General features: G+C 44.7%; 1 pseudogene; it reads right to left on the bottom strand.

Annotated features, from left to right (window-relative positions):
- Window positions 1-17,360: 17,360 nt before the first annotated feature.
- LOC146186075 (uncharacterized) lies at window positions 17,361-46,169 on the bottom strand (annotated as a pseudogene).
- Between the last annotated feature and the right edge of the window lie 25,920 nt (window positions 46,170-72,089).

Raw genomic sequence — 72,089 nt, 5'->3', positions numbered from 1 at the left:
TACATAACTCACGGATGTGCATTCAATATGTCAATTCTGTTGTATACGATGCTCAGCGTGCATTTGGTTTTCTTCTGATGGCATCAGCTACCTTTCTCCGTCTTGTTTACGAAGGGTAAAACTTCAGGCACGTAGCTAGTGCTGCGGACTTCGCAACGTCGATCAACTAACTTCTCAGCACTAACGCGTTCTCAAGGCTGCTTATTAAGGCTATCGTTATAGCCTATGCCGTTGCTTATTTGATTTAACATTAGACGGTAGCTATAGCGCGTAATCTAGCTTTTTATTAGGCGCGACGTACGCTTCATGCTATCATCTCGACAATGTGTAAACCCTGATTACGTACCTCCGTGTCCCCCAGACTACTCGTGAGCAGCGGCCAAGCCCTGCATCAAAGGCAATTACCGTGATGCCCTCGCCCTACGCGGTGCGCTCAGACTGCGGGTACTTTGCCCAAGGCATTCCTTATAGCGAACCAACAAAATTAAGTTAGCCTCCCAATATCTTTCCTTCTTCTTGTCGCCGCTCTAGTTCCGTTGCTAGGGGAACATAGAACGCGCGTTGCCAACACACAGCATGCACCACATATCTTCCCGTCGTCTTCTCCACCAAGCTAATAACGACTCTCCGCACTAGGCATAATATGTACAGGGTGATATGCGGGTCTTCTTCCTACTACATATCAGGGGCTGCCCTTGATATATGCGCTCATAACGTCGGACAGTCTATGCAAAAAACCACTTGTTATACTTTAGATAATCTTACGTAAGGACACCCTGCATAACCTTCCTCGATACTTGTACGCTGTACCCTTTGGAAGAGCTGGCTCGCCCCCTTAGTGAAATGACACATTTTAGCACCGCTCCACCAGGATCTTCAAGTGCTAGACGAGGAGTGCTAGAAAGATGTTTTAGAGAGTCGCACTGGGCAAGAGAAATGACTTTTTTTTTTGTCTTCCTGCTAACGGAACCAACAGAGATATTAGCGTTTTGTTGTTGACAACTGAGAGAAATGATTGTGGTGTATATGATCAGCTCTTAACTAGAAACGCTTTAACGCAGTGATTCTGAAATAAGCAGGACAAACTAACATAAGATCATGCATCATTATATGTTGTTTGTTGTGGCTTTATCGTGACCGCCTTGTTGGTAAACCAGCAGCACCGTAGAAATAAGCGTTTTTGGACAATGCGCTTGTATAGCCTCGTGCTTTAACCATTACAGACGTGATTGCAGAAAACCTTTAAACATCATTAACGATTGCGTCTACTTCCGGGTCTCCAATGGCACTTGTGACCTTAACGGCCCTGTCTGATAGTCATTGTTGATGCGTGTGGTGTCCGTCTTGGTTAGAGCAGCCTCCCATTGTGTTGATCGGGGGTTGAGCATTGAAAGTAAGTTTTTGTTGTCTTGGTACTTCCATATCAGATATGATATTATTTTGTTGTTGCAATGCTGGCAATTAGGTTTGTGTATTGTAGGGTACCAGGTGTGAAGGCAAACATGACATGGTAAAGTTGGCTTGTATTCCACAACAAATGTGGAATACAAACCACAAAGATGCTTAGGTATATGTGTAAAAATTACTGCGTCATGTGTAATGAGTAGTATCATTGCACTGATTCCATTGCACAAGGGGGGCTAGGACTAGTTCTCCTGCATGGCTAATCATGGGTCGATGTCTCGAGATCCAAAGTATATTCACCGTGTTGGGTATTTTCACCCGAGAAGCTTAATGAGAGTATTGCCATCCATCCATTTCCGTTGCGAGCCCAATGATATTACATGTCACGTACTGATGACAAGGCCGAAGTTCGGTCAATGAATGGAGACAGTGGTACTACACTGATATAAACCTTTGATGGCAAGGGTTACAGTGGTGCTGGGAAAGAGAAGAGAGATATCAATGGCGGAGCGGGAGAGTTCCACCGCAGGAACGAATTGTCAACGAGCACAATCGCTGTACACTAGCCCGTTTTGTACACGTCGTCGCGTGCTCTCAGAGTTATTCCACATTGCTATGGCTGACAATGCACTATAGCCCCTAGCCGGACGCGAGGAACTCCGCTCGTCGTCAACACCATTGGAAAATAGATGTGTGGAACATATGCGCTGCGGTAGTTATAGTGTGTACCGGTAGGGTTGGATATTATGAAGTCTGAATAAAAGATGCAAAAAGATTGAGAAAAAATTTAACTAGGATTTTGCCGTCACAGTCTTAGCGATTTCTAAGCACCCGTCATAATTTTTTCGGAAACGGCTTAAACGAATCCAACCGCACAAATTTAATGAGCCTCTGCTGTCTGCGCAGCTGGCATTCTAAGAACTTTAGACAGAAGCCATGAGTACGTTGAAGCGATCGCCTTCGTAAGCAGCATAGAAAAAATAATATTTAAACTAATATTGTCAATTAAAAGCGATCTGTGAGCACTCAGACACATAGGAATAAACTTTTTCTGTAGCTTTTTGTTTCGTACATGACTTACCGGTGATGTCATTGCCTTTGCTCTGTGCTAAACGGCGTAATCTAAGCGTGCTTGGTGAACCAAACCGTTATTTTGCCACTACTGCGATAACAGAGGTTTTAAGCTGAACATTAAGCTAGGTGAAAAACAACAAATACTGAGATAGCTGTACGTTTTCATGAGGGAAAACATATCTGTTACCGTTACTTGAAGGTGTTAAAACATCTCTTGCGCAAACCACTGGTCCGAAAGAGCCCCGCAATGGGGGGCGGGCCATAAGCGAGGCAAATGAGAAAAGCCTCTCTACAGGAGCAGATGAGCACGTTGCAATGTTTTATTTGATGAAGGCGCCGTTTATCAAGCATAGCCGCGTCGACGCGAGAGTCCTGAAGGTAGTTATGAAGCTGTCGGTGCTGATTATCACCCTAATCCTCATGTAGAAGAATGCGTGGCCTTTGACGTTATGACAGGCAATAACGTTTACAAACTTTCGAGTATGACGGTAGTACAAGTCTAGCTGCTGCCCCACTTTTGCTACCGCGTGAGCTAGTGCCAATCGACTCAAAGTCAGAGTCAAAGCGGCCTCATAATTTGCTGCTTCTTTGTAGTATCGAGTATCGTTAAAATACACGATACACTAAAAATGTATTTTCGGTGCCGATTCTTGAGATACTCTTATTTTCATCACACGATACCTAATACCGACTCACAAAATGTATCGAAAGACAATATTGAAGATACATGTATCTTCGATACTGTCGTGACTGCTGGTCACAGTCACACAAAGTATTGACCAAGAGATTAATCGACAGTATTTAAATCTAATGCGAACCTCATAGAAACTGTGCTGAATATATGCAAATCATAATTAATCGTAATAATCATAAGATGAGCAGTTTTTTGAGGTTATGAGGTGTAAACCTTATTTTGTTTTCGACTATATAACATGGTGATAGTATGTTATAAATAACACTGACGAGGCGACCACAGGCCCCGATTTAGGGAGACAACTATTAAGTGCCCATAACCTCGATCGTTGTGGTAATATTAGTAGCATTAGTAGAATTCCTAGCAGCGGTAGTTGTGGAAAGGTAGAAAACGTGCTCTATAACTTTATGCGTAGATATACATCATATGCATGTCCATCTCAAGCTCTTTAGCTCAGTATCCCGGGAAATGAAAATACCTCCACACCATGCTCTGAATTTGAATGGGTTGCGATTCTCTGCCAAATCCAACAAACCATCAGCTGTGCAAATTTTCATTCGTCCTAAACCTGGACAGGGGTCCGTTGAGTGGAACATTTACAACTCTGTCATAGAGACAAAAACCTTAAATAGCGCTGTATGTTTCACGCATTCTGATTATCCATATTACACTCGTGTGCATACCACCGAAACTCGGCTGCGGCGGCCGCTTTTTGATGTAGGCAAAAAGCAAGCCGCCCGTGTGCTGTGCGATGTTAGTGCACGTTAAAGAACCTCGGGTGGTAGAAATTTTCAGAGCTCTCCACTACAGTGCCTCTCACAGCCTGAGTCGCTTTGGAAAGTTAAACACCATAAACTAAACCAACCAAGTGTTTGCCTTAAAATTTAAAGCCAACCTAACTATATCAGAAGCTCGACGTAAAATTTCACTTTAGTCCAGTTTTATTGTTCGCCATTTCATAACGTAAGTCATATCACCAACTCATCCTCTCTCCACGCCTCCGCAGCAAATACCCCCTTTTCCCTTCCTACCGTTCTTTTGTCAAGGCATTTCAGGATAGGAATGATCAGCCACTGGACGCAGTATAACTCATCAACCTCACTGATTCCTAGAACACCGCCGAGGCCGTTATTACATATCTGTGACGCCTATTCCTCAACTCATGCTCTGGCCTTCACTCATTTCTCATTTTCTGGCCTTCGAAGATATAAAATTAAATGTCTCGTGTACATTTCTCCATAAAGAAAATTAAGGAATGTTCATTCCCTCAATGTTAAGCAATAGCCAATAGGCGCAAAAAGGAATTTTCTTCAAAAGTAATCAATTCGTACTTTATTATCATAGAAAGTAGACACTTATATACTTCCTTTTGGCTTTCTTCTCATCCTTTGCCACCGCCGTGACGGTTCAGTGGTTAAGGAATTTGGCTACTGAGATACGGGACCAGAGTTAGATGGAGGCAGAACGCAAGGAGACCGTGTACACTGGCACGTCAGTGCAAGTTAAAATGTAGCAAGTATTGAAGTTAGTCTGGAGTTCTTCCCTACATCGTCCCTCATAACCTGAATCGCTTTGCGACGTTAAGCCATATAAACAAAACCAAACGCCGCCATCTTTCCATCCCGTCTGGTTGGCCCCCATCGACATTAATATCGCGGTGCACGTCAATATTACTGCCTATCGAAGCGTCGACGACTGAAAATTCTGGAGGCAGGACAACTTACCGCTTGGTTCCCAGACCGTAACTTCCTGAAAAGAACCCCATATACGACTCGACACACTGGCCAGGAAAGACTCGCTTTCTGCTGAGGGCTAATAACTCAGTGTCAAAACTGTCACGAAGACACAAAAGCTGTGCAAAACGTGCGCCTGCTTGTCGAGCAGAGTGGAGGGTTACATCGCGCTCACGTATAACAGATGTTGATGCGCTAACAGTACAGATGTGTGCATCATTGAAAAAACAAAACAAAGCAAAAAAAAAAAAAAGAAACACACACAGCAAGAAAATAAAGCAAAGAAGGACTTGTGACAGAGGGAAACGATCTGCGAACGGCTCGAATGGTTGTGCAAATAAAGTGCGAGCTTTGCACGCCAACCTTCCATCTTCTAGAAAATAAAAAGAAAGTATAGCTCTCAGAATTTTGCTCTGTCGAATAACGCTAGGCAGACGACTCAGAGAATATAAGAAGAAACGCGCAGCAGCGCCACTAGGAAATAAACAAAGGTACACACAAGTCCTCGTGTGTTGTGTGCTTGAAAAAAAAAAGAAAGAAGGAGAGGAAAGCTTGAAAAGTAAGGGAAAAAGAAGACATGTGCCCAGCGCACACAAGATGAATTCGTCTCGGGAGCAGCCAAAGGTGCAACGGGGTCGACAGCGAAGCAGCCTACCGAAAGTGAGACATCACTTTTTCTCCGCGCCCGAGTAAAACGCTGCCAAGGCCCTGGAAAGCACATATGTCTCTTTTCTTTATTTCCTTCCTCATTCTTTCTTTCCTTCCCTACTTTTTTTTCTCCCTCCCGCAGTCTCCATGGCGACGGGATTATTCTCCAGGAAAGCAGGAGCGGTCCCTACGCGCACTGCCTTCCGGGGGCAAGACCAAGAGTGCGAGTGGGCGGCATCCCGAACACGCGTTTCGCCTTGGACCTCACGCCTGCGGCTTAGAGGCCTGCGGCTTTGCCGCTGTCCCAGCAGACTAGGGCTGCATGTGTGGTAGCTGGCCAGGTCCGGGTTTCTGGACACGTTCTTGTCAGCCAAGCGGGCTTAACACTGTTCGCTCTCTTGTTCTTCTTCACCTCCTACCTGTCACAAGTACTAATTTTACTTTTTTTTTTCATGGCCTCTTGAGAAGAGAACGGTGCTCCACGTGCCGATTACTCAGAGTTCACGCTTGGTAATGCCATGGATACCTGTCATCCGATTCCACCTGGGAATATCATTTCAAGACAGGAATGTGCGAAATAAGAAATGAGAATGAGCAATACAGTGCGCGTGAACCGGAAGTTTCATATGCCACTGTATCGTGCAGGATATGGAAAGGACAGGGCTAGCAGGTAATAAGGTGAAGAGATGAAGTACTTTTTCATCGTTTTTTTGGTGTTTTGGCAGATGTCGTCGCCTACAGAAGACACCTTCCTTAACTTTTGCCTTCCATACTCGGTTAGACTTTCTTAACACGTGTATACTTTTTTTTTCATTTGTCCGTTCGTATGTGTACCACTCCTTTTCCTTTTTTCGAGCTAACCTCATTTTTACCCCATATTCACAACTTTCTTGCGCTGCATTTATTTGGGATGTTGGACGTGCGACAAAGTTTTCTTTTCTATACAGATTTACCTCCAGTAGCGACTACTCAAAATGTAACCTATATTAACGAACTGTTTCCAATCTATTCTCAGTGCTGCAGCTCTAGAGTCGGCATCATTGAGTACTTAATTATAAGTTATAATAGAAAACCACTGCATTCGCCCGCTCCTCAAAGACAGTGTTGTCCAAAATGGACGCGAGGGTCAACAGTAATCAGGAGAATGAACGGTCTGGCTGGAGACGGCACCACACGTGGTCACGTGGTTCAAAGGGGGCTGGCAATGATACTCGTGGGTGAGTTACAGCAGTGGCTGTCACTTCGCTAATGGGGACAGGCAAAAGCTTTAATGTCTGTTTTAAACTTAGCATTAAGCTTAAATAATTCTCATTCAGTTCGTTGAGCAGGGAGTCTACTAACTTTGAGTGTTGTATTAACATGTATATCGAAACTATTTTACCATTCAACTGTGTTCTTAAGTACAAGTAAATGAGACAAACGGAGCAAGCAAAATGTCTTCTTTATTGCTACAATTAGTACAAAGCTGCGATTGGCAGATTTTTAATACGATTTTGTATTAAAATCTGCCAATCGCAACTTTGTACTAATTGTAGCGATAAAGAAGACATTTTGCTTGCTCCGTTTGTCTCATTTACTTGTACTTAAGAACACAGTCAACGTACAGTAGATTTGATGTAAATAAACTTTATTGGGTGGCTAATGAAAACACAACACTATCTCTATATTTGCGGCTGCTTGAGGAGCCTCGATAATTGGAATGTACTTTTAAATAACAAGAAATCACAATCAAATGCTTTAGCTAATTCCTATTTTCCTCGGCCTCTTGCCTGTTAGAGTAACTGTTTCGTTGCACAGAGGGAAATTGGCTGTTACAGCATGGGACCTGAAAACATGAGCGGAGGAGAAAACAGAAGAGGACAACCAACAACGACTGTCAGCGTAGGCGCCTGAGCATGTGGACAGTTATTGCTGCTGGAAGCTTGCGTTGCCGATATAGTGCGTGTGTTCAGTGAGGCGACACTAAACTTGGCAAAACTTCTGCAGTTGCGCGTCGCACTAGCACAGCAAGGGATGAAAGCATTCAGTTAGAAGACCAACTTAGCAAAATACACCGTACTAGCTGGCTTGTTAAACGAAATGTAATACGGGTATAACACACATACAAGTAGGAAAAAAGACAGCAGCGTCCGGGTTCCTTGTGCGTAGGCCGCTTTTCTGATAGCCTGATTCATTAACTGGGCCGCCTCTCAGCACAGGGAGCTGAAGGAGGAATTCTAAGCCGCCTAGATAAGTGGATGGTGATTAGAAGAGCGCAAGATCCGACGGCAAAAATCCCGGGGGAAATCTAACCGCTTACGCCGGGTATATCGGCACGCTGGCAGTGAGAGAAGTGGTTAGATAACAGAGGCCCACTATACGGTCGGTGAGAGCATTCCGTGGACGGTCCCGCTCAAGGAGCTCCTCGAGCTTGCGCAATGCGCGTAGCGAAGCAAGAAGCGGCTGATGCTACTGGTCACGATGCAATAAAGAGCACTAAACGAATCTCATTAGGCTTTTATTTTTTTTTTTATAGAGCAAAGATGGGGGGGGGGGGGGGGGGGGCACTCTGCCTCCATTGATGCTCAGCTTAGATTTTCGGCGCGCACAGTGAGTGTTGATTGCATGTGCATGGACAGGCAAGCAAAATTATATTAATCGATTTGTTTTGCGTTTTTGGCGTCAATTTCACTTCTTGCCTCACTGGCTTATGCAAAATGATACTAAGTAATTCCGAATGATTGCTGAACTTTCTAGAATCAGGTACGCGCAGAATCAGCAATGTGAACCAATGAACTTGCAAAAAATGTCGTTCATCTTCGTAGCATAAGCAGAAATAGCAAAATCCACACACAACGTCGTCATCGCTTGTGTTAGCTACCCGACGTATAGGAAACGATGGGTTGCGTGTCATGTCCCCTACTCTTTCCCCAACCTTGCGGTTTACGCACACATTATTCCCGACAGCATAAGGCCATCCTGCGCTGGGTGCGGGGTAAAAGCCGACCTTAATAATATCCTGCGGGATTGCTCAGGGGCCCAACTCCCAGGGCTCTTATATAGACGCTCCCTCACTTGAATCCTGGGAGGAAGCGCTGCTCAACGCGAACAGCGATAGACAATTGGGTGCCGTAAACCGCGCTGAAGAAGTCGTCATAAGCCACCTGCTAACTGCTACTTGGCTCTTCCACTAAGAAGACCCAGTAACTCTACTTCCGAAAATAAAGTTTTCTCTCTCTCTCTCTCTCTGATGCTCCGATTTAGTGAATTGGGGGGCTGTTTCGACCGTGCCCAGTGCGCACGACCCGAAATGCAGCCATTTCAGGAAAACTTCGTTAGTTTTTCGAACAGTTTGTAGTATAATTTTCAGGATTTCCTCTCTCCGAGAAAACAAAGTATGTTTCAGAGTATCGAGCAGGAGCATTTTAATACTTTTTTTTTTGTCACAAGGAGACTCTAAACGTGACTGAGCAAGAAAGGAGTTGTGTTCATAGAAACACGATAAATAATAATTGCTTTTCAAGAAACAATCTCATCTGGCCGTTGAGATAGCCAATCTCTTTCACGATCAGGAAAGTAAAGTCTGGTAAGCTGTTGGCGCCAGTAAACATCACCTAATAAAAAGATGAATCAAATGTGTATGTTTTCACATTCAGGCATCATAAAAAATATTTTTTTTTTTGTCTCGCAGAATTATTTCGGGGCGATAATGCACGTTTTCATCAACACTTTCGCAAGCAGTGATCTAAAGTTGCAAGACAAACTTCTAAACTTCGCTAATTATGCAAACGCGCTTAAATTTATTGCAGTGCATCCTTAGTTTTACATTTTGCAGTAAAAACTAAAAAAAATCTAGCTGCGTTTTTTTATACATATTATTACTTTAAATATTGAGATGCGTCGGTTTACTTTGACTTATTCTATTCCGGGAACTAGCGCCACCATTACAGCTGTTTTCTTTGCCGCATTTCGAAGGAGGCAGTAAAGATACATCATTTGTACCATGTTGTGCTGCACAGGTCCTCGTCATTATAAGTTTGTTTGTTTGTTTGTAGGGTTCCGAAGCGCCTCAGGCTATGAGAGACGCCGCAGTGATGGAGGGCTCCAAAATATTGACTCCGTGGGGTTCTTTAACGTGCGCTTATATCGCACATTACGATTTATGTATAAGAGAGTTTTTACATGCTTGTGTACCAGAGGTATGAGGCAGCGAAAACCAGACAACCGAAACTCAGTCAGGGGCCAGAGCCACTTTTCCGCGTAACGCAGCGAAAAAAAGTCACACACGCTCTGCAAGAAAAACACTTGTGCGCGCCGTTGAATAGCTAACCCTGTGACTAAAAATGATGACTCCTTTTAGAAAACTCTCACTGAGGTGACCCAATACAAGCACGGAAAATCTGTTTCTGACGAAGAACGCGTATTAAACCGTGCGGGAATGTTTGCGATTTGCAAAGTGCAGTGTTGCCACAGAAATACTCTGAATTTAGGTCACGGAGATGGCGAACTTTAAAATCTTTTTGAACTGCAAGGAAATTTGCACGGCTGTTGGTGAATGTATCTTGGTAGTGGTAATCAGGAGCGAGAGACGAAGCCGAAGTATAAGATTAGTTTGCAGTTTGTAACTTTTGAAAAACATCACGGAGCCACCCTTCACGCTACTGAAGTCATCCAAGCGGGAGTTGCCGCCGGAGCCACGCACTCGAACGGCTTCGCATCATTCAGCCGAAAAAATATATATCTTTCGTCAGGCCTTAAAGACGGCAATAAAACTATTGCCATACGGCACGTTCCCGTTAAGACTGCCCAGTGTTAAGGTTACCAAGTACTGCTTAACCTGTCATCAGAGGCGTAAAACATTTTTAAAAAGGAGAGCTTGCTGCTTCCGACTCCAGCGACCACTCTTGCTTGTTAAATTAAATATAGAGTAATCGAGAAAGTTGCGGGCAACATGTATGCACTGCTACGCATGCTTCATGTATATGGCGGGCCTGCTAAGCTATCTTTAGTTGCCCTCAGTGCGAGATGTTTTCAGAGGGGAGTGGCTACGAAGTAAAACAAAGTGCATATAAATGTAGCAGAGTATTGCTAGAACAAGGTACTTCTAAAAATGCAATGATAGCGGGAGAAGTCGGGTGGTGATGCAGATGACAAAGGCCGGACTACAGGCAAGGGTAGAGAACGAGGGCGTTATATATGAAGCTGCAAAATGTGTTCCGGAAACAAAGGAGGTCAAAGGATGATCTGTTTTCATTGTCACAGTGTATTGAAATAGCAGAAAAGGAGCACGGACCACTGTGGCTAGTTTTTCTGGATATCAAAAGAGCCTTTGACAGTGTACTTCAAGAAGATCTGTGGGGCATTCTGTATGCATTAGATATTGAAGGTGAAGTAACGAATATATAAGAGATATTTATGAAGGTAGTAAGGCGCTTATACAACGGGAAGAAAGGTACTAGTTCCCGTAGAGGTAAAGAGGGGTCCTGGCCTTCGTCATTTATGCTGTATTTGCGAGGATTAGAGGCTAAACTAGAGATGAGTGGATTAGGTTTCAACTTTTGTTCAAGCAAGGGGAATGGGCTTAACAGTCATTACCAGGGCTAACGTATGTGGACGACATAGAACTAATGTCTGAGTGAGTGAGTAATAACTTTATTTAGTGTCCAGTAGGGTATAAAGAGACCGGGCCTAGGTCTCCCACGTGGGAACGGCGAAATTTTCTCTTCACTACCTCGAGGGCCTGCTAGGCGGCCTATAGTTGGTCATTGGGGCTGGAGTTGCAAAAGGCACCGGACCACCTTTACGTAAGGGTTCCGGGACTAAAATCAATCAGTTGTGTCTTACATTCCCAGAGTACACGTATAAGTGTGGCTATGTTGTCATGTAGACCATGCACGCGTTGGTGTTATATATCTTGGTGTAAATCCTGTCATAATTCAGCGGATTTCGTTATGTGTTTCTAATTGCTGCCAGGAGATGACCTGAGCTCTGTATAGTTTGCTGCAAGGTGGAGGAAAGGTCCGCTGGCCAAGCTTTGTTTCAGTTATTGAAGCTCTTCAGCCTGTCTCTCCCCAATTCTTCACCATGGTGCTCTCCGGCACGGTTTGCGAGGCCTCGTGCATTGAAGTGAGCGACCTCATTGAGGTTGGTGAGATGCGTAGAGGCGTCCCCATGTTTGCGGGGAGCCGAACTAGCTCGACATTGTTGTCCAGTGAACGTCTCAGATTCTTGATTATTTGGTAGGCTTCCACGGATATTCTCTCTTCGGAGCAATTCTTTATGACCGTGCGCAAGTCGCTGATCGTGATCAGATATAGAAAGTGTGATGACCACTTCTGCAGCGACTTCGACGTCTCGGGACTTTACGCTGGCGGAGTGGACAAGCCTTCCGGCAGTGTCAATGACTGCAACGGCGTATCGTCGATCGTATTTAAACTCGACAGTCTCCACGAAGCGCACTTGCCTCGCTTTCCCGTAGTCCCGCAGCAGGGCCGCGGCTCTGGCCTGTTTTTCGAGCGCAGCTCTTTGGCGTCCGTTCCTGGGTTTCGCGTCGGCATCGGCGTCGGCCTCGTAACCAGCTCCGCCCCCCTTTCATCCCCCCAGCGCTAGCAGCGACCGACTGATACCGCTGGATGCCGCTGACGCCGCTAGAGAGTCAAGATAACGTGACTGCATAGAACACCGTCGCCGCCATGCAGAAAGAGGAGGGGAGAGTCCCCCCCCCCCCCCCCCCCTTTGTTCCTGTGTGGTGGATAGGGTGCTCTTCAGTTGCCGACGCGCCGGTTATTTCACGTAGGCCCCGGCACGTCGACGAATACGTGACCATCTTCCCACGGCTAGACCTGGTTCTTGGCGCTGCGGAAGCGAGGGTATCATATTGTTTGCGTCGGCATCGGCGGCGTTGTCCCTGAAACCAACTCTGCAGCTGGGGTTGACTCACTATCGGCGTCAGCAGTATCAGTCAGTCGCTGCTATCTCTTCCCTCCTCCCTTCATCGCGTTGTCCGCTTGCTGCGCGCGCTTCTGCCCCCATCGTTTGCCGCTGGGTGTACACGCCGCCCCCCTCCCCCCTCTTCCTGCGAGTCTCCGGTTGTCAAAGCGCCGGCTCGAACTTAATTCCTTTCTTCGCTCCTCCTCCAATGCAACCCCTGTGCGGTGGCAATCAGAGAGCCAGATCGGTGGCGGCGGATCTGTATATGTGCACCTCCCGAGCCGAAATTGCCGCTGCCGTTCGCCACTGCGAAATTATCTGCCAGTTCTTTCTGAGCCATGAGCGAGACGACCGGTGGAAGTCCTCCGTCTGCTGCTGCTGCTGCTGCCGCTGCTAAACGAGCTGCCAGAGCAGAGGCCCAGCGCCGTCGCCGCCAGAATCCAGAGCAGTAAGCGAGGCTGAAGCAGAAGCTCATCGCCGCCGTCGAGAAGACCCTGCCGTTCGCACCGCCGAAGCGGAGGCTCATCGCCACCGTCGAGAGCAACCAGGTGTAAGCGAGGCTGAAGCAGAAGCTCATCGCCGCCGCCGAGAAGGGAGTCTTTGTTAAAGGAATAAGTGTGAAAAATAAAAAAAAATTCTGTGATAGCGCATACATGTGTTGCTCGATTTCTTTGCCTCAATCTATCGAAAAGGTGAAACAGCTTATTTGCTGCGCTCAAATTTCGCATTAGGAAGTAACGTAATCGTCGGTAATTTTTTTGTCATGGTTATACATCAGGTGTTCGTTTCTCGGGACTTGTACGACTCGGAGGCTGTCCATGAGGTTCTTAGGGATTATTTCTTTTGCGCCTCGTTGACGGTGGTAGCCGATGCCAAGTCATATGTCAGCTACGGTGGTCGTCAGTCTTTCTAGCTGGCGCTTCTGCAAGTTCTAATGCCTGACAGCAGAGAAGATTTTCAGTGGTTGATGAATATCAGCTGTACAGAGGTAGACAGATTAGGTGTGAAGTTTAGCAAAGAGATATCAAAAGTCATACTATTTAATGATAATGAGGGCGGCAAGCATAGGATAGAGGAGGTGACGCTTGTGGTAGTGGGTATGACAAGTAACTTAGAGTGTGGATAAATAACGGCGCTGAATATCTAATAAAGAATGAAAAATTTGTAACGGCAAAAGGCAGCAGGAACGTAGCGGAAATAACAAATAGTGCACTATGGAATTACAATAGATAAGAGATGGTACGAGGGATTGGGAAAGGAGTGATGGTTCATTGTCTAACGCCAATGCAATCCCGTGTATGAAGTCAAAGGTCTAAGCACGGTTGGAGATTCGGCAGCGTGGGGTAGGTAGACTTGCTTTGGGAGCTCATGGAAAGACACCAAACTAGGGGGCACAAGGGGACCTGGGATAGTCTTCATTTGAGGACAAGGAAGCTAGCAGCAAGGCAGAATTGGACCAGCGATTGAGAGAAATAAGGGAAATGGTCTAGGAAAGTCTTCAGTAACTTTTACATGAGAATGCTGATCCAAAATGGATGAAGAGGACATAAAAAATTGGTAGGCAGATATTTGGATAGTAGTAGGGAGACCATTCAGGAATTATTGGCAATAAAAAAAGGGTAAATAAACACAAAGGGCCGTAAGAAAGGCAGGGATGCAGACTAAATCAGCACTGAAAATGTACAGAGAATTCAAGCAGGAAATAGGTAAAGAAAACATCTTCAATAATTCTAGGGAAAGTTCATTGTTGTTAGAGGCTAGGACTAAAACATAACATAAAACATACTTCGGACTAAAACATACCGAGTCAAGAACTAAAAGATGGACACGCTTTGCGGTGTGCGTGGAGAGGAGGAGGAAATGGCTGAGTACTTGATAGTTTCCTGTAAAGGGCTCCGCCCTATATTTCAAGGTAATGGGGCACATTTAGTTAAAGCATTGGAGTTTAAGAATTTTGGAGGAATTGGCTTTGAATGGGTAGAAATAACCACGGAGGTTAACCGAATGGTGAATAAAATCAAGGCAAGAGTGAGAGTGAGTTCGTCCGTCTATTTACTCCGGACTGTGCGTACTGTTGACGGAACGGATGCAAGCTTCTCGATCACGCCGATGACGACGATGACGCCAAGTTATCTGCGACGTAAAGAGCTGCACAAACATTTCTCATTAGCGAGTATTGTAGTTGTCGGCACATTTTACGTGATTAACATCGAACGGAAGGCTGAAAAACTCTAGCTTTAGCATGCCTGATAAGGAGACTATGATGACTGTTTACAGCAAGTGTGACAACGTCTGAGGTAAAGCGCTTGTAGCTAGTCTGCGCACAGAATTTAAGCTTGCAGGCAGATAAAGTTGAGCAAATGTCATGGCGAATATAAAAGTGGGGTAGAAGAGCTTAGATAAATCTAAATCAGAGAGGTCTGCTATTTCACGCGCAAAACTTGATTTTTTGTAGGAAAAAAGGTAAAGAAAGAAAAAGTCAGTATTGTGGTTAGATCGATAACCCAGGCCAAAGCACGGTCCACTCAGTGCATTTATGTTGGTAAATTTTTGAATGACCTGGACCAAGTTTTGGAGGTGGCCGTGACCAAGTATGGTTGAGACCGTTGAACTGAGAGAGAGAGAGAGAGAGAGAGAGAGAGAGAGAGAGAGAGAAAGAGAGAGAAGGCAGAGAGGTTAACCAGGAAAGCTTTCGGTTTGCTACCCTGCACTGGGGAAGGGGAATGAGGAGTTTAAAGGAGAAAGATAGAAGAGAATGATAGGAAAGGTAAGGCGGCGAGGAGCACAGTCACAGTTTCTCAATCAAGTTTGTGCCTCTCATAAAAAACCTAAGTGCTTTGAAGGCTTTGCCGTTAGACGCCGTCTGTGGCCATGGGCCGAGGATTTTCTCCTCTGTGACAGGACGGCTGTCAAGATGGTCCAGAGCCGAACGCAGCGCATATCTTTCGCTTGAAAAAGCAGGGCACTCGCAAAGGAGATGCTGTGTGGTCTCTTCGCAGCCGCATCTTTCACAGTTGGGGCTATCCGCCATTCTCATCACATAAGCGTTGAACTGAGAGTGCTCCGTTATACTTGCACATCAGTTTTGGTTAATTGGTTATATGAAATTTTTTTGGCTCATAAGCAGTTGCGGCTATCATGCGCCAAACACAAGGTTAGATGGCCCTATGATATACTTTTCACATAAAATCAGGCTTTAACTGCACATCTTCAAACGTTATCTACCTTCTAGAATGCTTCATCTGTCATAAACAGTACATCAGAGAGACAGGACAACCAATGAACATATGGCTTAATGGACATCGGGCAGACGTAGGCAAAAACCTCCCGAAAGCAGTTTCCCAGCATTTCAATAAGAAAGACCATAAGTTCGAAGAAATTAAATTATATATTCTCCAGTCAGGTTTTAAATCTGCAAGGGACATGAAATATAGAGAGGCATATCTAATTCATAAATTTCGAACATTAGAACCAGCAGGAATAAATACATCTAAGGGAACGTTAGGATCCTTTAGGTATATTCCCTTTCCATTATAACTATTCGGGAAAACAATCTCACAGCGTTAATTGCACAGTTTATTCACAACGCATGTACACTCTATTCCCTTCCGCAATAGCATAACCTTGCACCTTCCTCTAAACACATTTCCTCCTTATCGCTTGTTGCTTGAATTTGTCCTCAAAATTTTTTTATTATTTTTTTTCCTGTTAGTTGCGGTTCCCTGTGCGGTTATTATCCTGTGACTGAGGCGTACCCCATTTACCCTTGTTGCTTGAATTTGTCCTCAAAATTTTTTATTATTTTTTTTCCTGTTAGTTGCGGTTCCCTGTGCGGTTATTATCCTGTGACTGAGGCGTACCCCATTTACCCTTGTTCAGTTTTTTCATTCCGTGCAAACCATCTTCTTCCTTTCGTTCTACCACGATATCTATAATTGATTTAAAACATTCGCTTTCTTGAGAAACGTGAAAACAAGAGAAAGATCGACGACTGCTTCCTCGCCTAAAAATTATAATGCAGAATGAAATGGGATGCGTTTATTATAAAATACAGTAAACATTTTTTTCATGAGTTCCTCGAGTTGTGAGCATGACGTTAAAATGCGATTAACTATGAGCTCATCACCACACATTTCACATACATGTTTGTCTTTTTTGTTAGTAGAAAATTACGGGTTATGTGCGTTCACATGTGTTATTCACAAGGATTACCTGTGGTCTAAAAGGGAAATGGATAGGTTAGGTGAAGTGGGAGGGCGCCATGAGGAGGAGGAAGATGAGGAGGAAAGGAAGGGAGGTTAATGGTAAAAGAAACCGGTTTGCTACCCTGCACTGGGGGAAAGGGGTGAGTGGATATAAAAGTTGTGGGTAAAAGTGGGATGGGTGAAGTCAGTACAGTAACATCACAGACATGTCGCATCACATCACGTAACATAACCGCAAAATCATAACCTTTCGATCAGTCTTGTGCTTTTCATAAAGCGGAGCAGTGCCTGGGAGGCCTCCACTGCAGACGATCGCCGTGACCAGGGACCTAGGATTTTAATTTCAGTCAGTGGGCGTCCATCTGGACGCTCCAGCGCACGGCATAGACAGTGTCTTTCGTCAGTGTATATGGGGTACTGATTATATATATATATATATATATATATATATATATATATATATATATATATATATATATATATATATATATATATATATATATATATCGGCCACTCACAAAGAAAGTGGCCTTCGAAATGAAGTCTAGCAGGACACTACACTTGCGCTTGGCGTCGGTACTGGGGGCTGTCCAGTCTTCGTATGTCTGAATGTGGCGAGCAGGTGTGTAGTGGGCGCGGAGGCTCACCCTCCCAGGACAAGTCCAGATCAAGTGCTGTAGGTCAGCGGAGTCATCAGGGCAGTTGGGGACAGTCGATCCTTGTTCGGAGCCATCGACTCAGGATGCCTGGCGTGTACCACGAGTATTCCTGGACATAGTGCCTCATGCGTTCTGCAAATGATGCCACAAACTCGTATGCCACATGCTCTTTTATCTCGAGCTGTGCAGTAAACATCGTTGCCTTCATAAGAGGCTACCGAGACCGCCAAACAACGAGGAGCCAGGCTATCCCGTTGCCGAGAAGCTCACCAAGCGGGGAAGTGAGCCAAGATCGAAGCGCAGAAGCGATTGCGGCTGTACCTGATAGCTAACGCTCGTGAATCACGCTTTAAGGATAGTTGAACCTCTACAATCTTTTCCATGCGCTGAATGCGACAATTTTTATTTAACGTCTCTGGACTAACTTATAAGCTTTCGGTCTTGGTAGTCCTCTTAACGCCTAAGAATTTAATTTTCTAAGATCAGTTTCCTAAATTAAGACCAAGCTGGCGATCCCACACTTTTTCTTGTGCATGACTATATTAGATACTGGGACAAGCTTGTTACTTCGCAAATGAGCCTGGCTCAGTTTTAGGTATTCACATCCTTGGCCAGATTATAGTAATTTTATCTGTTTAGTTAATATACTCTAGCGAACATCGGCGTCGTACTATTACTGGAACAGGAGCACTGGAACGTTCTCTTCGGACCTGTAATGCCTTCTCCTATCTCATCCATTATGTAATAAGCTTCTTCTTGCATTATATAATACGGAACGTCTCTGGCTAGAATTTGTATTTTAACGCACGCATGACCCCGGAAGAGGCCCTAATCCGATTAGTGCAAAAAATTAGGTATCGATTTCTTGGTCATCTATCTAAAAAAAAAAGGAGAGGAATGCGGGAAATCATGAAGCAAGAGAGCTTTTGGATTACTAGCGAACTCTCGGATCTGCCGCCACTAAAAAAAAAAAAAAAAAAAAAAAAAAAAATCTAACTTGCATAGGAGTCGACTTACTCAGAATTCCTAGAGGAGATGAGCGGATCAATCTTTTTGGTACGTGATCCGAGACGCGAAAAAAAGAAAACAAAAACACAATCACGAGTACTTGGTTTTGGCTTGCGCCTCGGAGAGTGCATGCGGTATCTTTACTGAGTGCACGTTCTTATAAAAGCGCAGCATCGAAATACTCAACCCTGATGACAACGTCTGGTAAGCCACGCTGGCTGCAGCGCGTGATTTAATCATAGAGCCGCTGTCTGCTTGCTCTGTTCATGCTTCGGTAAACAAAACTTGGGCTGTAGGGGCAGTTACATTTCTTTTTTTTTTTCGCAGCTTTTTTTTTTTTGTGATATTAAACGGGCATGCTTTATGGTACAGCGTTGACACATCGCACTTTACACTTTTCAAGCGTCAAGCTAGGCATGTCTTTCTTTGTTGTTGCTGCCCTTGCGCATGTCAAGAAGTCACTCGTTTGAACTGCTTCAAACGGTGACGTTTTAGTTGCAGACGTTTACCATATAATCTGCAAGAGACACCTAAAGTAGCCTGTGGCGCGTGGGGATCTGGAGTTTTATTCTCTTACGGACATGGTTTGGTTTATAATTTTTAACGTTTAAAAAAGCGGCTGTGAGTATTATTATTATGAGAGACGCCGTAGTGGAGGGCTCCGAAAATTTTGACCACCTAGGGTCTTTAACGTGCAGTGACATCTCACAGCACATGGACGCCTTGCTTTTCGCCCGCACTGAAAAGCGGCCGCCGAGGCCAGAATGCGATCTTGCAACCTTGGGCACTGTAGCCGAGCGCCCTAACCCCTGCTCCATACCCGGCGGGGCTTCTCTTGTTGATCTATAGCCAGCATTTGCGCGAGGAAGAAAAGTTTGCGAAGGAATGAAAGGTGCCGCAGCGGTTTCCCTTTGGCTGCACACGTGAACCCGGTCATGCAATAAGGAATGAAGGATGTGGAAATGTAGGGAGAGGATAGACAAAAAATTACGAGGGACTTTAGCGACTAAAGCAGTGAAAGGCGAAATCCTGAGTGCCGCATTCTGCTACGCAACTGACACTAATAAGTAGTCAGTAAATACTTAATTAGTCATTATTAAGTTAATAAGCAGGCAAGTGAGTAATTAGTTGCTAATTAGTCAAATATTGAATTGCTTATTTGACATCAATTGGTAATAATTATTTAATTAGTCATTAATTAATAATTGATCACTTATTGCCATATAGCCATATAAGGCACGCATTCGCGCATGCTGTGGGTGTGCTCTGTGATTGGTCGATACCTCTATGACGTCCTTCCGCCTCGGCCAATCAGAGACGCCGCAAAAGCGGGACACATTTTTTCCACGACAGCCATTAAAGGCTTTCGCCTTAAAAATGTACTCTACATAATATGCCCCCTAGAACGCGGGTCATTTTATAAACACGCGTGGATGAAAGGTGTATCGAGGGTATGACATAAGCCGCGCGTGTCCAATGCGGAATGCTGCAGTCCAGGGAACATCGCAGGCTATGAAATGCACGCTCAAGTTTCTTTGGCAATCTAGGGTATCCAGGAATCTAAAGCGTCTTTAGGGCGCGGTACCCGTGGTGCGTTTTGTAGGGCGACTGTATAGCGTGCGGCGCTGCAGTATGAAGAATGCTTGCCCTATATGGTTGCACTGTGTAATGCAAGCTTTGTACCTGGTTCCGACCGATATGTCCGGCCGGCATATTTTCTGTTCTCTATTACAGAGTTGTTCGGTTTGTCCATAATAAGCGGTGTCTTGTCAGCTGTTTGTTATACGTTTCTCGTTGGCCGCAACCAGGGCTGACGAGCGAACCTACTAAGCAGGGAGGTTTCCTAAGCAGAAACCTAAAATCCGGACAAGTAAAAAAAAAAAAAAATCAAGACAAATTCAGATCCGCGTTTTGTCTATCAATGAATAGCGCTGCAAATCGATGCCCATGACAGTTGTTGGAGCCATATATTTTTCTCTGCTCCCTAACCTTCTCGCCATTGCGGCGTTATATTTTGTTTTTCGTGGGCACATTCTCGACATTATCGTTTCTACCGTTCAGCTAGCTTCAGTTGCATTCCGGGACCGTTTTTCACATTCCTGTGCAAGCCGACGGAATTCTCCTTTCCACTCCAAGCGTACAGTCGACTCGCCACACGTAAGTGAGGCCGGAATTCTTAATCTCCCACGCCGTGCAGGACAGAGCAAGATCCGACCGGCATCGCTAAAATTGTGGATGCCGATCTGAAATTGAGAAATTCTGTTGGAAGTTTTAAAACGAATGTCCTTGCTCCAGTTGCGGACTACGTTCTTCATTGCTATTGATGTGAAAATCGTCTGAACGACAGCTAAGAATGTTGTGATTATACAGAAGGGACCAACGTTACTAGACGAGGGACAGTATAATGACGGTAACTGTAGTGGTAGTGATAATGATGGATGAGAGAAGTGTAAACTATAAGACAGGGGCATGCATAACAGATTTCAGTTCAGTTCAGGCGTTCAGTCGTGTCCGACTCTTCGTGACCCTATAACAGATTTAGGGGCATGCAAAACAGATTTGAATTATTTAAAGCTTAACTAGTTAGTTTGAACATGTATGCGCTGCCGCTATTTGGTGTAATTAGAGTTGCGCCTTTTACGCTACTGTATGGAATGTTGTCTTGAACCGACACGCCCGCTAGTTGCGCTGAAACGGTACTGAAGTTCTACAGAAGAGGCAGTCGTCCGATGTAAGAAATATCTACTCGACCCGCATGTGCTTTCATCTAACGTATACCAGGGGCCTGTATGATTGCGATGACGTCGCCTGCTGGTAATTCATGTTACTGCTGCTGCCGGGGCATCATGGATATCCAGATTGTGATCCCTAAAGTTGATATGTCTCTTCTTCTATGGTTGTCCACTGAGTGGTGGCTGAAATGCATTTTCGGAGCTCCTGTACAAGATTTCCTGCACTGATTGTGAGTATGTCTACACTGATGAAAAGGGAAAATTGAGGAATAGGTTGCTGCAGCACTAGAACGATGTCAACAATCAGCGCACGGCAACCAATGCGCTGGTTGAACATGCTGTCTCCAAGGATCGTGACCTCAACTGGTGCGGCGCGAAGATAACCAGAAACGAAAATAACTAGACAGAGCTTCACCTGGAACCTCTGAATATTCAGGCGACCGCACACGTACTTAATTGCAACGAAGACAGTCTGCCCCCGTATATAACCACGCATATAACCAGCCTAACGTATATATCTGAACGCATACAATCAACTTTCACTCCTTTGCTTTTATTGTGAACAAGGCCCCGCAGCGTGGCTGAAACGTGTTTTAAACGATTGTTCGACGCTCGAAGATTTTCAGCAAGGGCGAACATCCAATCGTCTGCAGGACCTTATCTCTCGTACGCCTCGATATGGAGCACCGCTATGCATCAGTAAGTTAAGTCTGCAGATTTTTCTTTTGATGCTGTGGCTTAATAATGCACGATAAGAAAAAAAAAACCACGACCACTCGAGTTTCTTATTTTTTTTCTGAATATTGTTACGAAGCGGCAAGCCGATGAAGACAGGAGACAGAACATGATCGATGACGATGGTAGATGACGTTTAATGAATGTTCGCGGGCCTAGCGCGAGCGCTCCTTCCCGCGCCACTGCCTGCTTCTTCTTCCTTGTCGTCCGTAACATGACCCGTGGCCACCGAGCGATCGTCCCGATCGTGGACGAGGAAGTTTAGCGATGTTAATGATTTGATGGCATGATGATGGGCGTGTCTGGATGCTTGAAGAAGAAGAGGAAGTAGGAAGAATAGAATGGCTTGCCGGTACGATGTCTGATGCGTGGGTGATCCGCCTCCCTTGGAGCTGTCAACCATCCGTCACCAGAGTCCATGGGACCGATGGCTCGAGGTCACGTCGGGCAGCTTGGGCGGGGGTTGCGTGTTCGTGTCCATCGGTTCCTTCGGGTCATTCGGGTCTTTCGGGTCCTTCATCATGGTTCTGATCGGTATGTCGGTTCTCCTTGTCTTCAGGTCCGGGCTGGGGGCTGGGCGGTGGTAGTTGTTCAGGTCTAGGCTTGAAGGGCTGGGGCGAAGCTGCTCGGCGATGTCCCTGAGCCCTCGGTGATGGTCCCGGCTTGAAGATGGCGTCGATGCTCCAAGGCGAGGATGGGGATGCCGTACGCCGCACCTCCAACCAAATGTTACGAAGCGGCAAGCCGATGAGGACAGGAGACATGTTGTTGTTGTTGTTGTTGTCCAAATAACTTATGGCACACACCCACACAGGGGGATCGGCCAAGAATTGGGTTAGCAAAGAATTTCCTGCACTGATTGTGAGTATGTCTACACTGATGAAAAGGGAAAATTGAGGAATAGGTTGCTGCAGCACTAGAACGATGTCAACAATCCTCAGATCTTAAAAGATGTCCGTTTTTCATATTTAATAGAACGTTTCTTCGAAACCTCGCTGCGGTGATGTACGCGGTCGCCGGAAGGATAGATAATACGGGGCCATTAAGGGACTCTTTTGCTAAATTGTCAGCATATTCATTTAAATCCACATTGCTGTGGCCTGGTACCCATACCATATGTACAATTTTCAAATGTTTTGGGATCAGGGAGACAAAGGTTTTTACTATTGCAGAATCCACCGACGAAGAGAGAGATGAACACAATATACTTGCATAAAAAGAAATATATATATATATATATATATATATATATATATATATATATATATATATATATATATATATATATATATTAATAATAATTTGAGGGGTAGAGGAAACGAAACAAAATGGGAAATAAGTGAAATATAATATGAAAAGTGGTAACACTCACGGGAGATTGACACTATATTTGTAGGACAAATGATGTTTTAATATTTAGCAAGGAAAACGATTTGAGTGCAGTAAAAAATTTTGCATGGCGGTAAAAATAGACCTGTGACTGTGCCCAAGGATGGTGGCGCCAAATGATAACAATGTCGGGCTGCTTAAACTAAGGCCAAGCTGTTGCAATGGCCTTTCCATCAACTGTTTTCTCAGCGTAGTAAAGCGGCGGCAAAACAATAAAAAGTGATCTAATGTTTCTTGTTCACCGCAAAATGCGCAGACGGGAGACATTGCCAAACCAGACCTGTGAAGATAGAAATTTAAAGGTGGGATGCGGCATCGCAGCCTTGTTAGTGAAATCTCAAGTTGCCGTGAATGACATAATTTTCTATTCCAAGAATAATTTAGATGCAGGTAGTCCTCAGATCTTAAAAGATGTCCGTTTTTCATATTTAATAGAACGTTTCTTCGAAACCTCGCTGCGGTGATGTACGCGGTCGCCGGAAGGATAGATAATACGGGGCCATTAAGGGACTCTTTTGCTAAATTGTCAGCATATTCATTTAAATCCACATTGCTGTGGCCTGGTACCCATACCATATGTACAATTTTCAAATGTTTTGGGATCAGGGAGACAGAATCCACCGACGAAGAGAGAGATGAACACAATGATACAGAGTCGGAAATTACTGCCACTTTAGAAAAAGAGGAGTCTAATTTACGTAGAGCGAGTACCACCGCCAGAAACTCCGCCTAAAAAATTGGGGTGAAGTCCAGAAGCCGGACAGAAAAAGACCAGTCTAAATGTGGACAATATATACCCACTCCCGCCTTTTCATTACTTTGAGATGCGTCAGTAGCTACAACTAAACTAGCAGAAAGACTTCTTAAATGATCTTCTAATAATCCGTTTAGAATAACGGATGATAAGTTTTTAGCATTATTCGGGAATATGTCGTCAAAGACAATTTTAATAGATGAACCGATGGTTTGTATGGGTAGAATACTAGGAAGGGAAACATTTAAGGGGTCCAGCAAATTTTTGACCATAACAACCTGCGGGGTGTGAAATTTAGACCAATGGACACCGAAAAAGGAGGTCGGTTGACAGCAAAAAATAGACATAGATCGGTGAAACTCTGATTCATATATCCTTAAGTACGTCTGAACGGTTAGAATTTGTAATCTATATATCAAGGGTGGAATCCGGGCTTCAAGGTAGAGCACATTGTTGGCAACAAATTTTGGAAGTCCCATACACAAACGAAGCGCTTCTCGCTCCAAAAGAACAAGCGGTCGAATTTTATAAGCTGCTGATCCAGAAAACAAGACTGAACCGAACTCTAAAATTGGACGCACATACATAACATAAATCATTAAAAGGACATCTCTCCGCATTCCAGACCTGGGACGACTAATTCGGCGCAACATGCCCACGGCCCGAGCCCCTTTCGTAGCAATATGGTTAATGTGGGGCTGCCATGAAAGATTATCGTCATAAGTGACCCCTAAATACTTTAATGATTTAACCTGTGGTATTATTTGTTGCTGATACATTACAGACAGACTTACAGAATCTTTTATATTAAATACGAGGACTGCGCTTTTGTTGACATTTAATGTGAGATGCAAGCCACACAACCAATTCTCAATAGAGTTTAGGTACGTTTGCAAGTGGAGATAAAGGGATTGAATATCCGATGCAGTTGCAAAAAACGCAATATCATCAGCATATACGTAAGTGCGAACGTCATGATTAACAGGTATTGAGCTGAGTAGTATATTGAAAAGGACTGGTGAAAGGACTGCTCCTTGCGGCACTCCCCTGGCTTGCTTATATCTGCCAGAATGGACGCCATTTAATGCACAGTAAAACTCTCGGTTTTGTAGGAATTCGGATATCCAGGCTACTAAATAATGTGGAAACTGAAGAGATTTTAATTTTTGCAATAGAATGCTATGCTCAACGCTATCATAGGCCTTGGCTCTATCTAGCGTTATCAAGGCAGCGTGCATTTTTTGGCGCCGCGCTAGAAGAACTCGACTCTCGAGATCAGCATGCGCATTCCAGATGGAACACTTTTGACGGAAACCAATTTGGCAAGGACTGATGATATTTTCTTTATTCATGAATTCCGAAACACGTATAAGTATGACTCTTTCAATTAATTTTACAATGTTTGATGTTAATGCAATTGGTCTTATATTATCAATAGACAAGGCACCGCCTTTATTCTTAAGTAAAGGAATTATTTTGGCAAGTTTCCATTCTGGGTGTATCCAAGCATGTTTAATGGAATAATTTACTAGCTCTAATAACGTCTGAGGTGACTCGTCAAAAAGAATTTTTAACATTTTTGAAGTTACTTTATCAGGACCGGGAGCAGCGGCTGGTAATCTCATAACTATTGGAGTAAGCTCAGAAACGGAAATTTGAGGATCATAATTAACAGGTTCCATTGGCATTACAGATATCGAGCCCGAAGGTAGTGCAGAGGAGAAACGTTTCTCCAGTCCTTTGGCAATTTTTTCAATTGTGTCTATTGCTTCATGGGGAGTCAAAATAAAGGAATGTAGATTTTGTGCTTGCGGAATCTTTTTCCGCGAGCGTAAAAAACCAAAAAGTGCAGTTCGATTGCCTGATTTAGAGAGGAAATCAAAATGCTTTGCATCGTACTCGTCCTTCGCTTTTGCAACTGTACGTTTAAATGTAGCTGCAATGAACTTGTAATCCTGCCAGTTTTTCGGGCACTGGTTGTGGAGAAGCTTTTTCCATGCCGCCTTTCTACGTCTGTAATCTCGGGAACAATCAGCATTCCACCAAACAGCTGAAGTATTCACCTTTGAGCTCCGTACCAAGATCTCAGACTTCTTACGGCAATCCTCAATCACCGAGCATAAGCGTTTTGATTTTTGTTCTTTATCCGTGTTAGTCAATGATTCAAGATTAGAGCGTAACGTTGACTGAAAGTTATTATAGTTGATAAATGACCTCAACTGAGAAGTCGCTGGAGTTACAGGGTGATTAACCTCAAACGCAATCGGTATGTGGTCACTAGAGGTGCCACAATCAAGTGTTGACCAATTATTAACGAAGAGACTGGGAGAGGTAAAAGTTAAATCTAACACAGATTGACTGTGTTTTCTTATAAAAGTGGCCGAACCCGAATTTCTACAGGAAAAGTTATTATTTGTTACCCAATCCCAAAGACGCTTGCCATAACTATCTGTCTTGTAGCCCCATGACACATGATGCGAATTAAAATCACCAGCCAGAAGAACTGAGTTTCGACAATTAACTAATAGCAGATCTAGAGGTTTTGTATCTTGTACACCGCTAGGGAAATAAGCATTCACTAATGAAAACGGACAGTGCCCTGGAATTTCAAAGTCTAGGGCCAATAACTCACAATCTATAGAAGATAACTGGAAAGAAATCCTAGCCCTGTGACAGAATTTTGTACAGACAAATATAATTAAACCTCCTCCTTTTGATTGGCGATCTTGTCTGAATGAATTATAATTTTGTAAATAGAAATGCTTTTCAGCTGTTAGCCAAGTTTCTTGCAAAATAATTATATGTGGATTATATTGAGAAGAAATGTAAACTAAATCTGTTGAAGCTGTTAGAATTGAACGACAGTTCCACTGGATAACTCTTAGTGCCCCTATGATTGTGGAATATTGGCAGCCGCAACTGCCTGCCCCAAAATATTATCCTTTGGCTTTAATGTATGCTGATGTTTCTTTGATTTTGGTTGGGACCGCGGAGAAGAATGATTGGACATGGGAGACCCACACCGTTTTAAAATTCTTACATCTGATTCTACCATCTCTGCGTCATTAATGTTTTCATCGTCATCTGGAGGAGCAGCCCTGTTAGGCGAAGCAACAGCAGTGCTTTCAAGCGGTTGAGAGCTTTCAGAGGGCATATTTGCTATGAAAGGGGCTGTTCCTGATTGCAGGGCTTGCGTTAGCTGAACTGCCAGAACGTTAGAAAAACACTCTGTGACAGTAGAAACTATTCGGTCGACCATTTTAGTCATTGATGATTCCACTGCAGTCATTATCGCCTTTGAGATTGATGCATCCAGAGGCACACCTGATCGGGCTGATACACCTGCATAACCGTGTAATCGTTCCTTAACCTCTGTTAAAGCGTCACGACGCGAACAGCGTTTTCTATCTATTACCTCTAGAATTTGCAGCTCCTGTTTTCGAGATGGACACTCCAAGGAGTTTGCAGCGTGGGCTCCACCGCAAAGGCAGCATTTATCGTTTTGTTGTGAACAAGATGACGAATGATGACCATCGCCACATTTGGAACACCGCACGGAGGACTTACAACCACGAGCACTGTGACCATATCGCCAGCAATTAGTGCACTGCAGTGGCTTAGATTTAAGAGGATCCACACGGAAGATCAATGGCCATGCTTTTATCTCTGACGGGCATGAAGTTCCCGCAAATGTGGCAATCACCGACTCTGTTGGTACCCGCGTATTATTAACCTCCCGGCTGCAACGATACACCGCTACCACACCAGCCGCCGAAAGAAGGTCGAGGGTCTCAGCTGGAGTTAAAGAAGAGTCTACTCCTCGGACTAATCCCTTTGTGCATGCAAGATGAGTAGGGATAAAGCTGCTCACCTGAAGCGATCCAAATGAATTGCATTTAAGCAGATCCTTCACGCAATTGAGATCTGGAGATCGGCACAGTATCCCGCCGCGCCCAAACTGCCTCACTTCTGTGATTGAGTCATACAGGGTACAGGCTGCCTGGAGAGCAGCTCGAACAGTCCCAGGGTTATTCATTTTAATAAATCCGCCATCCTTGGGCACTAGCGCCACAGGAATGTTTGGAACGCCAGATCGTTGGAACGCTTCCAGAGGTAGATCTTGAGGAGTAATGAAAGCCGACCAGGGGGAGCGCCCCTGGCCGGGAGACTGCGTAGACATCACTTTACAGTTACAATCTCTCTGCGAGCGTTATCAACACGGTGAAAAGCGCAAATGCGCAGGGGAAAACAGAAAAAGAGGACTAGCCGCCCAATACTTAGCCGAATCACGCCTTCTGCTCGTAGCGGTGCCCTAACGTGCTAACATAGGTCCGCCTCTATGAAGCAGAAGAATGGGGGAAGAGCGGTCGTGGGCGGCAGACATGACCGATGACGATGGTAGATAACGTTTAATGAATGTTCGCGGGCCTAGCGCGAGCGATCCTGCCCGCGCCACTGCCCGCTTCTTCTTTCTTGTCGTCCGTAACAATATCCTCCCCTATCGTGGCGGTTTCAATTGAAACCGATTAATCATATATAGACATTCATTGATTCATGCAAATGCGAGAACCATTAAAAAATATTCGAGTTGTCGATTTCTCTAGAAACCCGAATCCTCAATATTACTTTCAGTAACAAAGGAGGAAAAAGAAGTGTGTGTATAGGTATAGTGTTCTAGAATTGAGAAGTGTGCCGTCTGCCGCCGGCGAGGTGGTCGTTTCAGCGATGACAGGAGAGAGGGCGCTGTGTGCAGGAGGAGCGCAGTGAGCGCGGAGCAGACAGCTGGGTGAACCGCCTTCGTCACCGCTAGTTCAATCGGACTCCGAAGGCGCGTAGCAATAAATTGTGTCGCTTTAGCTACCACACGCTTGTCTAAATGTGACAAAAAAACTAGTTCCCTATAAAATAAGCGGTCGTCGTCAGGGAACGGCAATACAAATACAGGTAATGCAAGATACAGATTGCCGACGAACTGACAAGCAACGGCAAGATATATTTCCTGAACGTATTGGGTGCTTTATTTCTCGAACACTAGCGGGAGATTCAATGACGAATGTCTAACATATTTCTATGATCATGTAAATTTTTAATATTGGATGCACCGGTTTATGCGGGCTAGACTGAAGTCTTCCATCAACGCTCGCACGTACTGAAAACGCAGTGAATGGTGTTTTCGGCTAGGCTAGCGTACTTTTTGCGCCACATGTAAATAGAGGTATGCGAAGATTGCTTGAAGACAAATTATGCCAGCGCTTACTGATGACTTTATTTAAATGTGGGCGAATACATATGAAAGAAAGAAGAAGACGTGTCGCTGAGCACCGTGGCTACATCGTGTCCAGTAAGATTTCGAACTACGTCTGCAGTCCGCGCCCACACAGCGGCAATCAAACTCTTGAAGAAGAGCATAAAGGCCAAACAACCGGTGCGTGGCAAGAAGAGCATCAAGGACACAGCCCTCCGGGTAGACGCTGCAGAATGCCGACGCGGCCATGCTGCTAGGCCTACTGGGACTCGGCGGAGCCGCAGCTCTGATAATATGGCAAGAATGGGGACGCCAATGGACCCTCCGGTAGTCGCTGTGACTTCTGCAAGCACAACGGCAGGCTGCGGTAACGAGCCTTTACCTGGAGCTAGCACTTGGCCACAGAGCAACGTAGACATTACTTCGAATACGAGGACAACGCTCGGGCCGCTACCCGAGCTAAACGATACACATCAGGCTATGGATGTGCAACAGGAAGTCGTCACTAACGCTTCTCAACGGACACCCCGGCTGGTCAAACTACCTGGGCCACCAGTCAACACACCACCGGCGAAGAAGGTAAGGGCCGCCCCTGATAAGCTAGCATCCGCTTATCCAACACCAGCCTTGCAGACATCCTTCAGAGTGCATATCAGACCTACAGTGCAGTTTGATATCACTAAGATACCCACCAGAACAATGCAGAGAGTAATAGACGCAGCGCTTGGTACCACAGGTTACCAGGGGTTTGTAAGCCACAGGGCATCTAATACTGTCACAGTACATTTAGCCACCATTGAGGATGCACGCAAAATGACCACAGTAACACAGATTCCAATCACGACAGAGGAGTATCTTCCTGTCCAGACGTATTTTGCGTCAGGTCCAAATACTCAGCGATGTGTCCTCTATGACCTAGACCTACAAGATTCCCCGGAGACGGTGGCCAGAGACCTAATATCAGGAACACATACTGTGTTAGCCGCACGTCGTATGGGGAACAGAGGCACTTTTCTCATCACATTACAGGGACCAGATACTCTTCCGGACAGATTCTACTACAATGGCCGCATAATGCGACCCAAAACGTACAAACCTAGACCGGTTCACTGTTACAGGTGCTACAGAGAAGGTCATATGCAGAAATTTTGTCCATATGGAGTTAACCCCGAATACATAACTGAATCTGGAGAAGCGAAATTCAAATGCGGCCTATGCAAATCTGATGATCACGATATCACTTCATCTCAGTGTCCGACAAAAAAGCGAAAGCTCGAGTTAGCAAGGGCTGGACGACATAAACAATATGCACCGTTAATGGTTAAAAACAGATTTGCAACTCTGGCCGAAGAGCTGTTTGATGACCCGCTAGAAGAAGAAGAGCCTGTTGAGGTGGTTGCACAGAACAGTGCATCTTTTGCTTCTACGCTAAAACATGGACGACGCACAAAACGGAGCACAGTGGCATTCACTACTGATGATTTTCCGGACCTTAAAGACTGCACAAGCCAGCAGGATGCAATAGAAAAAGAAATTGCGATGCTTTCAGCACAAATTGCACAGCTGCGACAGAAGAAAGCACATATAGCGCAACGACGAAAGGAGAGCTCAGAAAAACAGAAAGAAACGCTTGCAGGCAGTACGACAGCAAGGTTAGTGGATGCTCCGAATTGTAAACCTGCCGATAACATACCTATTTGGAAGGCGGTACTGGACACGCTTACGCAACTGACACACCTCATTCAGAGCAGCTTACATCATGGATAGAAGTAGCCGAAACAAGTGGCAACAGATTACACAATGGAACTGCAGAGGGCTCTGTAATAAAGTTGGGGAAATAAATACAAAATTATTGTACGGTAAGCTACAATCATGGGCGTTCTTGATACAGGAGCACAATAGGTTATATTCAATAACAGGATATATAGGGTACCATTGTCCTTCTATCCCTGATAAACGAGCAAGAGCAGAGGCCGAAACACCAGGAAAAGCTGCCGTTTACATTAGGGCCAACATTCCCCAAACGCCACTTGACTTGAGCAAGTGGTGCAACACTCAGCAGGAAGTAGTTGCTGTACTCACGCGTCCGAACAAAACGCCCCTTATATTAGTGTCCATGTACGCTAGGCCAAGAAACACAGTGCTTAATCTTGGATGGGTTAAGCATATTCGCCATTCATACCCTGGAATTGCGATACTAATCGGTGGAGATTTTAACGCTCCGCACACCGTATGGGGATATGATTATGATTCTAAAAGGGGTGATCAAGTTCATACTGCCTTCACAGAAATGGAGTTTACACTGCTAAATCATCCAGGAGTCGCAACACTACCTGCAACACAAACACACTCACCAGACTTGACGTGGTGGAAGGGCCCTGGTGCACCACTATGGCAGGCGGAATTAGATGCGTGGGGTAGTGATCATGTCCCCATTGGTATTGGTCTTAATTTGGGACATATGAAGAAAATTCGAAAGAAAGCGTCTGTTACACATTGGGATGGTGTACGGCAGGATACTCGAACGCATTCAGTTAGCCCGAATACTCTCGTTACTACCCTTCAAAAGGTACTCAAGGATCACACCATTACAACTACAGTGAACGAAGATCAGCCAACTCCCGACCTGCACCTACTAAAACTTTGGGCACGCCGAAAGCGGGCCGAGATACAGGCTGGTCGCCATCCTGAAGACGTGCAAAGAAGAATTGAGGTAAACAGAGTGACGGCACAGGCACGCCGATATGAAAAACAGCTGGCTCATAGGAGATGGGATGAGTGGTGCAGTCGTTTGGGCTCAGGAACGAATAACAAGGCCCTCTGGAGGACTTTCCATGGCATGGAAAAGAGGCGGCAGGTTAAAGATCATGCAGAAAGTATTAGACTCGCATTACAGCTTACACCAGAAGAGTTTGCAGATCAGGCTGCTGCCCTTTTCTTCCCGAACCACGCACATTATCCGGTGCCTTCACCGACAGTGGATGCGGTTGATAAAACAGGAATAACATTACCATTTACAAAATTGGAGTTATTGGCTGCTATAGAAGAAGCGAATGGTAAAACTGCGCCTGGACATGACGATATTCCTTATGAAGTATTCAAGAATTTAGAAGGAGCCGCAGTTGACGGCTTGTTGGATGTGGTAAATGAGGTATGGCAAGGAGGAGACATTCCACTCGGCTGGAAACACTCGGTGGTGGTAACAATACCAAAGGCTGGGAAACCTCCCACAAGTCTAGAATCTTTGCGGCCTATCTCGCTAACACCCACAATTTGCAAAATCTATGAAAAGATGATAGCCACCCGCCTGTCATGGTGGTTGGAAAGTAATAAAAAATACCATGCTCGACAAATTGGGTTCCGAACAAACCTTGGGACAGAAAATGGACTGGCTGTGCTCGATGAAGAGGTCATACACGTGTCGCCTTATAGCCACCTAGTGCGCACTGTAGTGGCTACCGACATGGCGAAGGCATACGACAACGTGTTACATGCAAAGATTCTTAGCAACATGGAATGTATGGGCATTCCCTTGCAGGTCATAAAAGCAGTACATAATCTGCTTAAGGACAGGACGTTTTCTATCCGGATAAACGGAAAACAAATTGGCAATTACACCTCGAACAGAGGCGTGCCACAAGGGTCAGTGTTAGCACCTTTATTATTTAATATCGCACTGATCCCATTGGCGTGGAAATTAGCTAAAATACCAGAAGTGGGGTTCATGATATACGCAGATGATGTCACGATTTGGTCTGTTCATAAACAAATTGACAGACAGATTCGGCATCTGCAAGAGGCTTTAAATACCATAGATGAGTACGTGCAAAGTGCAGGCCTGGAATTATCACCTCAAAAGTCCAGTTACATTCATGTTGCCAACAAGAATGGAAGAAAACAATTGGCAACGCAAAGAGTATCCCTAAAGATTGGAAATCAGGCACTGGAAGAGGTGGACGAGTTGAGAGTTCTTGGCCTAGAAATTCACAAATCCGGCAAAGGAACACAATGGCTTCATAAAGTGAAAAAAGTAGCTGCGACTTCCTTAAACTTGATAAAACGCATTTCGTCTAGGGGAGGAGGAGCTCGAGCGGACATGGCAAGACGTCTTGTACAATCAGTGTTACAGCCGAGGATACTATACCAGGCCCAATTCCAAAGACTCACGAGGCGGCAATGGGCAAAATTGGAAACAATAAATAGAAACGCAATGCGCACTATCACGGCCTTACCAAAACTTACCCCTATCCCTATTCTCCAAGAGTTTGCACAGATAAATACGTTGACAGAATTAATTGAGCAACGAGAGGCAACAAGGGATATGAAGCGAAAGTACGTTACGCCCATAGCATCCTTGTACAACGAAGTGGCAGTTCGAACACCACCAATGGCTGACCCCCCTCCTTGGGAATTCACTACTATCACGACAAACAAGACCACTCGGCTTCGTCGCAAAGAAAAGCTGGCATCTCGACCTCTGGTTGATGCACTTCCAGGTACCTTAATTGCATATACGGACGCATCAATTATAGAAAATGGCGGTAGAACAGCAGCTACTAGTCCAACACACAGCGAACTAAAGGTACATAAAGAATATCTTTTAGAATACCCGGACCCGCTTGGGATGGAACTCTATGCAATCCGCGATGCTATGGAGGCCATAAATAAAATAGATTCGATAACAGAAGCCCACATCTATACAGACTCCTTAGCCGCCATAAAACAACTAAAGAAAGTGACGAAGACGCTATTTGTTACCCAGGAAATCCACGCACTCAATAAAAAAACAAAGATAAGCATCCAGATACATTGGACACAAGACAATGCTGAGAACGCTGAGCAGAGAAAAGTTGACCACCTCACACACGAAGTTCCACACACTAATGCGCCCCCCACCAGGCTCCCTTTCGATGCCCGCTCCGCTGTTTCCATTTTAGCATCCTCTTTAAGGAAAAGTACACGTGCCCTCATTCCCCCGTGTACATTCCCACTCCCTCGTAACTTAACGAGATTGGAGGAGGTTTCCCTTAGAAGGATAAGAGCTGGGGCGGCCCTTACCCCGTCGGTAAAATGCCGATGGGAATCGCAAGCTGAAATCGGACCAACAACATGCCCAAAGTGTTCCACACCAGCTGCAGAAGTGGATGTTCGTCACCTGCTATGGACTTGTGCAGGGACAAGGGAATCAAGGACAAAGATTCTGCGCGAAGTGGGTCTAACCACAACAAGGGAAGATGACTTTTCTAAATGGCTCACCGACAACGCTAAGAGCGGGAGCCTGCTCCGGTTCCTCACGGAAAACCATTTACATGAGTTTATATAATATGTCTTATGGCAAGTTTGCGTACAAAAAAAAAAAACAAAAACAAAAAAAAAAAAAAACATATGAACTGGCAGTCCTACTCAAAACGAAATGAATGAATGAGAGCACATAGCAATGAACGAAACCACATAATGGACGACGTGAAAAACAAAAATCGCGACTTAGTGCAAGAATATTGTAAAACGTATAAAACTGTATAGATCGAACTATATGAGAATATTAATGAACTGTACTAGGCCATGAATAAATTAAGCTGCTAAATTTGAAAACACATAAGAGAAAGGCAGAATGATTAAAGTCCTCAAACACGATTACTTGCACCTCCTCAGCTTTAGGTGCTTTACCTGCTCTGCTTTAGAGGTCTGCTCTTGGTTTAGCAACTTGGCATAAAAACGCAATCGCATGAGGACGTAGAACTTCGCTATGTTAAGTGTCATTTCTTTGTCATATGAGTAGGGCAACCAAACTTGGAAACCTCTGCGCTTTGCAAAAACAAAGCAAATTCACGCATGCTATTTGCGTTAATCATTCTTGAACTAAAAAAAAACCGTGAAAGACTCTTCCAGCGTGTGCACGAGCTTTGCAAGCTCCGAGGACGGATAAAGAAGACCTCCGTGGTCGAAGTTTGAGATAATTTGATTTTCTTCTTTTTGTGCCGCGCACTATTTGCTTGAAATGAGATAAGCGGAGCAATTGGTACTGCATTTTGACTTCTTCATGAACTTTCTAGCGACATATCCTGCAATTTAAGCTATGAGACGGCTAGAACTGTGCCTAGTGACGTATCTGTGGTCATCTGAAGGAAGGGAATTCAAAGTAGCTTCGACGTCCTCGAGCCTTCCCTCGTCAACCAAACGGTCAAGCTCATCAATAGGATTTGAAAGAAGCCTTGTACGGCTAATTCCAAGTAAGGCATTTACAATTTCAGCATTGCAACTTCCGGTTGGGGGCTTCGCTAAGTTGTAAAATGCCAGGGCATTAACTGTCACTAAAAATTGAGCTGGCGTGGGATGATCGTTGCAGCCATTAAATTGCCTCACGATGCCGAAGAGGTTTTCTAGTTTGTCTTGGCTTATTCTCGATGTGATAATGTATGTAAAACCGCGTTTTGTAGATAAGTAGTCAACGAGGTCGACTGTGGACTGCAAAGTTACCCGAAGGCCTTCCGCGGTGCTGTTGCTTAGGAAACCATGCTTTGAGTCAACCATGCTTTGAGTGTATTTCGAGAAGGGAAGGATTCGAATAGGAAAGGCAGCAGAAAGAGCGCGCAATGAGCAAGAAGAAAGAACGAAAGGAAGTAAAAGAGCATTCAGTAAAAGAAGGGAGATGGACGGAACTGTTACTGTGCTCTCTGCAAACATGCGTTTTCCTGCTTGACCGATCATCGCTCTTTGCCCAACAACGCGGCATAGTACAACAGCCAGAAAAGCAACGCGATGCAACAAAATTCACACAGGAAACGAGCCGCAGAAGCAGACGCCCCAAGCGTTTCCTCTGCGGCGCGCGCGCTTGTGATGCGCTCCTACGGCTGACAGCGCCACCTACGCTTTTCATCGCTCCGGCGACCACGTCGCTCCCATTGCCGCGCGCCGAAGACGGCACACTTCCCAATCCTAGAACACTATAGTATAGGGTTTCAAGAAATGGTACTGATCCCACGCCATACCCAAGATCTCGCAATTCCTGATCCATTGGCAGGCATGTTCGCTTTGGGAAATAGCGCTATACGATTTAGAATCGCATTCATGTATCTACACGTGCGCAAGGCTTCTAAAAGGCTGCTTAGCCACATTGCTCAACACGAGGCTATTGGTGATCTCGAAGCATTGGACATAAAAACGTGCCTCGCCTCATTCTTGATGTCTCAAGGCGCTGTGCTGCGTTGAAAATCTCCGACCCTTTAACCACATAAAGCATTTACGGAACAAGAAGAGCGACATAGTGCCACCTTGTATTACGGTCATGTGCAAAGTGGACTGGAATCATATCGCAGAAAATACCAATAAAAAAATCGTAGCGTTGTGTGGGTAATTGAAGAAAACAGGAGGAACACTTCAGAGCCGATGCGTATTCCAAAACATGGGAGGTGGGTAACTGTTTACGTACTTAAGTCTCAACATTATGAAGTCTTACCAAAATTTTACTTATCACAAATGGTATTGAATGCCTCGCAGTTAGGCTAGATGTAAGCCGCATGTGGTTGTGGCCACCTTCAGGGAACAAATTGCCTTCGAACACCTCAAAGGTATTATTCGACAAGTGAGTAGGTCAGGGCTTTCTTTTTTCAGTCATGGTTGATGCGAATATTGATATGCCGCGAAAAGGAAAGTAAATCAACTGATCAATTCTTTTGCATGCGGGAACCTTATTGTAACGTCAATTTCAATACAAAAGCGAGCACGCTTCTTTCGCTCTACCATCCAGCCACTATCGTACAAGTCATATCGCAGAAAATACCAATAAAAAAATCGTAGCGTTGTGTGGGTAATTGAAGAAAACAGGAGGAACACTTCAGAGCCGATGCGTATTCCAAAACATGGGAGGTGGGTAACTGTTTACGTACTTAAGTCTCAACATTATGAAGTCTTATCAGAATTTTACTTATTACAAATGGTATTGAATGCCTCGCAGTTAGGCTAGATGTAAGCCGCATGTGGTTGTGGCCACCTTCAGGGAACAAATTGCCTTCGAACACCTCAAAGGTATTATTCGACAAGTGAGTAGGTCAGGGCTTTCTTTTTTCAGTCATGGTTGATGCGAATATTTATGCCCCGAAAAGGAAAGTAAATCAACTGATCAATTCTTTTGCATGTGGGAACCTTATTGTAACGTCAATTTCCAGACAAAAGCGAGCACGCTTCTTTCGCTCTACCATCCAGCCACTATCATACAAGTCATGTGATCAGCGCTTCTGTGTACCACCGCCCAACGACGCGAGCCTGCCACTTACTAAAAAAGCGACTCGACTGACAGTCGAAGCTGCCACGCTACTAGATATCTGCATCAGTAGTATCGATCACACCGGCAGTATTTGATGTCTTTTAAGAGTAGAAATTTGTTAACACCACCCAATGTTTCGCTCCATTCCAGTTACACGTTTCCAAAATAAAGCTAAAGAAAAACAATCGAAAAACAATCGTGCTTCGTAAGTGACTATGCTCTGACAATGTTTCACTACCTTAGCGGTAACACCGACTGGTGACCGCCAGCACGAAAAAATCCAAAACAAGCCTATGACACATTTTTTGATGAACTCGACCAGGCCTTAGTAGTGAATACACCCCGCCGGAGTGGCGCAGTGGTTACGGCGCTCGACTACTGTTCCCAAGGACGCGGGATCGAATCCCGGCCTCGGCGGCAGCTTTTCGATGGAGGCGAAAAGCAAGGCACCCGTGTGCTGTGCGATGTTAGTGCACGTTAAAGAACCCCAGGTGGTCGAAATTTCCGGAGTCCTCCACTACGGCGTCTCTCATAGCCTGAGTTGCTTTGGGACGTTAAACCCTACAAACCAACCAACCAACAAAATCAGTGCAGTGCAAAAAAAGAAAAGAAAAAGAAAACCATGAACTGGTAAACCCATTTTCAAAATGATAAATAGAACAAAATGCATAATGCCGCGACAGATTTTGATTACTTCAAAAAGTACACAACTATCGTAAACTTCCTGAATATACAAGCCAGAACTCAGTATTATGCAAACATCATGAGCGATCACAAAAAGAGAAAGGGCCGAATTTCAGAACGCTCCTTGGTTTACGCGGTTTCCATACATTCCACGAGGAGCCCTCCATGATTTCTAAACTCAATGAGTTGTTTTGAGGGAGGCGCCTAATTTTTGAACCATCCTTAGCGGCTCCTTGGCCAAGGAGGCACTCAGAACGACGAGGAGCAGTTTGCATTCGTCTGGTGTCAAGAATATGCACTTAATGTTTGAGGTATAATGGTTCGAATTGTAAAAAAAAAAAAAAAAAAAAAAAAAAAACGCAAGTACACATTTATAATGTTTTGTTTCTTTCGAGGTGAGCTCCTTTGTGCGTTTTGTTTCAAAGCTGTACTTGGCTTGACAGATAAACAATGTTGGCCTGGCAACATGCAACTGTTTGCAACGGAGCGAGCAGCAGGAAATGTCCGCCCCGCGCACTTTTCCACTCGCAGTGGGCGTTGTCCGAGCTGCCAGAGACGTCATACTACGCAAGCGCAAAGCCAGTTGTTGGGCAGGGAAGCGTGCGTTCCGGTGAAGGAGCGATGAAAGGGACCACGAGGGTAGAGCAGTGCCTACCTAGAGGTAAGGGCGTTCTAAGGGCGGCCTCACTAAGCGCTCCTCAGTAAGGATTGTTTAAAAATTGTCTGAAGGAAGGCGAGCCGCTTTTAAAGCGTCCTCACTCAGGTAAGGAGCGTTTCAAATTCTGGCCCTATGAGATAAGGTTAGAAACCTAACTAATCAGAACAGGTCATGGGTAGGGTAGATTTGCACGTTCAATCATCTGACTGTGCTTTGTACGCTTGTGCAGCAGCAACCGCCACAAATACCTACTTTGTATCTTATTCAGAAGCTGCTGTGAAAGCGAAAATCCAATACGTATTCCTGGTACTAAAAACGTTGACTTTGTTAATTCTCTACTAATAAACCGCTTGACACATTCTGAAATCAAGCAATTTATTCACATGTAAAAAATAATATAGCCACTGGCTATGACGGCATTTCCTCTAGACCCCTAAAATATGTCGGTCATATAATATACACTTCTTTGACTCATGTCAAACTTGAGACCGGAGTGACGCGGGCTAAATTTCAGTTAACATTGCACGATAATTCAGTTAACATTGCCCAGCGGATTGAGCGATGGCTTGTTTCGGAGAGGAGGAAGCAGCATGTGGACAACTGTCGCCGATATATATATATATATATATATATATATATATATATATATATATATATATATATATATATATATATATTTTAATGGCAACAGGAGATGTCTGCCTGGTGGTAAGCCTAGCATGCTACTCCTGATGAGGGTTGAGGGATGAGGGTGACAGATTGTGGGAGGGGAAGGGGAAATAAATGAGAAAAAAAGAGGAAAGAAAAATGAGAGAAAAGAGAAATGAGAAAAAGAGAATGTCGCCGAGAGCGCCGCAAATATTCTCCCCTGCATCCTTAGAGATTTTACTTTCGAGATTGTTGTAACTCAGTCTGACGCCATTGTGGAACTGAACAATCTTTGATGCGCAGCTGTTTTTAAAGCATGAAAAAATACGCCCACCACTACTTGCGTGGCTGATATGTAATGGCGCAGGAAATGCAGTGTCATGACGATGCGATAAATATACACTACATTCCCTTCCTCTAAGATTATTAACACAATCAAAATGTTGGCTAATCATTGATGCCGTAACGTATAACAGGTCGTCGAATACATGTTGATCTTCTCGGTTCGATTGATTCTTGTGTAGCTTGACCCGGACGTGCTTCTGGGGTTTCTTACATGATGGCAGGCGATTTCCTCTGGCCGCCTGGCAGTAGGAGGAGCCTGACGTGGTAGTCCACACTTATGAGTGCGGTCAGCTTCGGGCCTCGTCCAGGCGCTGCTCAATTGGTTCCTGTGCCTGTGATGTCACTCACCGTTGTCCAGCTGAACCGTGTACGACACAGGGCCTCTCACAGCCACAGCCCTGGTAGCTTTCCGCCTTGGACTTGGGCAAAAGCTTTTAACGTAAACCGCGTAACCGACACGGAATCGTTTGTATCTGGCCGTTGCAGCTCAGGTACGTGTTGCCTATCGGGATGAAGCCTGTCCAACGCTGTCCTCAGCCTACGCCCGAACATCAACTCTGATGGGGATTTTCCCATGATGGCATGCGGTGTCGTCTGCTGTTTAAACAGGAACCGCGAAATCTTGCACTGCGCTGACCCTTCCTTCTGCTTCTTTAAGGCTTCTTCGCTTACCATCCTCTCCGCCCTTCCGTTGCTGGCGGAATGATAAGGTGCAGTGAAAATGGCACGCACACCATTACATTGCAAAAGCATCTCCGAGCTTGTGAAGGCTGTGCCATTATCTGAAACGATAACACCTGGCACGCCATGAGTCGCAAAGATCTTTCTTAAACTGGTGATACCGCCGCAGCCTTCATGGAAGGCATGGTTTCGACCTCTGCCCAGTTGCTATATGTCCACTACTACTAAAAATACTTTTCCCTTGACGGGGCCCGCGAAGTCAATGTGCAGTCGATTCTAAGGTTGATCTGGCTTTATCCAAAAATGAACTGGAGCCTTCGAATTGCTTTGCCGATTACTCTGATTTGGTTGACAGTGCCACACGAATTCCTCAATTTCGTGGTCCATCTTCGGTCACCACACGAGTCCTCTAACTGAAGCTTTCATGGCATTCATGCCTGGGTGACTGACATGCAGGAGTTGAAGCACCCTTTCTTGAGCTGCGTTTGGGATGACAACTCGATTCCCTCACGGTACGCAATCACGATGCAGACAATTCCGTCCTCCTCACCTCCCAAGGCACGAACTTGCTGTCCAGTTGCGTTGAAGGCCAGCCACAGAGCAGCCATCCCTTTACCGTGGACAGGACTTCGTCCGTCTTGATCAGCTTTGCAATGTCCGTCGCCTGCAGCGGTGCGTCCTCGACGGCTTCTAACAACAGCAAGTCTCCGGGTGGTTGTGGCTCGTCTTCGTCGCCTGGAGCTGGCAGACGACTGAGTCCGTTGGCGTTGTTTTCGCCTCGTCTATACTCCAAGCGATAGTTACATGCAGACAACAACCAATTACAACGAAGCATTCTGGGCGACAGAACTTCGGGCACTCGCTTGCCTGGGTTAAACAAGCCGAGTCGCGGCTTGTGATCAGTTATTACCGTAAATTCGCATCCTGTCAGATACTGGTATAACATTTTAACGCCGAATACCACAGCCAATCCCTCTTTATCAATTTGTGCATAGTTTCGTTCACTACAGCCAAGAGTTCGTGAAGCATAAGCAATAGGCTGCTCTTTTCCATCACTTGCACGATGAGCTAGTACTGCCCCACCCCAAAAGGAGATGCGTCGCAACACAAAATCAAAGGACGCTTGCTGTCATAAGGAGCTAGTACAGAGTCTGAGCTGAGCAATTGTTTTAGCTTGTGAAAGGCACATTGGTGCTCACCTGTCCACTCCCATTCATGATCACGATCGAGGAGTCTGTACAGTGGCTTGGTCGCTCCAGTCTTTCCCTTGAGGAAAGTGCTGTAAAAATGAGCAACCCCAAAAAAGCTTGCAGCTCTCTCTTGCTCTTGGGAGCCGGCGCTTGCTGGTTGGCGTCAGTCTTGCTCTGGCTGGGGTGTATGCCTGCGTCGTCAATCTTGTGATCCAAAAATTCAATGCTTGTTTGTTTGAATTCACACTTTTCTTTATTTACTCTTAACTGTTCCTCCTGAGGACGCTCTTGCACGGTCTCCAATCGCTCGGCGTGCTCCTCTGCATTACTTCTAGATATCAAGATGCCATCAAGATAAGCTTTCACGCTGGGAATGCCTGCTAAGAGTGTGTCGATGACGCGTTGAAACACCCAAAACGCTACTGAAATTCCAAACGATAGACGTTTAAACTTGAAAAGTCCTTTTATCGCGTTAACTGTGAGCTCCTCAACCGACTGGTCGTCTCGTGTAAGTTGTTGATGAGCCTGGGCTAGATCTAGCTTTGTAAAACACTTGCTTGAACCCAAAGCAGTCAGCATTTCCATTGTGGTGGGCAGTGGGTACCCGCTTTTTTTTAGAGCCTTGTTTGCAGGGCTACGATAGTCGCCGCAAAAACGCAAAGTGCCGTCCTATTAACACAACCAGTGGCGTCGCCCAGTTTGAGTATTCGACGGGTTCCCATAATCCTTGTTGCATTAAGCGGTCAATTTTTTTTCGGCCCCGGCGTCCTTGAGTGCCAATGGCACTGGTAGACTTTTGAGAAACGCCAGCTGGGCATCGTCTTTCAGTTCGATATAAACTAGGGGTCCGTTGAAGCCGGGAAGACTCCTGCGAAGCACCTCACAAAATCTTGAAGGCACGTCTTCCTCATTCATTTGTTGGATTCCTCACGAGCCAATGCCTAACGGAGTAAACCAGTTTCGTCCAATAAGGCTGTTGCCTTGCCCCTTTAATACACACTTTGAGCATCCACGTCTGCACATCTCAAATCATTCTTTTCCCACACTGCAAGGAATTGGAACGACCTGCCAGCTGAGGTTTTTGCCCATCCTAACCATGAATTTTTCAAGACATTCATCACCAAATTATTTATATGATTTGTTAGCCCACCCTCATGTAACGCCCCTAGTGGGCATTTGAGGTACAAATAAATAAATAAATAAATAAATAAATAAATAAATAAATAAATAAATAAATAAATAAATAAATAAATAAATAAATAAATAAATAAATAAATAAATAAATAAATAAATAAATAAATGTAGCTTTGTCTTCCGGCCTTTGAATTCCACAAAGACTATTGCACGACCCAAAACAGGTAACGCTTCTTTGGACCAAGTTACGATAGTTGTTCTTTCAGCGGAATTTTACATCCGTTTCCCTCGATTGCTCGAAATGTGCCTTCACTCAGAATTGAGCACGACGCTTCGGAATCAAACTCCATTTGGACATCATGCCCTTCAATTAAGTTTTTAACAATGAGCTTCGGTTCCTGCTCATTCGTTTCGCGGAGAAAATAATGCACTCGTTTCGTACACGCTCTTGCCCTTATTTGCTTTTTTCCAGACGTATGGTATTCCAGGCCTCTCTATTTTCGTCTTTTGAACGACAAGCCTTCGCTATGTGAACAACGTTTTTGCATTTGAAGCATGTCGCTTTTCTGAAACGGCATAAATGAGCAGCGTGCTTACCGTTGCACCGGTAGCAGTTCCAGCTCTCTCTTGTGAAGTCTTGCTTCGGGCTGGTTACTTGCATCACACTCTGGTTGTCCGCTGTCTCGTCTCGGCCTTGCTTCTATATGTCTTGCTGTTGCTTGGCTGTTGCTTCTGCGGTCGCGGCGAAGTGTACGCAACCGTAAATGTAAGGTCGCTTTCTGCAAGTAGTCGTTGCTGAACTCCTTCGTTTTGGAGACCACACACAAAACGATCCCGCATCATGATGTCCAATGGGAGTTGCTTGTCGCTGAAACCGCAGTCTTCGGCTAGCTTTCGCAGCGCCGTGACGTAGTCCGCAACCGATTCCTCGGCAGCCTGGTTTCTTTTGTAGAAAGAAAATCTTGCGTAGAGCTCTGAAGGCCTTCGATGTAGATGCTTGCGAACCGTTGTCTTAATTTCGTCGTAAGTTGCTGTTGTGGGTCTTGCTGGCTTCACCGAAGTTACGATGAGCCCGCACTCTTTTTCACCGCAGCAACTCAGCAGGACTGCCCTCTTATGCGCTTCCTTCGTTATCTGGTTCGCTTCGCAGAACATTTCAAGGCGCTCGACGTGTTCGTCCCAGGACGTGTTCGTGCCGAGATGGTACTCGCCGATCCTGCCGATGGCTATCGCCGGCCGTCACTATCTCGTCGCCAGCTGTTATAACTCAGTCGGACGCCAAGGTGAAATGAACAATCTTTAATAATGCACAGACGTTTTTAAAGCATGAAAAACAAGTGATAGGCACACCGCTACTTTTTAGGTGGGAACACAGCATGGGCGAGGCACTGGACGCAAGTTTCCAGATAAAGTACCAGCCACGCTCCTCAAAACCAGGCCGCTGATCGCCGTTAGCGTCGATGTAGCGGTGAATCTTCACTGGAAGAAAAAAACACAAACACCGACGGCGCCGTTGCTACAGGAACCTGCTGATATCGCCCGGCGCGTTTCTCCTGCATGAACCGCTTGCGTGGCCCGAACTGTTTCTCCGTCGTCGCCAGAAGCATCACCGTAGCACTTTATTCTTAAGCCGTGCCCATTGCATCACCGCAGAAGCGATGGCCAGAATAATTTATTGGTTTGTCAATACTATTGATGTAATTTAAACCCTAACAAGAAGCGAAGCAAATGGGAGTGGGTACTACATTACTCAACCATTAAGTCATGGTTATTCAATCGAAGGTGCTGGGGAAGCAGTTTTCTCACTTTGGATAGCATAAATAGAGCAGGGAAAGCTAATCCAGAGTTCGATTGGGCAAATGGGTAAAAAATATAAAAATTCATAGGGTATTCTTAACTACTTAATGAAGAATATGCAACAGCTCCCCGCACCGCTTCTAAACAGCACAAATCACTAACGTGCAAACGACTGAGTGGAAGAATGAAATAAGCAAGCGTACAAAAGTACGGACGAGTTATGTGTACGAAAACCGGAACAAACGCTGCCGTGATTTAAGGCTTTTTCGCCTCAAGCAAGCCCAACTGCCATCAATATTTGCGCGAATCCCGACTGCACGAACGGCTGCACGATCACTGGAACGCGTAACCAATTGCACCCACCATGCCCCCTTTACAAATCTTGTCCGGGCTGTGGACACGCAGGTAGTGACGAAGCGAGTTGGTACACTGCCAAGTTCACCGGGCGGGCTGCGGCCGCCAGTGCATCTGTTAATATAACAAGCCGTCAGCGCACAGAATTTTGGCCTACGCGGCGAAAACGTGACCAACTAGTTAGGCAATGAAAAGTTTACGCTCTAAAATAGGTTTCAATGAGCTAGGCCCTCTGCATGGTCCGTATGCGCAGCAACCACGACACTTCATTTCTTATCGTCGTAACTATGCGTCATCGCAATACGGCGACATGTGCACAATAATATTTTCTAGGAACCTGTAATTATTAGAATTTCTTGCCCGCATTTTTAACTAGCATCATTCATCCCATCCAACTCAAAAAGTTCCATACAACACTGAGTAATCTATTTGTGTTCATTTACTGATTTATACGCTGCTTTGGCGCACCACACATTACCGTTCGCCAATATCTAATGTAGATTCAAGAAATCTATTAACCCTCAATTTACCTCTATTGTTTCGTATCTAATAAATTATACTTGATGTTTTTTCCATAGTTGTGAAACTCTTTTCCCTCTGTACTGTACCCTCTACCCTGAGGATAAAAGAACGAGAGAAAGGAAAAAAGAAGCTACGAGAAGTAATGGTATAGAGGAAGTAAAAGGGGGCGGGGGGGGGAGGGGGGTTGATTCAGTGGGAGCTAGCAGAACACAGTTAGAGGACCTCTAATTCAAGGAAGGGATAAAGTAAGAAGCAAATTAAGGATAAAATGAGTACGTGTCGAGAGGGCGAAAATATGAGTGGGCAGACTGATGAGCGAACCAAAGATGCGAAGTCAAAGAACAAATGAAACGACCGATGGTTAATGCTTTGTTGTCAAAGCGCCGCCGCTTATTCGTGCAGCAGGTTCAAATTCCGCGTGAAAAATTCTTCACTTTCTGCGCTTTTATTTAAGCCTTCACGAAGCAATAGATTCACAAAACGGCGCTTAATAATAGACAGAGACAAAAACAACGCGGCAAAAAATATTTTTCTCTCATTATCGGCCACAGTTTACGAGAAAATGGCCCTGAAAAAGCGTGTATTCACCATAGAAAAGCATTGTCTCTTACTATGTTGCAGGCCGCTGAGCGAACTGCCATCTCGTACGGATTAGACGAACTAGGGGACTTTATCTGGAACTGGCAAGCCCTCTGTGTCTCCATCTTTATATCTTGCACCGTGAACCAGACCCAGGACACCAAAGTCGGTGCCTATGTGACGACCTCCAAATATCTGTCGCTATCTTTCAAACGCGCATGCTCCAGCACAGCTAGCGCAACGAGTTTACTGCGACAAACCAAGCAACGAAGTGGCTCATGAAAACATTATCCTTTGTGACGCGATTTTTAGCGATAGCGCACAGAGTAGTAACGGCTTGTCTCGGAGTTAGGACGTGGAGACTTAGTTGCTCCTTGGTCTTTTCTCTGACGCATTCTTGACTCTACTTCGTTGGCACACTGCTGCTGATACCTTACGTCTTTTTTTATACACCACTAGCTGCGCTGCAGGGTCCTGCGGCTGAATTCGCTTTGCCTCTGCATTGGAGGTGGCACACACTTTGTGGTTCTCGGGACTTTTGTTTTGCTTTGGCTTCAGCGAAACTCATTTCGCCATTTCATGTCCGTGCAAAATCCGTGCTTCCACAGCATCCAGTATCTCCATGAAAGCTGATGCAGTGTGTCACGCAGGGAGTTTGATACTACAGCTACGTAACATTTCTAGCCCGCCAGGCCATCACAACGAAAGTGTACTCGTCTGTCTTGGAAAGAGAGACGAAGAGGCTCGCTTTGTTGAGCTCTTGGCACCGACCAGTGGGCAACACTTTGCCCTTCTTCACGTAAGTACTCCCCTCCTTCCTCGCGCTTTCTTTCTACCTGCTGACACCCCCACCCTGCGCTACAATACAAACCAGATATTTTGAACAAATTTGAGTTATTGAATGTAATTTTGGACACATTTTATAACGATGCCACAACAATCAGCATATGTTTCTATCCTCCCTCGGCACGCTTGTAGTTTTTCGCTGTACTTATTTTACAAAAGGAATTTCGTAAGACTTCATGGCAGTTTCAACACGATAGCGCTAAAGCCCCCGTTCTCTAGAAACTTCGGCGTCGGCTTTGTGAGGGAAGAATGACGGTGCCATATGGTAGCTGTTGGCAGCTAACATGGCCGTGCATTGGTTGATCGTAGGGTTGTGCGACGTCATGTGACTAGATGAGGTAGCCGTAGGGTTGTGCGGCATCATGGGACCAGATGAGGTAGCCGTGCGGTTGTGCGACATCACGTGACCAGACGAGGTAGCCGTAGGGGTGTGCGACGTCACGTGAGCAGATGAGGTAGCCGTAGGGTTGTGCGACGTCACGTGAGCAGGTCAGGTAGCCGTAGAGTTGTGCAACCTCACGTGAACAGATGAGGTAGTCGTAGGGTAGTGCGACATCACGGGACCAGATGAGGTAGACGATTTGGCAGAGGCTATCAACAGGGGCTTCTTAATTGAGATTGAAGGGGGAGGGAAGTCGAACCCTCCAGGACCTTTGCAGCCCGGGTCAGGCATCCTACCCCTTTAGGCTGCGCAGGCACGTTCATACAGTTTGGCTAAACGGAGCTCTATATTTATGTCGGGTGGTTTCTCACTTAATATGGTAGCTTACAGCTGTTGTTTAAAGAGGTTTTGTGAAATAGTCATAGGCCCAATATTGGTATTATATTGGTAATGCACGGGTCCTGTGGTGGGCTGGAAGATGCCAACAGAGTGCCAATATTGGAGTAATGCATTGTGCATCCTGGGTAAGATAGTGGGATAGTATATGCATGAGGATAACGCTTTGTAAGCGGAGCCGTAAACTCCCCCCCCCCCTCCCATCCAGCAAAGTTTAGCGACTTGATGCGATCGCAGAAAAAAAAAATCGTTAAAAGCAAAATCCTGCTACGCATTGCAAGCTTGGGCCGTTCCTACCAATATGTGCACTATAGTATATTTCAGTATTCCACAATCGCTTGGCAATTCAAAGTTGTCCCAGAAAACTGGACTTCTCGGTAAGGAAGGCAATATCAACTTCTGTAAATATTTACCCGTCTGTCTTGCTGTGGGAAGATACTTGCTGTTTTTCTCCTCGCGAGAGCATACTTTCAGGGTTTATGTGCAAGCCCAGGCAATCGCAGCTTCAGTAATATCGGCGAGGCTTTGTCAGTGAAAACCAAAACACTGATTTACTCTTTACTGGAGTTTTCTTTAAACCCCGAAACGCCCTCTGGCAGTTAACTCTGTGAAGAAAACGGAGAAAGAAATAAACTTCAGAGAATAATTGGGCTGGAATACGTGCATGTTGCAATGTAGACTTGTGCACAGATCTCTCAAAACCTGGAAAGGAATAAATGTATAAACTCAGTAGCTTTATTGCTAAGCCCAAAAATTATAATTATTCATTCGGATAAGGCACTGTTCATGAAAATCGTGACATGATTGTAGCATTGGCGTGAAACGAATCATGTGAGCGAGAACTATCGCTCCTCACGAATTCGCATTCATCACACCTTACCTTTTCTGTCGGACGACAAAATAAATCTAAAACCAAAATTACAATTCACATCTTCTGTCATTAGTAACAGAGTCAAATCTATTGCCATCTAGCAGTGACACGAAATGTAAGGTGTGATCAATGACCACACGTTCTCCGTTCGTGTCCTTTAAACTCTGGTGCCACGCATTGTAACCGAGCTGTTATATCTTAAATTGAAGTGCCTACAAATACTGGTCTCACTTTTTTGTTGAACCATGCTGATAATCTTCTGGACCTTTTCAAGATTATTCTCTGCATTGCTTGCATCGCGGATCGAAGATATTTGCACTGCGCTTTGCCTTCGACATTTCCTGGAATGAAGTCCCTTTTGCTGCCTAGAGAACAAAAATGTGTGAGCTGCGCCCATTGCAACCGAGAAGGGCTATGTTAAATCAGACGTATCGAAGCAGCTGTTGGTGCTTGAATGGTGCATTTCTATAACTTTTTTTCCACGTTAATGCGACTTTTGATGTTTCTAAATGTTAGGAACAGCGCATCTGCCAAGCTGAACTCCTTTTCCCTGTTTGCGTTTCTGTAGATGGCTCGAGCGGTAGCCATACTGCTCTTTTTTCTCTCTGAATCCCCTTCCCACCTTCCGCAAAATATTAGCCTGTTCTTTGAGAATAAACGGTTCATTCCCCGCCAGCTGTGTACAAATCTGCTTGCCTGGCGCTGGCGGTGCAACATTCCACTTTCAGAAGCTCGCCATTTTTTTCATTTTCTTTGGTCTAAGAACAGCACTACGTAAAATTGATAAAAGAACTTAAAACTTAATTTGGAGCCGAGAGCTCGCGAGAGTTCGTGATCATACAAGCAGCGTGCTCGTGTAAGTTTTGAGGATCATTTTAAAATGGCACCGACCTCACTAAATTGCTCTTCAAGTAAAGCGCAATGTGAGGTCTGGTGAGTTTTTACGTTTAATTGTTTTTATGTTATTTATATTTATTTTCACTTCTATTTTAGTTAGTTACTAGAATCAGCTAATTACCGTGCATTTTGTAGATTGACGAAATTAATGTCAAATTAATAGAAGTATACATATTTTTCACTCGTACTGCTAACTACACAACATATCTGTGGCTTGCATACTGCCGCATGTGCCCCAGACAGTTACATGAAGATCATAGTTGAAGAGCGCCTACTTGACAATATGATCATGGTTACAAACATGAAAATGCTTCGCACTCGAATTCGTGCTGGAATTTTCATTTTAAGTTCGGGTTTGGGGAGTTAACGTCCCAAAGCGACCCAGGCTATGAGAGACGCCGTAGTGGAGGACAGGAAATTTCTACCACCTGGGATTCTTTAACGTGCACTGACATCGCACAGCACATGGGCGCCATGCTTTTCACCTCCATCGAAAAGCTGCCGCCGAGGCCGGGATTCGATCCCGTGTTCTTGGGAACAGTAGTCGAGCGCCGTAACCACTCACTGCGCCACCCCGGTGGGGTTTTCCATTTTTAAGTATATAGCCATGTAAATGAAGACTACCAAATGCTTTTCTGCGAAATTTCGTGGCGACTATTTTGTACCTCTGTCACTGCCATCTGCCACGCCAGCGAAAGTTATTCAAGAGGGTAAAAAAAAAAATGCCAACTTTGCTATTCAGACTCGCTTGTTGCATGTCGCGTTCTTGTCATAACGAAAAGTTGGTGGAATCAGTCGGTAGCGTGCGAGCGAACCCGGGAGTCTTTGCAATGGTCGTGCTGCTAATGAGGACCGCAACCCTGATCCGCATCTGACGGTGGCATGTTTAAATCACGTCTGTACCAATAGGATAGGTTTCCGCAGTGCTCCGCAGTGCTCCGCAGTGCTCCGTATTGGTGGATCTAGGTTTTTGCTTGCTTGAATTTCGAGTTCACGCGCCTCGCTTTTGAAAGCTTTTCTTTGCACTACTACGCTTATCGATGACCAGCTGAAACCAAGCATACTACCTAAGTGAATACTCCAGTAAATTACTAAGTCTTCGGTCAAGCGCTTCTGTACCCTATTGATGTGTCCAGTTCTACATGTGAATGTCATCTCTAGCCGATGTCTTTATATGTCTGACTCTGCCCAGTAAATTGAGAAGCAGCAATAATTTTTAAAGGACGTACTGAATGCCTGAGGTGGCACATTAGTATTAGTGATGCCAACTGCTTGGTTGCGTGCGTGTACTATTTATTTAACTGTGCATGATGTGCAGCGATAACCACTTAAGATTTGCCTAGGTTCGTTAAGATAATGCAGCCAGCTATGAAAAAAAAAAAAATATGTTTAACGTTAAGACACATGAAGAGAGCGGTGGGGGGGGGGGGGGGGGCGTGAAATCAGACAACTAACGTCATTTAATGATGGAATAGTCGAAATCGAGAAGAAATGGGTATGGACAGACCATGCAATACGAACATAATCGATGGGCTCCCAATGCAATTAAGTGAATCCGCAGGAAAGGTAAGCGTAGTGCGGGTGGCAGAAAGTCAGATAGGCGGAGGAGGGTAAACAATTTGCGGGTAAAACGTTACTGCATGAGGGTAGAGACAATTGAAAAATCATGGGAGAGATCTTTGTCCTGCTATGGACGCGTCAGCCACGCTATGACAAAAAATATTATTATGTCGCGTCCTTTGAAATGATGCGTGATGACACTGGTATTCTAAGATCATTACGCAGATTTCGCCTGCGCCCGCTAAATGATTTTGGTCTGCGCCGATAGATTTCAGGTTTAGGGAGAAATTTCATCTGCCTGCGTGCAGCCATATGGCTACAGAGGCTACAGAGGCTACTTAAGGCCAGCATTGCACACGGCTACCCAGCTTTCATTTGTAGCCGCACAGGCGCGCGCATGTGAATGCTAATGAGTAATTAGTAAAAATTAAATATAATTCGCACTAAGGGTTTCGTCTAAGTACATTGAACTAACATCGCTCCTTCTTCGAGATTTTGACCAATTTGATCCCGCCCTATCATATGTCACCCGTTCTGGTAAGATCATTTGGTAGAGCAGCAGCGCACGATGGGTGATGGTCCCGGGCTCGGTCCTCGGACCAGGATAAACTAACTTTAGCTGCAAGGGTTAAGAAAAGGTTGTAAATAACAAGTGCGCAGCCGTATAGCTACGCTCAGCTGAAGCTAAAGATCTATTGCTCTCTCAGATTGGAGCTGAGATACTTTTCCATTTACATTTATCAAGTTGTTTGCTCTTAAGTACCGAACACTGGTTTGACATCAGAGACGAGGTAAGAATAGCGTTGAGGCCACGTGAGACATTCAAACACTACAACAAAATTGCTGCTTTGTGGGTCATGCTCCACTCTTGCCAATCTTGTTCAAAAACCGAACTAACCAATAAAAGGAGCAATAGCTGTTCTATACCATTTTTTGTACGCCTCATGGGACCACAAAGATGCCTGAGCTCGCCTGTAGTGTCACTGTTACCACCGGGCTGTTGAAGTAGGAACCAAAACAGGATGAGAGAAAAAAGAGGATTATAAATTATTTGCCGCACTCAGGCAAATTCCATCTCGCGATGCTCTATTTGAAAGAAAAAGAACGCAATCAAAATAGTGACCTTACTTGCTTCGAGTGATATATTCCATTACATGTTGTTCAGATTGATCTGGAGAGCGGCAACCTTAGTCGGCCGACGAAGGTAGCTGGTGGATTCGGCGATATTATGGCCATGTCTTGTGCCGTACTCAGCTATAGTCTAGAAATCACTAAGAGGCTGCTCATGGCGGTTTCATGGCGGTCCTGAAGCCTTCTAGCAAATTTCAGAAGGAGACTGGATCTTTCCTTGTAATTGCCAACAGAAATGCTACCTCATTCATTTTTATTTTTACGCTTGGACAGCATTAATTGAACGCTGTAGTATTCCACAGCTTTTGACGGGGAAATATTAGCTACGTATGCTTTCAGCACGCCCCGAAACGTTGGTACAGAGGTTAGAGCACCCGACTTCTGTGCCTAAGGAAGCGGGATCGAGTTTCGGTGGCGGCGGCCGCCTTTCCATGGATATATATATATATATATATATATATAACTTTTATTTGTCCAACAGAGTGACTATCCCGCTATTCGGGGGTTAGACCCGGAAGGTGGGACAGTCGCCTTAGTTGCAGGCCTGTAGTTCTTGGACGGCCCCGGCGGCATCTTCGGCCGATCGAACAATTTCTCTTTGGGCTCTTGGGTCTGACCTTTCCGTGGAGGCGAAAAGCAAGGCGTCCGTGTGCTGTGCGATGTCAGTGCACGTTAAAGAACCCCAGGTGGTCGAAATTTCCGGAACCGTCCACTACGGTGTTTTTCATAGTCTTAGTCGCTTTGGGACGTAAAGCCCCATAGGCCCATATAAGATCTCCCATATGAAAAATGGAACTGCTGCTGACAATGAAACCTCCATAAAGCTCAGTATTATACCTGGCTATAGAATAACGTCGTAAATAATACTTCCCTTAATGAAGCCCTTAATGAAGTAGAGCAATGAAGATGGGCCCCTTTGTGGTGGCTGAGTGATTAGAGCTCGACGGCTGAGATTCAGGACGTGAGTTTGATCCCTGCCGCGGTACCCATGTTTTGATGGAGGCGAAATACGGCGACCGTGATTTCAGTTCACGTTAAAGAACCCCGGGCGGTCGAAATTATACGGAGCCCTCCATTACGGCGTCCCTCATAGCCTGAGTGGCTTCGGGGCGTTAGGGATTATAAACCAAACAAAACCAACGTAGTTATTCTGAGAGGATGGTAAAAGGGGAACGGGCAGCATGTGAGCTGCTTTCGTGGCTGCTCGCCGAGAACGTTGAGGAAGATCACCAAAAAGACAATTTTGTGTCTTGGAATCTGTTTTCGCAGCAAATGACGTGAATGGGGATCGCAAGACCATGCAATGAAATGTAACTCAAGATGATTGACAAACCGATGATCACTTTATTAGTACTCAATAAATGTGTGACTGCTGTTTTTAGAAACCAGCTTGTCTTACCAAAAAAACTTTATGAACAATTGTGTTTTTATTTTTATTTGTGTTGTGTTGAAATTTTGTCATAGTTACTGTTGTAAATGTGAGAGAAAGTATGAATCGATCGGTACGGTGTTCGTAAACAAGAGAAAGAGAGACATGTTATTCGAAGGCGCAAATCAATCGCTTCGTACGTACTGCACCTGGTTCAATTGGTCGAGGCGGACTTCTAACGGTGCCAACGAGATGGTCTTCCGTACATAGGATATGGAGGAAGGCAATAGAGGGAAGAATTGACTGTTATTTAGATTGTCAATAATCACCAGGACGCATAGAATCGCGGGGGACCGAACCAGGTCGGAAATGGAACAGTGGAATGAGCGTGTAAATAATTTTGATGAAGACTTGTCAGGTTGTTCATAAATATTTCTAGATTTTTTCATCAATGTTTCAGTGCTGGTGGCGCGTTTCAAGTGTTGTACTGCCACCACAAGTGTTTAATAAATGTACTGGGCTCTGTTCCTACCAAAATGCACGGCATCAATTTAAAGGAAAATTAACCAACTCGGAGCACATGCGCAAGTGGTTATTCTTATGCAAGAAAATAAAGCAACAAAACTAAAAAATATTCCTTGTGTAGATGGTTATGACTGCTGTACCCTACTGGTACTATCTTTTTGAGGCAGAAGCATGGTGGCTAAAGAAAAAGGGTTCAAGTAAAATTGATGTCAAGGCAGCGAGCAATGGAAACAAAAATCATGGGTAGGGGCAGGCCACACGGTACAAAGGCAACACAACCCGATGATCGCTGAGGGTAAAAAAGTGATTTCAGAAGGTGAACATAGCAGGGGGTGGCAGAAAGTAAGGTGGGCGGATGAGATTAGGAAGTTTATGGGGAGTCAAAATGAATGCGACTGGTACGGGATCGTGTTAATTGGTGCTATATGCGAGAAGTCTTTGACTTGCGGTGCGTGTAGTCAGGCAGGTGATGACGATGGTAACAACGTGCTCTAATTATTATTATTTTTTTTTATAATCAAGCAAAACCCCGAAGTTCCGGAAACCACCCCATTTGAAAGCACGTCCATCGATCAAGACACAAGAGCAGCAGCGTTTTGGGTGAAAATCGAGTGCCTGTTGACTTCGCTTACTTTCTTTGCATGCTGTACAGCCCCGCTGCGTTCTCGCAAGCACATACACTGCTCGAAACGACTCTTAAAGCTCTTTTGCCACCGTCGAGGCTCAAAGGTTTTGCTTTTTGTGCAGAAACGAAGCTTGATGCCCGACGCGTTGCTCTACTGCTGTTTGCTTAGGGGCAATGGACGAAACTGACGCCGGGGCTTTAATGTTAGATCAATGCATGCTTTATTTTTATTTCACTTAATGCTCTGTTATTCCTTATGTTCTTCGCGTTCGAGGTACAAAAAATGAAGAAAGAGTCAATGCTGCAATAAAAAATTACTTTTGCCTTTCAGTGCACTTCTTGCGTACATGCTCTCACTTGCATTATACTTCCGCATTTGCAAAGACTTTCTTAACACTGTTTTGCCAAGCTGTCTAAGAACTGTTCTTGCAGGCACGATGTGTGTCAACAGTCTTCTTTTGGAGACAAACAGCTGGTTATGAAGTCTTAAGACGAACTTTTAGTGGGGGTGCCGTGTTGCCCGAGACGGGTTGCGCATTCCGCCTTTCGATCTCCGATATTTCCTATAAAAGCAGCTGATGGAAGGTAGTGGTAGAAAGGGAGCGTTATTGAAGGGACTGCGCCGCATTTGCCCACACTCTCAATCAAGGAATGCAGACTCTTGCGAAGTGAACGTTACTGTAAGCCGTTCCTCATAAAATCCACTGTCGCCAACGGAGCCTCTGCTGGCTGGTGGCTTTACAGCGATTACTGCTGCTCAGTTAGGAAAGTAATCACGAAGCTGAGTGAGCTTCTCCGTACGGAGCTCCATGCAAACTTCACTTTTTTATGCTGCGTTGGCAAAGGTGCCGCAAGTGTCGTAATTGTTTGGAGACTACCTGGCGGTGGAATATTTTACCACTTGCGGCGTTTCAATTTATAAGCCTCTTTTTCCCGCAAAGCATGGGATAATAAGTGTTGGTGTGTCGTCAGTTGCTCGCGATCATACCAGCGATAATAGGCGGTCATTAATTCTTGTTATTAACGTCGTAGTCAATGGTATATAGTCAATTGTATAAGAAAGGCCTCCTTGATTGATCACCGCATGGTCTAACTTAGGTCATCAGTCCAATTGAGATTCCTTCACACTCGACCTTCTCGTTCACCTTTTCAACACTTTTTTTTTTGGAACTGCAGTAGATACGGAATATCTACATGACTTGTTCAAGTCCATCGCCTCCTCCTAATTTCAGCAAAACTTCAATAAACCGTTAGTATTACTGGTGCCAAGAAGCATGCAATCACTAAATGCAGTAAAAGTCAGAAGAGGGAGAGCCGCAAAACAGCAAAGAAACCTAGAACAGCGGAAGAGATATTTCTCTCTGGAGAGACGAGCACAGAATTCGCAGAAAATGCCGATGAAGAAAACAACAAAATTGCTGATGCAAGCGAGTTCTATCGTGGGCACATTCCTGAGAAACCTAGGCGGAGAGGGCCGGCAGTAATCGCTGTAGGCAGCGGTGGGGAAATTCGCCTGTAGGGCGGTGAGCCAGCATCGAATCAGTTCCGAACCAGAGACGAAACATTGCAGAGACAGACGCTGCCCGTGGAGAGTAGCGTGGATGCCATTGCAGACTTCTGGACGTCCCCTGTGTTGCTAAATTCTCAGCGTCTTGCCGCAACTCACCTGAGCCGCTAACAGCCGGTCATAGTCCGATCGCTGAAGTTTGCATCGTGCCAGTCGCGAATACTTTTAGATAGACGCTTAGCATGGCATAGACATGCAATCCGATTTGGCCATACGGAGCATTTCTCATATAAGCGCGTCGTGGCATTTCTGTGACTTATGAATGGTCGTCTTTCCATGGAACGTGGAAGGTGAACTTCAGGCCGCTGAAAAACCACAGCTTTTTTTTTTTAGAGCGCATCCGCTTCGCCGCTGTAGTCGGTGCAACAGAGGGAAAGAGAGTCGCGGGTGTCATGCTCGTCCTTTGCGGCGCTGTTCAGTACAATTTCATGGATGAGTAGATGAGTAAAATAATGAATGAATGAATGAATGACAAAAACAAAAAAACGAACGAACACAATAATAAAGTTATCTTCTCAAAAGGGCACTGTGCAAGACCTGCTCGTTCAATATTACATGTATAATTAAATCTTTATTACCTAATTATGAATGACTGAATGAACTGCAAGGTGAACAAACGGATGAATGAACCCCTGAACATGGTCTTTTTAGAATACGTCTCGCCAGACCTTTTCAATTGTCTCTGCAAGGGACTATCTATCTTACTGTATCCGATCCACGGTATTGTCAAAGAGATCACTTCTGATATGCAACAGTTGCAACAGCATATCGCCTTCGCGTCGTTTGTACCGGTGTCAGTAGACAATAACCTCCCCACCCCCTTCCCTCCTTCCCTCCATATTGCGCCACACAGCTCGTAGGCATTCTTGACGTCTTCCAACAGAGCTACGAAGAAATAAAATCATGGGAGACGACCCGCGAAACAAGAGGTGTCAAAGCCGCTGACACTAGTCGTTACCGCTCAGTCCCCACTTGTCGCACCCAGCACGCTGCCGTTGCCAACGACGCATTTCCAGGTCCCGCGACAGCGCCACCGCTTACAAATACAGTTACCACGAAGAGCGCAGCCCCACTTGGGCCCGGCTAAAAATAGAATTTTGTCGCCGAGAGATGTTAGACAGCGAGGAGTACGCGGAGTACGGGTACACGCCGGAGAACGTACACGATGGCGTTATTTCAGAGCTTCCCCACGATCTCTTTCATGTCGCCGCCGCCGCGCGGTTCGCAATAGCACGCGATGTGGAAGCCTGGGCAAAAAAAAAAAAAAAAAAAAAAAAGAAAAAAAAAAAGCCAGAAAAATGAGAGAGGCGGCTTTGCAGCGCAAGCTGCGGTGATCGCACAGGCGCTGTTGCTGCGTCGAGCGTGGGTCTTTTCGGGGTTGTTTGCCGGCCGCCGGTGCTCCTGTCTCGTTCGCGTTTCTTCATTTTTTTTTCTCGACGTTGCCAAGGAGAAGAGAAGGATAGACGCGACACTCTGAAGCGCGGGACACATGGGCCTGGTTTTTTCTGTGGAGTTTTGTGTCTTCTAGAGTGTTTCTGTGCGGGGTTTGCGCGAGTGGAATTCGCGATGAGACTGAAAAGTATCTGGCGTGCGTACGTGTGTGACAGGATTTTGGAAGATTTGCGCTCGCGCGAGCAAAATTGATAGCTCCGAGTGCAGAGGAGCTGATCCGACCCCGGAAGGATGCAACGCTGGAAGACCAGCGAGAGAAAGCAGAAAAAGAAAGGATGGGCAGTTCGCAGAAAAGCTAACTGCGTGAAGCCGAGTTTTCAATCAAATTTCAGAGCTGTTTTAAGCTCTTTAATGTTTAGGCTTGCTCATTGTGGGTAGCAGTTTCTGAAACAGTCTTGGATCTTTATATACATTTGTGTATACTTACGATCCCACTTACGTTTGTTGCTTGCGTCGGAGGCCGAGTCGTCGATGGATTTTTGCGTTGGGTTGCTATGATGCTGTCTATTTTCGAGACTGAACATCTCTGAGTTTACGGTTTTCGTTCGCATCTGGAGAATACGAACAATTTTTCGCATCACGTTATCTTCTCAGCATTGCGTTCCGTGAAAGAATTCGAATTATATTTGTTTAATTTTTCTTTTCTATTTCATAGCATTTTAGCAATCTATATTCACATTTCCTATGGCCGGCCTGCGTTACCCTAACGTGTTATAATATGGCATGATGTATGATTTACCTGGTTTGGTTGGTTTGGTTTATGCTGTGTAACATGTCAAAGCGACGTAGGCTGTGAGAGACGCCATAGTGGAAGGCTCCGGAAATTCGACCCCTTGGTGTTCTTTAACGTGCACTGACATTGCGCAGTACGTGTGCGCTTAGATTATCGCCTCCATCGAACAGCAGCCGCCACGGGCGGGATTCAGTCTCACATCCTTGGGCACAGCAGTCGAGTGCCCTAACCACTGCACCGCCGCATAGGACGGTATACTAGTTGTAACGTCATACAGCGGCAATTGCTATGAGGGTCGCCGTAGTGGAAGGCTCCAGGGATTGTGACCACTTGTTTTTTTTCTTTGCTTGCATTGACCACTGTGGACTTTCGTCCTGATTCAAGTTTCTACATCTGTAAAAGCATTGCCTCGTGTGTAAATCGCGTAAGCTCTTTTTCAATAACGCTAGCATTTGGGATCCCATAAGGAGAAGCGCACACGTGAAATTGCCGAGGCCTTCAACACAGCTCAGAATGGGTCCGATCGTGCATGTGAGCGTTCGTTTTTATATGTTAAAAAGGGCTCGATTACCTTAGTATAACTTTACTGTGGTTTGCGGCTTGATTCAAGTTTGTTCATAAAGTTCTTTATTCTAACTTTTGGTTACTCTTTTTTGGTTGCTTCTTGAGAGTAATTTAGTGCGAAAAAGCGCTCACTTCTTCGTCTTGCTTTCTTTTTGTAGTCGTCTGGCTCGTGCTTTCCTTTTGAGATAACCATGTGCAACTCGATCAAGTTGATAGTTTGCTTAAGATCTTTCTCTGTCACGCGTCGCAGTAAAATTTTAATCAAATATGCACTGCGAAGCTGCAGCGTGAGTTATGCACTACGCTATAATGGACGGCTTCGTGTTGGTTCGGCCGTCCGGACATAGTAATAATATATTAATAATAATTGGTTCGCAGGAAGGGAAGGGCGCAGTATCTGTCACACTTGCTCTGTGGACACCTGAACCGCGCCTTAAGGGAAGGGAGGAAGGTATGAGTGAAAGTGGAAAGACAAAAAGGGGAGCCGTAGTGGAAAGCTACAGAGTAATTTCGACCACCTGGGGATATTTAACGTGCGCTGATATCGCGCAGCACACGGATGCCTCTTAGCTTCGCCTCCATCGAAACGCAGCCGCCGTGGTTGGGTTCGAACCCGGGAACTTCATCCCCCCCCCCCCCCCCCCCCCCCCGTGAAAGATTTATTTTCAAGAAGGGAAAGACGCGGTAACTGTCTCACTTGTTTTCTGTGGACACCGCAACCGCGCCGTAAGGGAAGGGAGGAAGGTGAGAGTGAAAGTGGAAAGAGAGAAAGAGGAGCCATAGTGGAGGGGTACGGAGTAATTTCGACCTGGGGATCTTTAATCCCCGTGAAAGAAAAGTATCGTCCTGTTGACAAGGTGAGAGGAGAGAAAAAAATTAGGTGTGAGGTGAAGTGTACAATGCAGTCAGATTGCCGACAGCTTTTGAAATCTGTTGGTCCCAGTATGAGAGGGTGCCTTTAAAAATTCGCCACTACCCAATGGTCAACAGAGTGTCCTTTTCATCTCTTTAGCCTCAGGTATCTTTAGGTGCCTGAGTTACTGCAGCAGGCCTGAGGGAATGCTCCGACGCGGACAGTGGTCGGGCGTCTTATCACTGCACCACCCCGGCGGGGCGGAGATAGTAATGGAGAACACGAATCTCTACTGCTACCACAGACGATAGAGAAGTTGCCTTTACGAATCTGTGGTAGCCGCAGTCGGAGTAACAACAGCGAACTCTTATGCGGCAACCGAACGCTGTAGTCGCTGAGTGTAAGCGGGACTGTGGGGCCGGCAAAATTAGGGCAGGTAGTGGGGACTGCAGATCCGGACCGCGAGAGTTATATAACTTAGTCAATGGATGCATATTTGACAAGGAGCTAGCAGGTGATGAATAGCAGCTTACTAGTATATATTCCTTGGGAGGAAACTTAAAAAGTTGCATCTTACTGGTACTTACCCACCGGGAAAAAACACCGAAGCTGAGGGAAACGGTTAAATTGAAATTGGGGACAAGACAGTGAACAATGAAAGAGAAAATGATAGGTGCAAAGTTAAGGAAAAGAGGGAGAACAGGGTGGGTTAGGGAACAAGTGTGTGTTCGAAATAAACAAGAAGAAATGGGCATGGGCATGAGATGTCCGCTGAAGCCAACCGACGAATTAACGAGAAAATGTAAGAGTAGCAGGGCATTGCATAGAGTTACGTGGGTCGATGAAATTGGGAAATCTTGGGGCGATAAGCTGCCCGTATCTGGAGCAGCTAGTGCACTATAGAGAATTATATTTAGAAATGTTAGGAAAGTCTGACTTGCAGTGGGCATGGTTAGGTTGCTGCTGCTGAGAATGATGATGATCATGATAATGTACTTTTCAGCTGCAGAGGAGCAGAATTGAGGAAATGAAGACTTTTCTTTGCCGTCTATATTGATACGGGGCAGAAGGCTAGCACAGGAAACCACAGCAGGTGATGAGAGACGTAGGTGTTCAGGCAAGCACCAACAGTTGCTGCAGCTTCGTCGTCTCTCACTCTATTTTCCATCGTCGTCCTCTTCGGTGACATATACGTAACGATATGAATAAGTGTGGCCAACTTCACAGGCTATACTGGTTCTTGTGCGCACCGCTCGATATCGGTTTCTCATGTCTGCATGCCACGACATATTGCGCTCCCTGTTAGGAGGAACTACAATACATCATCACGAAGGTTAATCTACCCCTAACCTGAGTTCATTTAGGACATTATGATTACCTTCTATGTAGCTATTATTACCGCAAAGCCTGCTCACATTCGTTTTGGTTATACGCACACTAGACGTTGTACAGGTCAAGAGTGTTAGCACACATTTATGGAGGCTGGAGTGGTGAGATAGAGAGGCTATCCTGTTATCGAGAAACCGAAGCTTGGACTCGCGGTCTGACCAACGGACCACTGTTCCTTTTTCTTCTTCGTTTTCGCATTTTTTAATTCTCTTTGGATTGTGAGTAGAATAACGAATTCTTTGTAACTACACATGCACAAATACAAGCATGTTTCAAATTCTTTTCCTCCCTATATAGCAAAAACGATTAATAGCTGCGCTCAAATTTCGCATTAGTAAGTATCGCCCTTAGACATTTTTGAAGCTCTTTTACCCAAAGAAAGATGATAGATAGTTCTTACACGAGATTTCTCAAGAACGGAGATTCCCTGAAGGACGTTAAACAAAGCGTCGCCTTTCGCATATTTCACATCGCTCATTCATCTTCAGTGCGACAGAAATTGTAAAATGCGTGTCCATTTTCATGACACCTCGCCGAATCAACCTTACTACAGCCCTCGAATCAGTGAGATCTAATTGTATAGCAAAGTTTATTATGTTCGGGTTACTTTTTTCACGTGTTTAGAAAAAGGTTTATTAGACATTAGACATTCACATGAGCGGCGACAAATGACCAAAACAGGAAATGCACATGATTAAGAACAAAGGAAAGTGCACATAAAATGCATCCTAATGAACTAATACATCATAAATCAGTATGTACGTACTGAATAAAATTTGGCTGTTCGTGATGATGATATATACAGTTTTAAATGGCAAATAATGCACTTACCTTGTTTCGCAGCGAAAATAATCAGTGCTTATTTTCGTCTCAGTTATCATTCTCCAACCAACTCTGTCGAACCTGTGCGCACCATCTTTCTCTTCAAATACGGAATAATAATAATAATAATAATAAAGTAATAATAATAATAATAATAATAATAATAATAATAATAATAATAATAATAATAATAATAATAATAATAATAATAATAATAATAATAATAATAATAATAATAATAATAATAATAATAATAAAAATAATAATAATAATAATAATAATAATTGGTTTACAGGGAAAGAAAGGCGCAGTATCTGCCACACTTGTCCGTGGACACCTGAACCGCGCTGTAAGGAAGGGAGGAAGGTGGGAGAGAAAGCGGAAAGAGAGGAATGAGGCAGTAGTGGAGGGCTCCGTAGTAATTTCGACCACCTGGGGATATTTAACGTGCACTGACATCGCACAGCACGCGGGCGAGCCCTTTCGTTTCGCCTCCATCGAAACGCAGCGGCAGGCGGTTGGGATCGAATCCGGGTGCTCCGGCACAGTAGTCGAGCGTCTTAACCACTGCACCACCGCAATACGTCGAGGCAATACGGCATCCAAGAGGAATCGTTCTACAGCTAGACTTGGTCCGGCGCTTTAGCGCAGTCGCAAGCCGTTGTTTCCCGTACTAAATTTGAACGACCGAAATAACGAAAGAAAGAGTAAGACGCCCGACTACTGTGCCGGAGCACCCGGGTTCGAACCCGACCACGGCGGCATGCGTTTCGATGGAGGCGAAACGAAGAGGAGTCCGTGTGCTGTGCGATGTCAGCGCACGTTAAAGATCCCCAGGTGGTCGAATTTACTCCGTGGCCCTCCACTACAGCTCCTCTTTTCTCTCTTTCCACTTTCACTCCCACCTTCCTCCCTTCCCTTACGGCGCGGTTCAGGTGTCCGCAGAAACAAGTGTGACAGATACTGCGCTTTCCCCTTCCTGTGAATCAATTATTATTATTATTATTATTAAGGAGCAAGGGCGAAGCCAGCACTTTCCACCCCTTTTCATTTCAACATGTAAACAAGGTGTCGATCCAATATGTCCCGCCTTATAATTGAAATCTAGTGGCATTTACTTAGTGCCTTTCATGAAGTGCAACTAGGTCGTGCCTTCATATAGCAGCGTCATTTCGTTAGGAGAGTTTGTACTCCCACGCGTGCACTCATCTGCTGTATAGCCATTGTTTATAAAACCCCTTTTTTGACATCTACCTTCCTCGACTCCCCGTTACTAACTATTCATTTCACCAATACGAAGAGGTGGTGTTTGAATAGGGATTCAGATTTAGCCCGGAGCCTTACTCGCAAAAATAATGGTCAGTGGAACAGCATGGAAGCTGAAATATTGAGAAAAACCTCTTGGAAACAGCGTTCTTGCTTTCCTCGCGTTGACAATATTCATATCTACAAGAAAAGAATGAAAGTGCGCGTAAAACGGCTTGTCCGATATTGGTTCACGCAAAGATTCAAGCGACTAAGGAGCGTAGGAGGCGTTCTTTCAAAGGCTTTGCGCAGCAGAGTAATGTTTCTGTGACGTGGGCGCTGTTCTGCGGACAAAGTGATAAGAAAGGAGGACGACCTGTCTCGAGCTTATTAAGTTTCCAAAAAGCGGATATTTTTAGGGGCAAACAAAATGCTATTGCTTTATTAAACTTCGCAACCAGATTCATTGCGCTATCTGTACTTGACAGCGGATCTGTCTGCTTTTTTTTTTTTTATTGTGTACACGGTGACTGGAATGTTTTCCTTTTCCCGGCACGGAAGCCGACCGACACGATGTCGACATTGTTCCTCCAAGAGACCAATTCAGCGGCGAATAATAAACTCTTGCTAAAATGTCAAGCATGTCGCTCCGTCGTGTGGAGCTTCTGAGCCTTTTCAAATCTCCTGATAAGGTGCTATACTATTTATGCTCACAAATACCCTTCCCCTGCCTGCGAATTCAATTAAAAGAGAACCGGATATTACAGTGCAAGCTTCTTTCATTACAGGTGTTACAAAGAAGCAATGTAAATGAAGCCGAAGGAGAAAATATTTGACCACATTAAGCTTGCGTCCAGTAGCGTTCTGCATGCCGTGGTATAGTACCGTTCACTCCTTTAAAAATTGGGATTTCATCATGAAGACTCGCACAAGAAAGGTCATCTACTGGTATCACTCGAAAGAACGCCCAACACGGTTTTCATTCGCACGTCTCGGTCAGAAAAATAATCCTTCTCTTTTGCCTTCTACAAATGCCATCTCAGCGGCCTCAGATAAAAAAAAAAAAAAAAAAAAACAATTAGAGAAAATATGAAGAGAGCAGTAGAGGTATTAGTCCTTAAGTTTAAGACTGTTGCCGCTTCATTCGCCGCTTCACGCACTACTCCATTCGGTCACTGATATCGCACTCTTGTAAGTTGTAACCTTCTCTATTTTACAAATAATCCGGTCTCACATGTCAGACATAGCAGGAGTGGATACGGTATTAGTATAACATAGTATCATCGATAATTATAGAATATTTGAAGCAATACAATATTTCCTTGGTTATTTATTTATTTATTTCAAATACTTTCCAGGCCCGAAGGCATTACAGAAAGGAGTGGTATACAGACAAAAACAAAATATACAGTGCATAGCTATACAATAATGAAGTTATATGATGGCGGAAAATACAGTTTTTTTGAAATGTGAAACATCAGTAATGGCAGCGATGGAGGGAGGAAGGTCGTTCCAGTCAACGCGAGTTTTAGGAATAAAAGAATAATGACACATTTTTGTTCTCGAAAATGGAACACCAACTTTAAATACATGATCGGAACGGGATGAAATGTATGAAGGGCTCGCAAAAAGATGATTCTTTAACAGAGGGTTATGATGATACATTCTCTGGAAAATACACAGTCGAAAACACTTTCGGCGCGAAGAAAGGTCATCATGAGTCTTGAATTTTTGGAACCCTCCTTAGCGGAACCTAAAAAAGTGGCCATTGGTATACACAGGGCGAGTACATATATTTATTCGAAGGCTGTATTCAGTCCAAACTGTTAGCTTTGTACATGTCATTCCCCTGTCTTGCGGGAAAAAGTACATTGGTCAGACGGGTCGTTGCTTAAGCGAGAGTCTGAAAGAACACAAATAGAGTGTAACCGTTCAAAAGTCGCGCCATTTAGGCATTCACTGTAGGGATTGTGAACATAAGGATGCAAGATGCTTAGCAGAATTCGAAAAAACCTCAGTCATAGGGAGACACGTTGTTAAGCTAACACGTGAGATTATGGAAGCTGCAAGCATTCAAAGGATGAAGGATCAGTGCGTAAGCATGCCTTCAAATTTACTGTCAGAAAAAGAAGTAGCCTTTCTCTCAAGATATTATAGATTTTAACAGAGTTCGAAAACTTTCACCTTTTTTTGGTTGTGTTTTTTAGTCGTTTATCATTGTTGATCCTTTTTGGCCGTGTCTTTTTTTTTTTTTTGGCTTTTATCCTGTTATTGTCATACTCACAGTACTGTCAATGTTTTTATTTTTAGCAATCACACATTTTTACCTCTTTTCATTGCGGTTAGTGCCATGTTCACATTATTGTTTGTACAAACATTGTTGTCGTGTTTTTTGCTTTTAAATGTTCATCTCTCTTTTTTGTTGGTTTTGGTGCTTTTTAGACTTTTAGCAGTGTGCGTTGCTATATAGTTCTGTGCATGCGTCAGTTTTAAAACCTTTTACTCATGTTCATATTCTTTTTCTTCGCTTTGGCTGTTTGGTTATTGGCACTGGAGATAACTTTCATGCAGCAGAAATTATTTATGAGAGCTTATCCCTCATACCTTTTTTGTTGTCCTTGGCCATTTTTTTTTCTTCAGGAAAGGTTTTTCAGCAGTGTATTGCTCCCTGCCTTGGTCACGTGTTATGATAGGCATCGCTTAAATACGGGTCCCCTTCTTTCGAAAATAAAAGTTGTCAGTTCAGCGCTCCGTCCTGTCTACCTTCGTTCTCTTGTGTTGCGTCCTGTTCCGCGCTGTGTTACCAAGTATAAAAAAGGAACCATCCGGCAAATGGCAATTAAATTTTGTGCTAACGCACTCAGCATCGGCCCCAAATATTGCAGGTATTTTGAAGAAACATTATGACATTCTCATGCAAAGTGACTGCCTAGAAGCAATCAGCTGCCATGCTTGCAGCAGGTTCCGGTGCCAAGTTTTCGCACAGATTACTATATTGGTAAGCGCTTTCAGCACTGCATCAAGCTTTAATGTGAAAATTCGGGGCAACTACTCGTGCGATACTGACAACGTAATTTATATGCTTGAAGGTTCAATCTGTAAAGTTCAATACATTGGCCAAAGTGAAACACCCTTCAAATACCGCTTTACTCATCATAAAGGACATTGTCACACACTGCCTAACCTTTCTATTTTTAAGCATGTCAACATTACCAAGCACCTTTTTGAAAAAAAAATTGCAAGTAACTTTACTGAAATCAGGCTTCAGAACCCACCAAGAACGCGAAGTTCGCGAATCATTCCTAATACACAATTTTAACACTGTTTCTTGCAGTCTATGAAAACATTGGCAAGCTTGTCTCTTGTCATATCAGCTTTACTTCATAGTTGCACCTCCCACAGCATCTCGCGGGATTTTATGTTTAATTGGCACTGATCCTCTTTTGCACTGCTTGCCTCTTTGCTTGATTTGTTACTATTACAGCCCACAGCCTCTCACGGCAATCCATGCTTAATCTCCACTAATCTTCATATCTTCACGTTTAGCTCCATTTTTGCTGTGTTTGCCTATTCTATTCGAGCGTATTGCTTCTCCCTGTAAAATCATTCGATCGTTGCTACTTATCCAATAGTATTCCACGCAATCCCTTGTGTAATCGACACAGGCCCTAATAATCTTTTTTAACTGCATCTCTTCGTTCTCCATTGCATTTGAGCACACGACATACCTTTTCGCGATGTCGTAATGGTGATGACTGTTTAAATGTCTTAAGCTATTTCTTTAACCTTGTTAAATCACAGTTACCTTGCGCCGTAAAATCATACTCCCGGTTTTATTTGCCACTGTCGACCCCCAATCATACTGTTCTTTTAGTGGGCGAATGGCCTCTCGATATTGCAGATTACGTGCAACATATATTGTATCCTTGTGATATGTTATGTGTTTTGCGCTATGAAAGTGGCTGACAACTGGATGAGTGACGTACCTTGCTCTCTCTTTTGCAAAAAGGAATTTCGTACAGAACCTACGACCAGTGAGGACGTGATGCGCAGTGGCAATGACACCCTATTCGGACTTCCTGCTATACGCTGGCATGTCGTGCACTTTGTTTCACTCCGTCGCTCCTAAATATAACCGTTACACAGTCGGCTTTGGTTAGTTTAGGAAAATACAAATACCGAAGTGAATGAATTAGTGAAGACTAATCTGCTCTTTTTTAATTATTGGCTTGAAGAAGAAAGCGTCAATGCAAAGGTTGTAGAGCGTCTCAAAAACAAAAAAGAAAAAGAAAAGAAAGGAAGAAAATGCTAGCTAAGCTGTTTCCAGCGACCTGCTTCGAGTAGTGTGAGAGAAGTCGACTTACAGCGCGCAGATCGGTAGTATGGCAAGCAACGAGAAACAGCATGAAGAACCGTGAAGAAGAAGCTACACTCCCATCCCTCCTAACTCCCTAATTACCCTAACCGCGGCCGAGAGTAATCCCTTCATTCAAAATAAAGGATTCATTCATTCATTCATTCATTCATTCATTCATTCATTCATTCATTCATTCATTCATTCATTCATTCATTCATTCATTCATTCATTCATTCATTCATTCATTCATTCATTCATTCCACAGTTTCTGACAGTGGACCACCCTTCACCAGGTTTATAACTGAATGCTTAACCGTATTGTGGATGATCCGCCTTTCGAAATAACCGGAAGAATAAACGAGGTTAACCGCGACAACACATCCTCTGGCTCTCACTAATATATATATATATATATATATATATATATACATAGAGAGAGAGTGAGACAGAGACGATGTGATATATATAAAGGATATATATACATGGAGAGAGCGAGAAGATGTGATTTGAGAGGATGTGAATTTCGCATAAGGAGCTCTCACAAACTGAGCTACAGGGACGTCTTACTCTTCGTAACATTCAGTGATTATTCGAAACGTTTTCAAATCGTCGGGCTTCATTTCCTTGTGCCAGTCATATTAATCGCGACCCCAGTCTGCGCATAGATCACAGGAACGTCTCCTGACAACCTAAAAAGGTCCCAAATTTAATTAACGATCTCGTGGTTTGCTCATTAATTTTGTGCGGCTAAACTTCCAACGCTTACCTTCGTGAAACAGTTCCGCATTTCGCAGGATTCCGAATTCTGATGTGAAAGAATGACATCAAAAGCGGGCAGCATGCAGAAAAGGAAAATACCAGACAGCGAGATGTTAGCCCAGTCATTGCTTTTTGTTTTTTAGTTTTTATAAACAACCAGCTATTAATCGAGCACATGCTTTTTCGTTTTAACTCCCTTTCGGCTTTAAAATATGTGTCCTGCCCGAAATGTACAACGAAAAAAGGAAGGCACAGAAGCTAGTCACTGCATTCTAGGCGTAACATAGCGCAAGGGAGACAATCAGCAATGCTAATTTCGGCGCCCATTTCTCGGTGATTTCGAAAAAAGGAAACAATATTTACTTTAACTTGCAGCTACGGAAATCATTGTCATGCTCATTTGACGTTCTTTTTGTTTGCAGGTAAGCTTTATTCGATAAACCGCGTGAAAGATAATAAGGCGTTTTTGTGATAATTTATTTCGATTACTTCTTGCTTTATTGTTTCATTGCGGAAAAAAAACGTTAATGCCGCCCTAAAATTACTGGTCATAAAGATACAGAACGCCGACATTTTTGGTTTGCCATTATGCTGCTTATTTTCTCCGTAAACACAATCTGCTTTGCCGAGGCACATTTTTTTTTTCTCCCTCTATATAGACGGGTGCATGGTGCAATCAACGTGCCTGGAATTTACCCGTGCAGCTTGGAGGATATAGAGCGAAGCCTTGTCAAGGCAGAGCGTGTAATGACCGCATCTACAATAATGGCCGGCTGCATGGTTTAAGCTGTGTGCAGCACGGCGGCTTCTCTTTGATCAGTTCTGCGAAAGAGCCTTTGTAAACGATGCTTGCGTTGGAGGACTTTTGGCGCACTTGGCTTTCTCTTCTTTCTTTTGTCTGTGTGCGTTCGGGATTGCTCATTTATTCTCAACGAAATTTTGTAACACCGTCTTTTAACAACAGCAGAGTCCTTCTATGGTAACATTATATCTGGTAGTACTTTTTATCGAAGCAAGTGAGTTATTTTAACGTAACAAGCTAGCCGATTACATTTAGCTCATTGCTATGTGGTCTTTTTTAGCGAAAGCTACATCGTGGTAAGTTTTCAAGACCTCGGGTAGCCGCAGCTACGTCGTGAAGAGGCGTAGCTACGGTCTCCTCATAAAAAATCAGCCTGCCATGGCATTTAAATTCACGTTACCCCTATGCCATGGGCAGGAGATTCCAACTCGGATCAATCCTTTCGTATGGAAGAATGATATCAGAATCAGCCTGCCAAAACCGTTTGCATTCTCGTTACCTCTACGACACGCAAGCGCGTCCATACGGCTTGGTTGAAGCGTGACTTTATATGTGGGCTGGTAGCTTACCCTCTCGCGTCATACCCTTAAAGGATGAGCTTAAGGGCCCTCAATAATGTGCACCTTACATTAATAGGGCGTGAGAGGGGAATGATGTAGCAGGCAAGAGAAGCTTCCGCCGTTGCTTTCACAATTCAACTAGGGTTAACCAGAACTAAACCACAGCAAAATGTTTTTTGAAGGACGCAGTGCTTAGCGTGCTATCATTACTAAAAATTTCCATTAATTGATTGATTTATTCATGAGCTCACTCTGCACTCGCTCGAAAGTTTTCACGCAATGATAGGTAAACAAAAGATCCATGGAGGCGAAACGGAGAGGCGTCCGTGTGCTGTGCGATGTCAGCGCACGTTAAAGATCCCCAGGTGGGCGAAATTACTCCGTTGCCCTCCTCTACGGCTTCCATTTTTCTTTCCACTTTCACTCCCACCTTCCTCCCTTCCCTGACGGCGTGGTTGGGGTGTCCACAGAGAGCAAGTGAGACAGTTACCGCGCCTTTCCCTTCCTATAAGTCAATCAATCAATCAACAAAAGATCCCCAGGTGGTCAAAGTTACTTGGCAGCGCTCCGCTACAGCTCCTATTTCTCTCTTTCCACTTTCACTCGATTCCACCTTCCTCCTTTTCCTTACGGCACGTTACAGGTGTCCACAAAAAAGTGTGACAGATGCTGCGCCTTTCCCTTCCTGTGAACCAGTTATCTTGTTGCGAAAGTAATAATACGACAGCCAAAGCGAGACCTCAGGTGGCCGCAGCTACGTTGTGAAGAGGCCTACGAGAAGAAGAAGAAGACGAAGAAGAAGAAAAAGAAAGAAGAAGAAGAAGAAGGAAAAGAAGGAGAAGAAGAAAGAAGAAGAAAGAAGAAGAAGAAAGAAGAAGAAAGAAGAAGAAGAAGAAGAAGAAGAAGAAGAAGAAGAAGAAGAAGAAGAAGAAGAAGAAGAAGAAGAAGAAGAAGAAGAAGAAGAAGAAGAGGAGGAGGAAGAAAGAAGAAAAAGAAGAAGAAAGAAGAAGAAGACAGCGACGATGACGAAGAAGAGGAAAAAGAACGCTCGGCCACCCGCAGCTAATGCTTTCGCTCCAAATTCGGTTCAGCAACGTAGCTCTCTTCTCATTTTTTAATGATAGGTCTATCGCTTGTTTTGGAGAATCATCAATCGCGGGACAGATAATCAATGAATTTGTTTGAAAAAACGTTTGCACCTAGACAACGGAAATTGAAAGAAACCGCCGGTTAGGACATAATAAAGGCGATCATATTTCCGCATTATTTGGAAATTTTTTAACCACAGAAAGAAGTCTAACATACATCCTACAAATTTAAAGACAAGGCACTTAAGGCAAGAACTGGAGAGGATGTTTCCTCAGAAACATCATCTGAACAAACAAAATCTGTCTTTCTGGACAGATCTTGTTCGTGTAAAACAAGCAGCAGAAACATTGTGTAAAACAAAAATCGAACAATGATTTTCAAATTTCGATTCGAATTTCCACCTTTGGATCCTAGGTGGAAAGCTATGAAAGAATATGAAAGAATATGAAAGCTTGACGTATATGCCTGTCCAACTTTAACGCGGATGTTGTGATGAAATGTGACGACAAAATGTTGACTTCTGTGTATTCACGCACTCATAACAATAATATACACTTATCACTACATTCAGGGACATAGCATATTGCCGCAATGTTATCGTACTGGCGCCACCATGTGGCGAGCTCGGGAGACTGGCACGCGCTCGTCTTCTTCGCTCTCGGTGCTCGCCCCGCCAGTCGGTTCCGTGCCTGACATTGCCGGTGCTTTTACTTAGTCCTAGTGAACCTGCTGAACCAGTTTCAATGGCTTCTGTGACATTTTGACGTCGCTGACCACTCTAAACGGCCGACCATACAAATACGGCCGAAATTTTGTTACCGCCCACACAACTGCAAGACACTCCTTTTCGGTCGTAGAATAATTCGCTTCGGAACGAGACAGGGTGCGGCTGGCGTAAGCAATCACCCGCTCAACGCCTTCTTGCCACTGAACGAGAACTGCACCGAGACCAACGTTACTGGCGTCGGTATGCAATTCTGTGTCGGCCTCCTCGTTGAAGTGGCCAAGTACGGGCGTTGTTTGAAGGCGCTTGCGAAGCTCCTCGAAGGCCCTTTGCTGCTCGTCGGCCCAGATGAAAGGCTGGTCGTCCTTTGTTAGACGAGTCAATGGTTCCGCTATTCGGGAGAAGTCGTGCACAAATCTCCTGTAATATGCACAGAGGCCCAAAAACCGACGCACGGAACTTTTATCAGTGGGGGTCGGGAAAGCAGCTACGGCAGCCGTCTTCTCTGGATCAGGGCTAATTCCCTC

Source organism: Amblyomma maculatum, chromosome 6 (genome assembly GCF_055883805.1).
Source record: "Amblyomma maculatum isolate TAMU_Amacu chromosome 6, ASM5588380v1, whole genome shotgun sequence".
In the NCBI taxonomy this organism is placed as follows: Eukaryota; Metazoa; Arthropoda; class Arachnida; order Ixodida; family Ixodidae; genus Amblyomma; species Amblyomma maculatum.
This window is presented reverse-complemented; position numbering and strand designations above follow the sequence as displayed.